Source organism: Echeneis naucrates, chromosome 14 (genome assembly GCF_900963305.1).
Source record: "Echeneis naucrates chromosome 14, fEcheNa1.1, whole genome shotgun sequence".
Taxonomy (NCBI): domain Eukaryota; kingdom Metazoa; phylum Chordata; class Actinopteri; order Carangiformes; family Echeneidae; genus Echeneis; species Echeneis naucrates.
In genome coordinates, this window is record NC_042524.1 from 11,796,241 (window position 1) to 11,858,021 (window position 61,781).

At 41.0% G+C, this 61,781-nt stretch overlaps 5 protein-coding genes across 12 annotated transcripts; 3 read left to right on the forward strand and 2 right to left on the reverse strand.

The window, feature by feature from the left end:
- Window positions 1-714: 714 nt before the first annotated feature.
- Window positions 715-2,805, forward strand: LOC115054802 (uncharacterized). Its single transcript, XM_029520230.1, has 3 exons — window positions 715-962; window positions 1,256-1,289; window positions 1,377-2,805. The coding sequence occupies exons 1-3, from the start codon at window positions 889-891 to the stop codon at window positions 1,872-1,874; spliced, it is 606 nt and encodes a 201-aa protein (XP_029376090.1). The 5' UTR covers window positions 715-888; the 3' UTR covers window positions 1,875-2,805.
- A 301-nt stretch (window positions 2,806-3,106) lies between these two features.
- Window positions 3,107-8,737, forward strand: sms (spermine synthase). Of its 2 annotated transcripts, XM_029520226.1 has the most exons (12): window positions 3,107-3,261; window positions 4,041-4,161; window positions 4,260-4,292; window positions 5,746-5,833; window positions 6,014-6,078; window positions 6,171-6,346; window positions 6,460-6,614; window positions 6,732-6,821; window positions 7,027-7,141; window positions 7,427-7,506; window positions 7,891-8,006; window positions 8,196-8,737. In XM_029520226.1, the coding sequence occupies exons 1-12, from the start codon at window positions 3,216-3,218 to the stop codon at window positions 8,224-8,226; spliced, it is 1,116 nt and encodes a 371-aa protein (XP_029376086.1). In that variant the 5' UTR covers window positions 3,107-3,215; the 3' UTR covers window positions 8,227-8,737. The 2 variants fall into 2 exon arrangements, with proteins under 2 accessions (XP_029376086.1, XP_029376087.1); XM_029520227.1 differs by lacking the exon at window positions 4,260-4,292.
- A 990-nt stretch (window positions 8,738-9,727) lies between these two features.
- LOC115054794 (adhesion G-protein coupled receptor G2-like) lies at window positions 9,728-22,317 on the reverse strand. Of its 7 annotated transcripts, XM_029520203.1 has the most exons (31): window positions 22,052-22,317; window positions 20,875-20,945; window positions 19,900-19,965; window positions 18,842-18,909; window positions 18,156-18,726; window positions 17,768-17,987; window positions 16,656-16,680; window positions 16,540-16,574; window positions 16,319-16,458; window positions 16,167-16,236; window positions 15,859-15,917; window positions 15,638-15,679; window positions 15,480-15,547; window positions 15,263-15,306; window positions 15,139-15,178; window positions 14,899-14,933; window positions 14,680-14,798; window positions 14,446-14,563; window positions 14,154-14,290; window positions 13,876-14,077; window positions 13,450-13,606; window positions 12,794-12,955; window positions 12,530-12,652; window positions 12,369-12,414; window positions 12,156-12,259; window positions 11,942-12,066; window positions 11,356-11,727; window positions 10,975-11,258; window positions 10,568-10,669; window positions 10,218-10,358; window positions 9,728-9,960 (listed from the first exon to the last, which is right to left on the reverse strand). In XM_029520203.1, exons 1-31 carry the CDS (start codon window positions 22,123-22,125, stop codon window positions 9,866-9,868), a joined length of 3,915 nt encoding a protein of 1,304 aa, XP_029376063.1. In that variant the 5' UTR covers window positions 22,126-22,317; the 3' UTR covers window positions 9,728-9,865. The 7 variants fall into 7 exon arrangements, with proteins under 7 accessions (XP_029376063.1, XP_029376061.1, XP_029376060.1 ...); XM_029520201.1 differs by having other exon boundaries at window positions 17,768-18,726; window positions 18,842-18,906; XM_029520200.1 differs by having other exon boundaries at window positions 16,319-16,455; window positions 17,768-18,726.
- A 1,676-nt stretch (window positions 22,318-23,993) lies between these two features.
- On the reverse strand, window positions 23,994-32,416 carry gabrr3a (gamma-aminobutyric acid type A receptor subunit rho3a). The gene is made up of 9 exons (XM_029519342.1): window positions 32,274-32,416; window positions 31,515-31,627; window positions 29,008-29,075; window positions 28,687-28,910; window positions 27,952-28,034; window positions 27,091-27,228; window positions 25,309-25,461; window positions 24,596-24,789; window positions 23,994-24,482 (listed from the first exon to the last, which is right to left on the reverse strand). The coding sequence occupies exons 1-9, from the start codon at window positions 32,414-32,416 to the stop codon at window positions 24,180-24,182; spliced, it is 1,419 nt and encodes a 472-aa protein (XP_029375202.1). The 3' UTR covers window positions 23,994-24,179.
- A 7,750-nt stretch (window positions 32,417-40,166) lies between these two features.
- Window positions 40,167-55,914, forward strand: phldb2a (pleckstrin homology-like domain, family B, member 2a). The gene is made up of 17 exons (XM_029519948.1): window positions 40,167-40,391; window positions 42,234-42,346; window positions 43,044-44,008; window positions 44,088-44,420; window positions 46,678-46,812; window positions 47,081-47,218; window positions 48,959-49,105; window positions 49,905-50,015; window positions 50,105-50,194; window positions 50,292-50,429; window positions 51,164-51,263; window positions 51,812-52,010; window positions 52,457-52,547; window positions 52,643-52,789; window positions 52,912-53,131; window positions 53,286-53,371; window positions 53,584-55,914. The coding sequence occupies exons 2-17, from the start codon at window positions 42,292-42,294 to the stop codon at window positions 53,722-53,724; spliced, it is 3,096 nt and encodes a 1,031-aa protein (XP_029375808.1). The 5' UTR covers window positions 40,167-40,391; window positions 42,234-42,291; the 3' UTR covers window positions 53,725-55,914.
- Window positions 55,915-61,781: the final 5,867 nt, after the last annotated feature.

The following is a 61,781-nucleotide window of genomic DNA, read 5'->3' on the forward strand; positions in this document are numbered from 1 at the left end:
AGCTAAAAAGACACACAGAAAACCAGACGAAATCTCAGCAATCTCATCCATCTCCTCTCACCAGCATTTGTTTTGTTTTTTGTTTTTCACTGTTATGTACTTTGATAAAACGGGTCCATGTGTTTGTACTGTGTGCAAAATAACATGAGTATATCCAGATGTGTGCGTGTGTGAGATTATAGTTGATGATGTGTACGCAGATCAACATCATCTGATTGGTCCAGCCACACATCTATCGCCCCTTGATCCTCCAAACATCTGACTTCATTTAATCTGTGGAGATGACAGAATGGCAGTGTTCGTGCTTTAATCTATCTGTACGCTGCTCTCATTGCTGTCATGACGATGCCTAATGCTGTAACCAAGCTTTGGGTGTTTGGTTTATGATTGGCAGTCACTTGTTGTGGCCTCATTTCTCCAACGAGTGTTATTTCCCCATATTCATCCTGCTTCTCTTATCCAGGTGGATTTATTTTCAAGCAGTGGAAGAGGAGGTTTCTGCTGCTCACAGCTGAAGGCAGCCTCCTTGTGTGCCATTATGAATCATCCCCACCTGACCAACTCGTGCTGTTGCAAAGCGGCTGTGAGGCAATTGTGGAAGGCAAGGATATCCTTGATCTGCCTAAATTACCGTCAGGCAGCTGCAGGGATTGCTGCTTTGCTCTGATCCTCCCCCAGCATAAATACCTGCTGCTGCTGGCTGAAACCACTGCAGACTGCAGGTCTGACGGTCACTAAGTTTCCTGTTGAATGATTTTGACATGTTCTCACAGATGGATATAGTTTATGAATCTAAAGTTATAAATAACGTTTTGTAATGCAATTTTACAGCCCTGCCAAAGGTATTTGGAGACATTTTTTTTTTTTTTTATGTAAAGACTACACTAAATGTTAAGCAACTTCCTACAGTCGGTAAACTTAGCTGTGCAGTTAGAGGAAGCAGTTGGCCAGTTCTTAGTAAGGTGAGTAACTTATAAATTCGCTCCTTAAAATAATTACATGTCTCTGGGAAAAAAAGGTTTAGTCTTGCACTTTGACTGCTCTTTTCAAATTATTTTTCCCATGATCTCAGCGTGAAAGCAGATAGCATTGCGGATAGCACCCAAATGTCTAGTGTAGCTGGTATGGGCCTGAGAAGCACAGCACATTCCGTTCCAGGAACCAGTAGTTCCTGTTCTGTCACTGCCACACAGTCAATTAGGTGTATTCCTGAATGTATGATGTTTATAACAGAATCACTTTCCTCACTTTTCAGTCAATGGCTAAATATGCTGAAAAAAGTGAAAACGGTGAGTTAAGAAGACAAATTTACCAATAGTATCAATTTGGATAAGTAGTTTAGCTTTTAACCTATAATCTTATATTATTTCTTACAGAGTCTTTCATCAGCTCTGAGTCCTTGTAAGAGGCATCAAGTACCATCACCACACATCAGTCAGTCAGTCCATGATCTGTTACCTGAGCAAACCCTTGACAAAGATTCAGCAACTCCATCTGTTACTGACAGGGAGACCTCTTCACCAGTGACATGTCTGAATCCAACAGGACAGAGTTCTCCCCGTACAAAGTATAACAAGGGAAGTGTGCATTCAGTGGGATGCCTGCGCCATGGCAGTATCCCAAATGCCGAGGCGGTGAGGGCAGTTTACCTGCTGATGGGAGGGGCTGCAGCTTCCTCTGCTATGGGTTATGTTGGTGCATGCTCTTCTTCTAATCTGGAAGCCAAAGCTCCCAACCTTCCCATCAACACGGATATCTCTGGAACATATCACACCTGCAGCCCAGCACTGGAGGCGCCAAACTTCAACAGCTTTGACTTTGAGGTGGCAGACTCAGATTTTGATGGTTTTGATTGTGGTGGGTTTACTTTCTGACAATGTGATGCTTGAAGGCTACTGTATGAAAATAGTTCCTCTAGTGATACAGAAAAAAACAGAACATTTAATACAATGACAGAACTATCTTAAAGGCTGAAGTCAACATCATCTATGAGACACGCCACCTTTAAAAGATTAAAAAGTAGACTTGGAGCAAACAGTTGCCTTCACAGTAGCCGTACATTAGGGCATCATCATCAGTCATTTGTATATAGCAAAGTACCATAATGTCAACAGGTTACAGGTCTGTTTTTGTTTCCTTGGGGACATGTCTGCTTATATAGCTGCTAAATGCTGGATCATGTGCACCACTTAGTTTGTACATGTTTGTGTTATTTAGTGCTGAGCATATCCTGTGTAATGGGTTTTTTAATATTTATCACCAAAAATCTGCTTGCTATGACTGAAAATGATGACAGAAGTGAAAGGAAATCCCAAAGGCCAGACACCTAAAGGATAAGAAGTTACTTCCTCTTAACTAACTAGCTAATGCAAGAGTGGAGCTTCAAATTCAATAAACATTTCTCTGTAGATTCATCCATACAAGCAACCACCTCAACAATGTTTTTATGTATAAAAATAATGATTGAATTCACTTTAAACACACAACTGACCCTGTTGTTCTAACTGTGTTGTATGTTACTTGTGATTGTATTGCAATGCATTAATTTTGAATTGAAGTTCAATTCCAGTCAGATCAACTTTTGTGATGTACAGTGTTTCTTTTCAAATATCCAGCAGTTCTGTTTTCACATAGATATAAATAGAGAGTAGGCCAGAGTGACAGCACATGTCCAATGTGCTGCCCTCCTCTGTCCACAGACCTTTATAGCTGTAGTTGCAGATTCCTCTTTTGATAGAAAAACAATGTTTCTACTTTGATTTGGGGACATACTGTATTTGTAGGGGATATTGAGATGCGACCATCTTTTTCACTCCCATTGTGAACTTAAAATGTTTTATGAAAACGTTTCACTGGATTAATCCGTAATCCGTTTTCTCTTTGAAATTGCACATTTAAAATCATGGCATTATGCTTTTCTCTCCCACTATTTGGCTCCTTACATTTGTTCGCTCATTGATACCCATGCCCACTCAAATCTGGTCCGTCTCCATCCTCTTTGATGGAGACACAGACCCGCAGCCACACACGCTTCCTCCCCAGAGGGGGATTTCTCTCTCGCCCCATGTTTCCTCTCTAGTCTCCGTCGCCCCGCCTGCGCTGACCAGTGTAGCAGGTAGTGGTAACAGCAGCGGTAGCAGGGCCCTCCCTCTGTCTCTGCTCATAAATATCCACAGCCTGTCTGTTCCAGGCATGGATGAAGGCTGCACCCAGACATGGCACTGCGACATTACACCCTCGACTTCAGCCTCTCTGCGGCAGGTAAGAAGGGAGCGGTGAGCTCATCCCGGGCTCAGCCTCCGCACCGCCGGGGCTGCATGCTAGCTAGCATCGGCGGCTAACGTCAGCCTGCTAGTCTGTCATTGCCCTTCAAAAGCAGCAGAGCTGTATTGATTTGCACGAAACATGGCCGATGTGCAGGTTTGGGGCAGGAACAGGGTGAGTGGGGGGGGGGTCGTTGTTGCTGTTGAACGGTTGACCTCAGTGTGCTTTGCTCGGACATGTGTTGTTACACATGGACTTCAGTGTGCTGGGAGTCGCTGCAGCAGGCAGCAGCCCCCCCCAGCCGGCTAACAATGCCAAGGTACCTTCGACCCCTCACTCAATTCATCGCTGTCGCACAGGAAGTGGCGCGTTTTCAGCCATTTTAGTAGTTTTATCCTACAGATTTAATCTATTTATTCCAACTACCTAACGTTAGATATAATGTTAAAAATGTCCCAGCCTTGACTGCCTGCAACACTAAGCTGTTATTTACGTGCTAATCCATCGGTAATGATGAAGTGGTTATCCAGAGGGGTAAAATACAGTAACAGCACACTGTCTGGGGCCATTTTACCTGCATTATAACCACTGAGATGCTTTAGTAAATAATACGTTTAATAATGCACAGCTTTGAAAGAGTTCAAACTTCTACTGTTGCATTTTAATGCTGTTATTTTTATATATGGAGAGAATCTGAGTAGTTGATGAATAAGATTATAAGTGCAGGATACTGCTGTATTAGCATCATAACTCTTCTTACTTTGTGCTTTTCCCAGTTGACTCTGCTTCCACGGTCCCCGGCCTGCTGTCCATATTTCACGAGCAGGAAATGACAGAGACTGTTCATGATACCAATGGACATGGATACCTTGCTACTTTTGTAGGCAAGAATGGCCGGTAAGAGCAAAATGTTTCTTTGATTCACCTTTTCTTTTCTTTATTTTTTGTCTTTTGGAAATTTTAAGCTTTTTATGTTTTTCCTTGTGTTTCGATAGGAAGTGTGCTCCAGCAACTAGTGTAGATGTGATGTAAGTTCAGTGTCAGACTTCATTCAATTATTCCTCTCCTGCAGTGGAAAGCAACTCTAATATGAATGTTTGGCTCTTTTCCTAGTTGCACTGCCAACCAGCTAGTTCTTGCCGGTATTGTCACATTCCTCAACCAACTCACTAGAATGCAGTTTCCCTGAGGACATCATGCATCTCAGAACATGTGTTATGACCTCTTGTCTTAATAAAATAACACCTCATGGCTCAATCATGAAAACACGTTTGGCAAGAGAGAAAACATCTGGGAATTTTTATTTATTTTGTAAGGCAAAAATGGGCTGTGGCATAAAGGCTGGCTTGAAGAAAACCAAGAGTTAAACTGTTGCCTCAAAAATATGTCTTGTGACATTTGGGCTGTCCCACGCCTTGAATTGATACACATCACATGACCTGTCAGCCACCAATGAGTTTGTTTACACAAATATCCTATTTATGGTTTTTTTGTTTTTTTTTTATCTTAAGATCCCAGTGATGAGTTGCACATGTAGCCATCATTTCAGCAACACTGAAGTGTCTGATTAGAGACCTATGGCTGCGATGAAATGCAAACCATGAATATGGTCAAAACCAAAACAAGACTAAGTCCTGGAGTCCTGAAAATGTTCTCAGATGTGCACAAATCTCCTGCCCTGTCTTATGTTTTATAGAGGGAAAGTTTTGATCAAATGTTTGAATTTTGAAGACATTAATCCCAATTGTGCATTAATTAGTTATTACTAAAGGTGTCATTGTTAGATGAACAAACTATACTGTTAGCTGAGATGCAGTTATGCAATCTGTCATTTTTGTCGCTGTTGGATAATATCATATTTGTTGACGTCACAACATGATGAGATCCATTTCTCCACTGAGAGCAAGTCTTAGTAGTCTTTAAGATTCATATAGACTAACTCCTCAGACCTTTGGAGATAAAACAGGATAAAAAAGGAATTACTTATAGACCAGAACAGGAGGGGACCCAAGCCTAGGACTAAAACTCTCACTTCTCTTCCCTTCTTACTAGACTTTACAGCCCAAGGATTTTTTACGACTATGGTCACAAATGTGTAGTTACATGAAAACAACACATTTGTCCCCTTGGGAAAAATGCTAAAACTTCAACAGAGACCTCTCACACCATTGCTGCACTGTGATATCCATCAGCTCAGTATCTTACAAACAACTAATTATAGTCTGTCAGAGGCAACATATTAAGTCACATCTGACTGTTGGGTAGATAGAGAAGTGTAGTGGCTGTATTGATTGTTTCCGCAGTGAAAACTTGAGATTGCTCAACATTTATTTATTTATTTATTTATTTATTTAAAAGTAGGAAAGAACAAAAATTTTTTAGTCTGTCAGTTCTGGGTAAAATATTGCTTCAGTAAATTGCAGAGTTCTAATCAGTTTGCCACTCTGTGTCCATCTTTTCGCATTTACCTCCTCCTTTTAGGCTTGTTATTCTGCGTGTGCACTCCCATGGGTTGGTCACCATTGATCTGCAGTGTTATGAAGATGACAACATTGCACAACTAGACAATGTGAGTGGTATTTACTGGAAAGCCAGATAAGGCAAAAATGCTTTTAAAACTTCAAATCAGGCCTTACACAGTAATACCTGGAGACATAAAACATTTTATAAGAACATATTCATCATAATAACAGTGTGGACCCTTTTATTCTTAATAACCTTTGCATGTGTGACAACTGTTTCTTCTTAGCTTTTAAATGCACTGGAAAAGAAGCTAAAGGTCCTCTTAAATGGCAATGTAACAAGAGTCAAGAGGTAAGCATCTGGAGGCTTGTCAGTGTATGTAACGCACGTTGCATGTTGCTTTCATACTAAAGCGTAATATTGTTCACCTTTTCCCCCTGTAGGCTCCCAGCCCTCATCCGGGGGGCAAAAGTTGACCGATATTGGCCAACAGCTGATGGCAGACTGATCGAGTATGACATTGACCGAGTAGTGTACGAAGAAGATTCTGCATACCAAAACATAAAAATATTGCACTCACAGCAGTTTGGAAATATCCTAGTACTCAATGGAGATGTTAGTAAGTGTATACTGCACTATAATATGTGGGTTATTTTCCATTTTGAGTTATTTTGAGCTTGTTTATTTTGTTAGCTTCTACTATGTTACTAAGTTAATAATTTCCCCCTGCAGACTTGGCAGAGAGTGATTTGGCCTACACCCAAGCCATCATTGGTGGTGGAAAAGAGAATTATGCTGGAAAAGAGGTGCTGATACTAGGAGGAGGTGATGGAGGCATCCTTGCTGAGGTGGTCAAACAAAAGCCAAAGATGATCACCATGGTGGAGATATCCTTTATGGGTTCTGTACTGCTGGATCTTTTTCTCCTTACTTTGCCTTCAGTGGTATTTTCCCCTCTGCAATTTACCAGTTTATAAATGATGGTTCCTTAACAAAGTGCGTACATTGACCAGAAGGTGATAGACGGGTGCAGAACACACATGAGAAAGACTTGCGGCAATATCCTTGACAACCTGAAGGGAGATTGCTACCAAGTAAGTAGTGGATAAATATTGGATGGTGTATACAGGACAGGCCAAAAGTTTGGACACACCTTCTCATTCAAATGAATAAGAAAGTGTGTCCAAACTTTTGGCCTGTACTGTACCTGGTGTCATTAATCTGGTTAACAATTGACTGAAGTAGTTGAAAAAATCTTGAGAAGACAGTTGAATGGATTCTTTGTATCATGTTTTACAGATACTGGTTGAGGACTGTGTCCCTGTGCTGAAGAAGTATGTCAAAGAAGGACGGATGTTTGACTACGTAATTAATGACCTCACTGCAGTTCCAATATCTACAGAGCCGGAAGAAGGTTTAGTTTTTTGTTGTTGTTGTTCTTTTTTATATATATGTATATATGTGCCCATCAGTCTATACCTACACATAAGTCTACACATAAGCGCAAAGTGAAAAGTTTGTTTTTAGAAATTTTATCTAAAAAAAATCAAAGACTAGAGTGTCTTATTTAAATCTCTTCCAGGATCTAAGAACTTTGTGAAGCCACTGTATATTTTTGACAATCTGAGGTTCTCCATAAATGCAGGAGACAGACATGGTTATTCAACCTTTGCCTGTTTGTCTGACCTGGTTTTTACAGACTCGACTTGGGAGTTCCTGCGTCTCATCTTAGATCTGTCAATAAAAGTCCTGCATCCAGCTGGGAAGTATTTCACACAGGTGACTTTCATTCTTTTCATGACTTAGTAAGATGAGTAGAAACTCTTAATACTGATATTGTTCATATATGAAACAGGAGGCGTTAACTCAGATAAGTCAAAGTTTTGATTTTTAACATTTCCCCCTACCTCCAATATGGCTCAACTCATTTTACTGAAGGAGGGAGTAAGGTGCAGTTAGACAAGTATCAGTGTGTGAGGGATGAAATTCTTCTTTGCTCTACGCTTAATGTCCATTGTTGTTGATATAAAATTCCATCTTAAATTGTTTAATAGGAATATCTTATGAGAACTCAACAAGTGGAAAGTACAACCCTCCATTTGTGGTCAAAGAAATTAACTATCTACACTATGGTGTGATATTGTTTGTGATTGTGGTCATCAGGGTAACAGCGTGAATCTGACAGAGGCACTGAGTCTGTATGAAGAACAACTGGAAAAGCTCTCCTGTCCGGTGGACTTCTCCAAAGAGGTGGTGTGTGTTCCCTCCTACTTGGAGCTGTATCCTTTTATTATTTCTAATAACTTCGGTCATGGGCACGTTTGCAAATATAAGATTCAGGTTCTGATAAACTGAATGATCCCTTTTGAATTGTCATAGTTCATATATTGTTGGATGGGCAGAGAGTAGCGCTGCACACATTAGCTGTCACATTTTTCTGTGTAGATTCCTTAATTGTCTTGTTCCAGATGGGTTTTCTACACCATATGGAAGAAGTAGAGACCTCCAGCTTTCTCCGCTTGGCTCTAACAGCAGCTGGAATGTGAATACTCTTCTTCTTCTGCTTCTGCTGTTGCCTTCAAGGTGTGCTCGGATTGAATGTGACATGAAAATTGTAGTCAACACAAAGTTTGGAAGCAAAGTAGAAGTTTCTGTCCCAACTTTAAATACTTTTAAGGTGCATTGAGAAAGGATAAAATGTCAAAACGGCATTCAAAAATCATTTGCATAAGGAAGCCTGGCACGTTCTGGCTTGTGGTGAAACCTCTTTAAAGCATTTGCTCAAACATGCTAGGCAAACAGATTTTGAAAAAGTCCTTGCAATGCTAAATTTAGTCATAATAAGGTCATGCTGTCTGTCAGGTCATAGGTCTTAGTCAAACACAGGAACTCATGCGTGAACACACACACACACATCCTCTGCCTACTTTAGTGAGCTACAGCTACATTTGTCAACAATGAGCATTCAAGCAGTCAAATTGGTATCAATAAAGGACAGATTTATTTTTCATTGAGTCTCATCTGAACGCAGCATCTTCAGGGGTACAATGGCACTTTCTTAGCCCCCTATCTATGGACCCCATCAGCTTCCTTTGATTTCTTCCTTTTTTAGTTGTGTTTTATCTTGTTTGCCATTTACTATTGTTGCAACCTATAAGTTGCATTTCATTTGATACTTGATTCGGATTGTCCATTTGCATGTACTTTGAAGAAACTGTTAGTTGTTGAAACACTGATTTGATACACTGTTTATGTGGTGTTACCCATTTTAGAACAAGTGTTTGTTCTCTTCTTTTCTTTAGGTCATTTTCCTTTTTTTTTTTTTTAATGAGCTTTTTTTTTATAAGTTATGAGCTCAGATTGTGTGATTAGGCCAATCTCTAGGCTCAGGCCAGCAGAAGTCATTTGCTTTTAAACAAAATTTTTTTTTTTTTTTATAGCCGCTCAAATATCATTTGATTCTTTCAGGTTGTATCAAGGCAATGTGATCACGCCCAGTGAGACTGAAGTGCTGAAGTCCAAATATGTTTTAAAAGGGAAATAATTCCACCACTTTTTTGCCGCCTCTGTGCCGTTGCTGTTTTTATGTCATGTTTTATTAGCACCTTGCTTTCTCCTGATATATTTAAATTTTTTTTTTAAGACTGTATTAGGTGCATGTAATGGACGTTGAATGTAGCTTGCATATTCAGTACGCAGCACGTTTACACGCGATCAACCCTGTGGGACTCAATTACATTTATTTATTCTTTATAATTTCACTAAATGCTGTTCTGTCCCACTTGCGATAATTTTGTGACCATCTAAAATTAAAATGTTTTGGGGGGGAAAAGAGACTTGACTTTTTTTTTTTTTTTTTTTTTTAGTATTTTGCAAATATCTCATTAGATTGGGAAATGAGTTGGTAGTTGAAAAGAAACAAATAAAGACTGGTACAAAGTGAATGTATGACTTCTATATAGAATATAAAATAGAAACGTAAAAAAAGTCAAGTGCCATGTATATTTTAGACTTTACATTGTCCATTTAATCATAAAATGCATAAAATAATCTTTATTGATTTACATTCTGTACAGAATAAGTATTTCACAATAAGAGCCATTATACAGTCTGTTCTGTCCTTCTCACATCCGGTTGCTCATTGGTTTCTTTGTTGCCTGTTGATTTCATTGAGTATCACATCCGTACTGGAGTCTTCACCAGCTGTGATTGTTCTGTCATCATATGGATTACCTGCAACACAGCATGACTCATTATTTCTAAAAGGTACAAGTTTAAGTGCAACATTTAACTTTACGTTTTCCATTTTGCATTTATTGCATGTTGGAATATAATTTTTTTAAATGCTTATGTTATAATAACTGTTAACAGTCTCAATCGTGTGAGCAGTCATCACGGTTGAGCTTAAACCCATCAAAAATTTGCGCAATCAATTGCGCTAATAATCTAATTGTCAATTTGTTAGGAATAACTTGACTAACTTCACTTACCAATGCCATTAATCTGTTCTGAGGAGTCACTAACAAGAAAAGTGGAACTAGATGAGTTGTTGGACTTGGACGAATGAAGAGATGTTAATCTAGTCACTGATGCCTTCTTCACAGTCTTTTGCGTTGCAGTGCGACTCCATTCTGTGGAAAGAAATTTCACAAAATAATGCTGAAATTTAACAATCATCAGCAGTTAAATGTTTCACTGGCTACCATTTTAATGAATCTAATGGCCTTGGAACAAGGTAGTCGGACACAGAATAGACAGACGTAGGTACAGGTGTCAGAAATGTAAAGGTCAGACTAGCTGGACTGATCGAGCTGTAAAATGGAAAGTGAAGATATGGAACCTGAGTTTTCTGCTAGTCTCATTCTGCCACAGCACAGGTATGTCCGCCATTGCCTTCTTACGTTCTCCTTCATCGCACAGTAGAACACAAATATAAAGAAACCTAAAAAACATGCAGAAAATGAAGATGTTTAAGTTTGGACTGTCATTTTCTCATGACATTTGTCTTTTTGTTTAGCAGTGCATTTGATCTCTGAAAGTTATTGCCTGGTTTGCATTAGTGTACCACACATGGCTATACTGGATTAATTTTGCCCAATAGCTGTGTGTTGTAGTGTGTTGTAGTGATAACACCAGCTCTGTTTGACACCTTACTATGAAACTGGGAAAAGAGCTCAAAAGTTCTGTAAAAACGAACATATCAAAACTCCCATGTTGCCGATTCAGGCTTAAATTGATCGCACTGACCTTGCAAGGAGTTGAAGATGGAAAAGAGGAACATGAATGCCAGGTTAACAGGTCCCCAGGCAAAGAAGGCAAAGCCCCAGGTGAGGCCCAGGAGGATTGTGATACCTGCCACAGTGCGTACATCCTGCATTGTGGTACGGTGCTGCGCATTGTGCGGGTTCTGCCTCTTTATCCGACACAGCTGGACCAGCACCGCAATGAATATGATGAAGTTGAAGAGAAAAATGACACAGAAATAAGCCACCACAGCCACGTAGAAGGCAATGTCATTTTTTAGCCAGCAGCTGTGAAAGAAGAGGAGAACAGAACAGAAGAAAAGGGTTAACTCATTGTTTTGTGCTTGTGTCATGTTGGATTTATATGGCAGCACATAAAACTCACAATTCATCACTGGTGCCATCTGTAAATCTTCCATAGGAGATAAGACCGTAGTTATCTTTGTCAATTGCAATGACTATAATGACCACAATCATTGGGACACCCCAGCCAACCAGTGAGAGCTTCAGCATGTAACTTGATACGTAGCTGTTAAAGACTTTGACCAGGGCCAGGTACATTTGAACAGCCTCAAGTCCCATCCAGGTGAAGGAAACTAGGAGGAAGTAATGAAGAAACCAGGCAGTGGAGATACAGAGTCCCACGGCTTCTGGGTAGAGTGCCAACCAGGCGTCCACCAGGAAGACCAGGTTCAGCAGCAGCAGGGCCGTGCACAGCTGGATCAGGATTTTGGATGGAATGTCCTTACGCAGCTTCCTGCAGGGTTCAAATGGTTTTTAGGCAGCATGGAACATCTCAGTGGACAATTCAAATAGCCTCATGTGTAAAGTGAAAAAAATACTTTAAATGAGTTAAAAAACAGACCATAACTATTACAATACAGTTTCATCTTTGGTGGCCACCTAGTGGTAGAATTCAAAAGGATGCTTCACCTCTATGCATAATTTATCTTTTGGCAATAAATACTCACCCAAAGGCCAAGTAGGTGAGGAGGGTTACAGACAGGAAGATGGCAGATATTCCACAGCCAATGAATGTGATGAAGGTCAGGATGGTGGCCAGGAGACGACTGGTTACTGGCTCCCTCGCGAGGTCCTGTCAGGAAAAAAGAAAGTAGAAGTGGTTAGAATAAGGATTCAAATTAGAATTGGATTGATAATCAGAACATTATATAATCTCCTTACCAACAGGATAGCAAAACTGGTTAAATGGTTGCAGCCACAGACAGTTTCATTGTCTGTGCTATTTTGGACAGAACAGCCGTTAGGATTCCAGCCTCCAGACTGATCTGTCAGAAGAAACCCGGACATGGTTGGTCTTATGTGATGGACAAAACAAACAAACAAACAACAACAACAACAAAAACACAGACAAAGAACGAAAATGTGGAAACTTACTATTTAATGTGAAATCCCAGAAAACACATGTAGCCACATAATTAGCCTGTAGTTTGGGAAAAGGCACAGCAGCATTGGTTTGGAATCTGTAATCGGACTTTATTGGACATTATGGGTTTTTGTTCTCTGTTAAGATTGATGGTGCTTGATAAGTGACTTACTGGAACGGGCTCTGTGTTTCTCAAGAATATTATCACATCATCCCTCAGCCCTGTGATCGACAGGTTGGCCACACTCGCTCCCAGAATCCCACTATTAAGTTTGCGTTGGCCTATGGCTTGGTCCTGCAAGGCCATTTAGAGACAACACAACTTATCATGCTTAGAATGCCTCAATGTATTTCACTTTCCTTTAAGATGCTAAATCAGTGATATAAAATTAAAACCAAAGAGAGCAATCTCTGTATCATGGTTGATTGTATCCACCTGGAACACTGTGCTCTTCTGGTAGAAATTGAACTGGACTCTGGAGGCCAGCTGCTGTTGCTCAGTGGTCAAGTCCTGTGTGAGGGAGGGGGGCAGTCTGATGGAGCCCTGAGGGATGGAGGAGTCTGTTCTCATACTCGCTAGTCTGGGATCCCCACGGACCTTCATGGGTGGACACACAAACATCAGTCTGTTAAAATTCACTGAACTGCTAATTTCTTCAAAATGGTTACATCTACAAAATGTATTCAGGGATATACACACTCAAATAAAACAGAGCTTCTGATCTAGTGCAGAGACTACATATTAATGAAATATGTAACAGGAAGTCACTAAGACATGCTTGCTTCCTGAAAGTGGTGCAAATAAAATGAAATCAAATAAACTTTATTGTCCCCTGGGGGAAGTGTAAGCAGCCATCAGCTGTCTCGCATTGCTTAAACTTGCACCACTCATACCTCGAGGTATCAAGACCAGAACTTCAGCTAGTTGGTAGGATATTTCAATAAGTAGCTCAGGGTGAACTATCAGTGTGAGGAGAATTCACTGTTACCATCTACACACACTAAAAACATTCATACAAACAATAATAAGTGCCTGTTCTGCAGGGAAACATCAAAATAGAGAAATACAGATGCATCAGTGTCGTGCCATACCTGCACATTACTGGGGTCTGAGATAGAAAAAAAGGTTTCCTCAAAGTTACTGCCATCTACTGGTTTCACAGACAAAGCCACAGCCGGGGACAAAAGGGTCTCTGCCTGTTCCTCAAGGACCAGCTTCAACCCCACAGTATCAACAATCCCTATAATCCTGGTGGGATAGGAATGAATTGGTATTGTTGGCATTCAGCTGCTTTAGTCACAGTGATGGTTCCTCCTCTGACTGCAGACCACTTCCAGGACTTTGGAGAAGTAGTAGGTTATTCATTCACAGAGTAACAGCTTTATGTTCACACTGGTCGGACAGTTTACAAAATTATCAATATAAAGGTGGTTGCAGGTCCCGGGAAAGACTACAGAATCTGATTTCTATAACACAAAACTATATGTTTGAGATCACCAGCTAAATGAACGCGTCACCTGTTGGAGGAGTCGGCCAGTGTCTCAGCTGATGCCCCCAGCAGATTACTGACAATGTTGACGGAGGTGTTTCCCAGAGCCAAGCTGACTGTCGGGCCTGACAAAAGAGCCTCCAACTGAGCCACCAGCGCTTCCACCTGGCTGGAGTTCAGCGCCGACACGTCCCTGGTCAGCTCAAGGAGAGCATTGGCTTGGCTTTCAGCTGCAGGTGACAAAATGTTATAAGGGATTGTGTGGTGATTAAGACAGCTGCACACAGCGCTGAGGTGATAACACACCTGACTGAGTGGTTGTGGTGATGTTAGCAGCAGTGGTGCTATTCAGCGGAGATGATGTTGTGTTTACGTTTGGGCTTGGTGTGGTCAGTGGGACACATTGCTCATTCAGCTCTACGATCACATGTTTGCCCTTTTGACTATAACAAAAAGGAGGGCAGGTTAAACTTTTTAGGGAGGAAAACCAAATAACATTTGGTGTGACATGCTGATCTACTGAAAAACAGTCTTGAAATAAGTTCCTATCAGAATCAAGTTAATACAGAGAATAGGAGAGAAAGAAAATCATACAAACCAGGTGAGGTTAGACACAATGTCCTCACAGAGCTCAGCCTGGCTCAGGTTCGTTTTAGACCACATGAACATCGATTCAGGACCGAGGGAATTGGTGCTGTTTGAATTTCCACATATTGCTGAGGGACATTTCAGATAAAATACAAATGAGCGCTTTTACAAGACACATTTGCAGTTTTTATTGATTTATTTGGACTGAATGAATTTTTCCCCCCACACTGGTTCATTTACAAACCTGCTCGATTCACCGGGCCATCAAAACTGATCTGTTCATTTGATTGGAACACTTTGGTCACGGCTGCCAACACACTGCAGATAGGAACTTTTCGGCCGAAATGTAAAATCACTTTGCAGCTTTCAAGAAAGAATCAGAAAATCAGTGGTAAACAGGTGTCAGTCACATATGTATCCGTAGATAAAATTATTTTGCTGTGTGAAATATAATTGGACTCACTTTGCGGTGTCATTTTCACAGTACACGTTGCCGTCCTGAAATTTCCATTGTAGTCAGAAATGCATCATTCAGTTATGTTAAAGTAACACAGTTACATGTTTTTTTGCATATAGTGGATATCACACTAGGATAAGAACAACACCCAGAAATAGTGACAAAAAGTGAATATGTTCTAAAAACGTATTTCAACAAAACATTCTGGATTTTAGACTGTATGATCATACACTGATTGTCAATTACCTTGTATTCTGCCGCAATGATCGCTAGCGGACATGAAAAACTGCAAAGCAACATTGCAAACATTGTCAACTTATTTAGTAGTTTTTAATTTCAAATTGTATGCTTGAACAATGTCATAACTCACTTTGCAGTGGATGAACAGTTTGGTGCTTGTTTGAGTTCATCTATCTGTAGATTAAAGTTTGATGGTACAAACATTCATTATTGTTACAATAATAATTAATAAGCAGAAGTTACAATTTATTATTAATTATAAACAATTAAAAACCAATACATAAATAATTTCCAAAACATAAACTTGAATTGGTTTGTATGAATGTTCTGCATGTATGAGAGCTTACCAGGGAGAGGACATGTGACTGGCTGACACTGGGATCATTAATTGATATTTGAAAAGTGTAGTAAGCATCTAAAACAAAGAAGCAAAATTAACTTAAGTTATAGGCTATATCTATTTAGATAATATCCTGGTGCTCTTGTTAGTTAGTAAAACACAAACCAATCTTATTGCAGTAACTGAAGCAGTTGCACTTGTTTTGATCTGAAACAAACCCAAAAAATGTTGCTTTAGTTTTACAGTGTGAACAGAGCCGATGCAAAATACAAAAACACAAAATAATGAACCCTCGAATGGAAAACGGTGTTTGAATTTCAAGTTCTTCTGTGATGAAATGAGTTCAGCTAACACCTTATTTTACCATTAGCATGTGTGGTGCTCACCTGGATCACAGTATGCTGAGTTGCTTTCATCTTCCACATACAGCTTTGCAGAGACGTCACTGTGGAAAAACCATATTCAACATAAATATTGTATGCAGCACCCAACTTCTTAAAGAATGGTTTCCAAAATATGAAGGCATGACTGTGTGTATTAGCCCTCAAGCTATCAGTGAATACTGCTGCATTTCATACATTAGATTTCAAAATATACTAATACGTACACTAAATAGACCACTTATTGTTAATTTGTAAATTAATTAGGGAATGAGACAACCTAAGCAAACATAAAAAAACTCCAAACAACTCACCATGATGGGCTGGTCGGACCTACATAATTGCAACTTTCCGTTGCACTGTGACACTCCTCTAGGTGGGGATCTGCTCAGTGACACAGAGGATAAATTGCATTAATGGAACCTGTTAGGTAGCTGATTGTACATCAAAAGTTGTCAGGACTTACATATTCTGTGTGCTCCTTCAGGCACCACGCTGAAGTCAGAGGAGGAGTTTTTACTGGCTGCACAGATTGTGTGCAGGATACAACATGGAGGCACCCTCTGCTTCAGCTTCATGATTATATTGCAGTTTTTCTTTTTCCTGCTGAAGGTCAGTGTTAAGAGCAGATCAATGTTTTACTCTCATTCCAGTTATTAAAAAAGAAAAGGTGTGTTTTTTACTTACTTTACGGCAGCCGTGGTGCATGAAAACTCAAGTACCTGTTAAAACACAGATCTCACTTGAATCACATGAGCCTTCTGTATGCTGTAAACCTCAGATATATTTAAATGATCACTTACTTGAAATGGCGCTGTTGTATTGAGTCTGTTAAAACAAATAGATTGAACCTACATGATTAACAAGATCAATTTAAAGCTTCTTTTCAGTAAGTGACTTTTTTAAAGAGAGTTTGTTTTCTTCCTGTAAAACAGGTGAATTTATATGCTACAGCCTTACTTGGTCTGGTATTTCATGGAGCTTATTTGCCAGACATATTTTTGAGCTTTGCTATCAAGACAAAACCAACGTGTTTGCTTTTCAGTCTTGTCAAAAACTTCATGTATAGTTGCATTTACAACACTAGAGGTCTCAGTGAGTCCTCTGAGAGCAGACTGGCAACTGCAGTGACCTGAACATAAAAATTATTCAAAGAAAAGTGATAGAAATTTGAGAGAAATCAAACCATCTCCTTTGGTTAGTTAGGGGATTAAGGGAACCTGGATGGTAGATCACAGCTGTTAGTGCAAATGTTGGTAGTGTAGCAATAGAACAACTGCTTTAAGCCAAAAATAACCACATAACTGAAATGACTGAGTCAGCTCAGACTTCCCTGTTTTCCAGGGACTGTTCCCATTTAGGGTGTCCTGGAGCTGCCAGTGCAGGAGCTGAATGATTGTGCAAGATGGCAGTAATGCTACTACTTGAATACTAGCAACCAAAAAACACCACTGAAGAAGAAGAAGAAGAAGAAGAAGAAGAAGAAGAAGAAGAAGAAGAAGAAGAAGAAGAAGAAGAAGAAGAAGAAGAAGAAGAAGAAGAAGAAGAAGAAGAAGAAGAAGAAGAAGAAGAAGAAGAAGAAGAAGAAGAAGAAGAAGAAGAAGAAGAAGAAGAAGAAGAAGAAGAAGAAGAAGAAGAAGAAGAAGAAGAAGAAGAAGAAGAAGAAGAAGAAAAAGAAAAAGTTTCAAAGGTTAGTAGTCTCCATGTTTTTGTGCCTTAAAGGTTAATGATGCTGGTAAATCTGAATTAGTTATGCTTGTTGTGGAACATAACATGACAGTTAGGGAGAGGAGGTAAAAGGCATGTGTTTCCTCCATGTGAGTACACAGCAGAAGATCAACACGTCGTCACCCTACTAACAGCGTGTAAAAAAAGTTTTTCATTCACTTTGTGTGGAAATATTTTACTGTGATACCTGTTTTGTCTCATACTGCTGTCAATTTGACGAAGTACACGCAGTTTGCCTGATAGAAAGAAAGATGGCCTCCTTGGTGGATTTTCTCCATTGTTGTTGATGTTGTTGTTGGGTAGACGCGTGTTTTGTTGGGTAGAAGTTTTTTCATCTTTTGTAGCTGCAGGTTTGATGGTGCTTTCTAATGTTGTAGGTGTTCTTTGTTTAGTTTCAGTGCTTCGTTCTAATGTTGTAGGTCCTATAGGTGTAGCTGTGGTGCTCCTATCTAATGCTGTAGGTCCTATAGGTGTAGCTGTGGTGCTCCTATCTAATGCTGTAGGTCCTATAGGTGTAGCTGTGGTGCTCCTATCTAATGTTGTAGGTCCTATAGGTGTAGCTGTGGTGCTCCTATCTAATGTTGTAGGTCCTATAGGTGTAGCTGTGGTGCTCCTATCTAATGCTGTAGGTCCTATAGGTGTAGTTGTGGTGCTCCTATCTAATGTTGTAGGTCCTATAGGTGTAGCCGTGGTGCTCCTATCTAATGCTGTAGGTGTTGTTTCTGTAGTTGTGGTGCTCATTTCTGTTGGAGTGGTAAGTGTAGTTTTGTTGTTGCTTTTGAATGTTGTTGATGTTGCCACTGTAGTTGTGTTGGTGCTGCTGACCGTCGTTGATGTTGTCGCTGTAGTTGTGTTTTGTCTGTTTACTGTTGTTGATATTGTCACTGCAGTTGTGTTGGTGCTGTTGACTGTTGTTAATGTTGTAGCTGTAGTTGCGTTGGTGCTGTTGACTGTTGTTGATGTTGAAGCTGTAGTTGTGTTGGTGCTGTTGACTGTTGTGGTAATTTCAGCTGTAGTTGTGTTGATCGTTGTTGCTGCTGTTGTCACGAGTGTTGTCTCATTTGAGGTGCTCCCAGATGTAGTTGGTGGAGAAGTCGTCGTTGGAGAAAAACACCCATCAAGATTGTTTTGAAGTATTCGGACAAGCTGAAGAGAAGAGACACAGAAGATGATCATTATATTACTTCAGGTAATCAAAGGACACACACATCATAAATCCAGCACTTTGATAAGCAACTTATCAAACCGTCTCCCAACATACCCAATCCTGAATTGCTGAGTCGTCCTCATTTGGTCCAGTGACAGTGATGTTGAGAAACCAGTGTACTGCTGAGAAGGAAGGACAAAACATAAACAGGCAGCCAGGGTTTTATATATGTAGCTGAGAGATTCATCTCAGGCCTCTCTGTTGTTCATGATACAACCATGAACCACATGTTAGAGTGTTTGAACATAAATCAGACCTTCTGTTTTAAATTTGAAATCTTTCTAGTTGAAATAACCCATTTGGCTGTTTTCACTTGTCAAGCTATGACGGATTCATCTGATTTGAAACTTAATCTGCATCTGATCTTCCCAATGAACTGTTTTTTTATATCAAGCTTAGTTAATATTTCAATTTCTGTAAGATGATGATGATGCTGCAAGTCAAGTAAATGTTTATTTATATAGCACCAAATCATCACAGGGATTATTTTAAGGCATTCCTCGAATATAATAGGTCGAGGCCATCTTTTTGTGGTTAGCTACACCTCACAACCAGCTAGATTTGTTTAGCAGACTCAGAGTCCAATTTTTCTATTGATTAAACAAAAATAAAATTATAATGCTTCCTCTTTTTTTGTACAGATGAAACCAATCAAATATTACACTTGACACTTAAAATAGTGAGCTTCAAACGAGCTCTTCTGCTCATTTTATTACCAGGCAAGAACTAACGGGCCCCTGGCTATCACTTCAATGAGAATGTTATCAATCTCGCTATCAAAGTATCAGCAAGGAAGTAAATATGCATATTTTTGAAAATGGTAACTATTTCTTTTTCCAATTACTTCCTCCATTGCTCCATCGTTCCTGTATTCCACATCACTGAGACCGGCAGCGATAACTCTACTATGCCACATATTTTGCATTTTGTAATTATTCTTCATCGGTTTTTCAGATCAGAAAACACATGGGAGGTTTGATTGAACTGATAGGTTTTCGACCACTGACATGCTACAGCAGATGGTACAACAGTTTGTACAGCATGAAATAACAAACCATTGGAACCAACTATTGAAGTTTGTCGGTGTCTGAAATGGAAATGTTTTTCACTACCTGAAGTTTCTGCTGCTGATGTAAGAGGATGAGAGGCAATGGAGATCTCGTCACAGTAAGCTTGCCCTGATGGGAAAAACAACAGTCATCAATCTGCACGGAACAGATGACAATGATGACATTAAAAAACCGTACTGGATGGTACTGGTTTTTTTCCCAAATGCACATTTGCATTTCTAAATCGTGTGCATCAATCCCACATATGACATTTTAAAGACTGATACTCTACATTGTTGCTTAAAATTCATTTAGAGCAAGTAAATAAACAAAGAAAACAAAGACATAGATATTTTTTTTCCTCTTTCACCTTTTCCCCATTTGGGGCCGCCTGAGAAAGTCAGCTCTGTGACTTGTATCATTGGTTTTAGCCACAGTTTTTACAGCGAATGCCCTTCCGGCGTGTGACCGGCGCAAGCCCACCACTGGTGTGTCTTGTGGCTGGGGTTCGATCCCGGGGTCTCTGAATGCTTTGCATGCAGCCCTACCACTAGCTACGTCCCCAGGCAAAACAGAGACATATAAAATGAATAAATAATCCAAAAGTATGGGATCGTTTCTATTTGGATGTCCCATGTTGGTGAGCAAACAATTCGACTTTTGACATTTTTCCCTGAAGAGTCAGAAACACAGGCATATGTGACAGTCATTGAATTACACTTTAATTCTCTTAGTTTGTTCCTGCTCATCATAATTTCCACCTTGTCCAAGACAGACACTGCAGCATTTTATGACATGCTATGCCGTCAGGAAACAAACAGGAATATCCGGTTCTGGTATAAATTGGAAAGGAATTAAGGATGTGTGTGTGTGTGCTTGGGTTACTTGTCTAAATGAGTGTTAACATGCCAGACACGCTATGAAAAAAAACAGAGGGCTGGATATTTAGGTTGAGATAAGGTCATCAGCTGACAGACACCTCTGCTCCTTTTATATTTTAAAAAATGTTTTGTTTTTAAAGCAGATGCGAGACTTTACCTGCCAGTAGACCGACCAATAACATCTGCAACCAATAAAGATGTCTCCCATTGGAGCAGGGCTTCTTCATTCTGTAAGGTAACAAATGAAAACTTTTTAAAGCCTTTTTGTATTATCATATTTACTAATTACTCACTGGGCTTCATTGATGTGGCCCAGTGAGTAATTATTCTTGCACCTATTGTTGTAGAAGAAAAGACTCAGAATGAGTCATGAGAAAAACTTGAGGAACAGCTCTACCCATGGTGCCCTTACTAATGATTGCTGACGTTCTTTCTGTGTTAATAGCTGCTGAAATGTCTGTTTTCTGTCAAGTCACCGTAGCGTGCGCTATCCTGCAGAATGAATCACACTTAATCAAACACTTGAATGCGTTCCTGCTAAAAGTAAAATCGGAGTTCAAAACAACAGAACAAACACATTTATTTTATCACAGACTTTGGGAACTGCAAATACTAACATATAGACAAACATATGGGGTTCTATGAACAAATATTCCAGAGGTGATATGAACCTCTGCTGCCAATATGCAATAAATGAAGTACTGTGCTGGCACATTTCATGTATTTATTTTAAAATCTACTTATTATTTACACTGAACAAAAGCCAATATATGCACTTATGAAGATTTGGTGGCACAAAAGTGCAGTATAAACAGGGTACACACATTTGTGGTCTTTCTAGGTGACTTTGTTGTGAGAGAGAAAGCAGAAGTTAATAAGAATTAGAGGCATAAGTCAGGCGGGGTTAAATCTTTGGAGACAGCAAATTAAACAACAGCTGAAGTCAACCCCTGACAAGTTAGTTTGAGCGGAGGAACCGTATTGTCTTTCCTAACAAATTCATCTTTCATTTATTCAGAGATTAGTTCAGGTCATCAGGTCATGAATCAGGTCATCAGGCGCACCCTCTTTCATGTTCTCTGATATTATCAGAAACCCATGATAACGCTTGACATATCAAATCAGACATCATCAAACACAGCAAAATAATCCAAGTCATCATCAACATCACCACCTTAACCCGAGAGAAGGGAAAAGTGTTTGCTGGTGTGAGGATCTTTCATGACTTTACCTTTCACATTGTTTAACTTCCCATTGATAAAATCCATTCAACATAAAAAAAACAAAAAAACAAAAAAGAAAGCACAAGCAGTAAATCAGCAGTAGACACATACCTGGTTATTGTTGGTGGCAGGTTGCAGTGTAGCTCCACTGGTACTTTCTCATGCAGGATCATTAGCTGCCTCATGTATCACATCCCTGAAATGTCGGTGTTATCAGGTGGAATTCACATACCTCCACTTCACCCAGAGCACAGTTCCCCTCCTGAACTAAAAACGACTATATTTCACAGCAGATCAGAAAAGACCTGACACTCCGTCATCATCAAAAATGATTATCCACTAATTTCCCTGTGAGGGAGGTTTTTGGAGGTGAGAGATTCATGTGTTTCTATTTTAGTCTGACGGTAAAGTTACGCCCCAAGGTGTGTCCTCACGCTGTGAGCGTTCCCTCTGATTGAAATGACGGTAAACAAGAGTTTCCAGATTCGCATGACGGGCAAAACAAGAGTCCTGGCATTGTGATATATACTATTACGTCAGAAGGAGTCATGCACCAGCAGAATTAAATGGTACCTGCTTTTGATAATTGTGAATGCACACACACTTGGGGAGAATGTGTTGAAGTCTGAAGAGCTTTAAATGGACACATCTGCCATCCGGCCTGTTTTAGGATTCACAACAGATTTGAATTTGATAAGTGTTTTTATGCTGGGTAGCAGCTGGTCTGTAGCATTTTTAAACATGATATATTAACATTTAAAGTACAACTTCAGACACTATAAACCTGTGAAATATAATTAATTGTATAAAAGTATTAAATATATTTTTGAGTTTCCTTTAAATGAGATCTGAAAAAAATCTGAAAGTTGTAGTTCTGTATTTGATTGCCAGAGGGAGTCCCGAGGATAAACGCCTCCGGACTCATGTGGAATTTTATCTCTGGCAGAGGGCCGGGACACAAAACTGATGGCAAAGCTCGATAGAAAAGACTGTGACGTGACTTTATAACAGTGAAGCTGAGTCTTTACCTGCATTAGACCTATCTCTCCAAAATGATGTAACTACTCCTTCAAAGTACAACTTGAACTTTTTGTAGAAGTAATGACTCCCCCCCGAGCCGTAAGAACAGGGCTGTAGTCATGTGTGTTTCATTCATCACATTATTGATCAGTCACTCCTGATGAATCTGACAGCCAGCAGGGTGACCACAGCTGAATATAACCGACTTCATGTCAAATGTTGTCATATGTCATCATGTCGCCTACTTTTAAATCTTCATCCACTAATGATGGATAATTTACCTGCCATAGTAAAATGTGTTTTTTTTTCTTTTAATATTACATATATATATATATATATATATACATATATATATATATATATACATATATATATATATATATATATATATATATATATATATATATATATATATATATATATATATATATATATATATATATATATATATATATATATATACCAGTTTATGGTTAATTAAAAAAGTCCCAAGCTTATTGTCTGAGCTATTATGTAAATCTTCATTTCTATGCAAGAAAATTATAGTGGATATTGGAGTACAGTAACTGCTGCCCTGCTGCCCACCTGACACCTTTAAAGTAAGCATCAACTAATCAAAATATTACAGTCACACATATGTGATGTATAGATAATCAATGACTCTCCTGAATCTTGATGATGTGTGAACTAATTTCTCAACTTTTAGACATGTAATGAATTCAATCTGGCACATCTACGCTGCACTGATGGTGATAAACCTGCTGTCCGCGATTGGGAAGTTGCCAGGAAATGTTACCCTTTACATGCATCTTTTAGTGCAGACCTTTATTTTTCGTTGTACATATACATTTTTACAATGACATCTTATGTGTTTAATCACACAGTAGTGTGGAAATATATTTGTTTAAATAAAACAGTTCTCTTATAAAACAGGCATGCCAAAAAAAAAAAAAAAAATCAATCTAAATACTTGCAAAAATAGCAATCCTGTATAAGTGCCACAGTAGTGTATATTACAACAGAACATTCTTTAGTAAACAACACCGTGCAACATGCAAGATATTTATACTCAACAGCAGATATGGAGAGAACTGAAGGTTGCATCCCACTGCAGTACTTTTCTGTGTTGAATGTGTTGTAAGAACAGTAATTTAGTTGAATGTGTGTCACACTGTTTATATGTGGAAATAGAAAGAAAAGCATTGTGTGTATTTGTGTCCTATGCGTACAAACTCCAGTAAATGATGTTGAAGAGCAGGTAAGCCAGGGGAAATATGACTCTGGAGTATGAATCGATCATGTAACTGTTGCTCATTATGAAGCTGAGGTTTTGTTTCAGAGGATGCTTGCGACGAAGCCTGGTGCCCTCTGTGGGTGCAGAGATTGTCGAGTTTCGCGACTGGGTGTTCCTATCTGTATTTAGGGTGCTGGAGACCTCTGGGAAAGATGTCAGATCAATTTCGTTGTCATGGAAACAGCCATCAAAGGCCATAGCCTGGGTGGCGTTGTAGGAGGTGGGCATCTGCAGTGACATAGGGTGAAGAGGAGAGAGACACTTTGAGCTCCAAATATTCAAACATTATGGACTCATAATGTCAATGAAGTCGTGAAATTTGAGAAGTCTCAAAGAATGACCTTTGCCCCTTTAACCTTCTTCATCTCCTCCACTGTGGTGAAATAGTTGACAGCAGCATACTCGATAACAGACAGGAAGACAAACAGGAAGCTAGCCCACAAATAGATGTCTACAGCTTTGACATAAGACACCTGTGGCATAGAGGCTGACACACCAGTGATGATGGTGGACATTGTCAGAACAGTGGTGATGCCTGAAAGCAAAACATCAGGATTATTAACTGCTTTACATCACAGACAGAATCCTTTGTTTGGATGGATTATTTTAACTCGACTCAGACTCTATAGTTTACAGTAAACAATAGATCCAATCAATCGATTAACGGAAATATCCATGTTCCATTAAAAATGTTTCAAGTAGATATAAAAAATCGTGTATATGGTTTCTAGATAAGTCTTATTTAGTTCAACCCAAAGTCTTTGGAGATGACACGGTATTGTTGTAATTAAAATGTAACTGGAGATAGTGCTCGTGTTTGTTTGCTGAAGGCCTTGCTGAGGGACAAAGTCCAAGAAGCTTTAGCTACAAAACCCCAGAAGGTTATTGCACGTAGTTAAGAAAAGCAGCTGATGCAGCGTCTTCACATTTAGCATACAGACACAACAGTAACAGACTGTCAGCAGGAAAGAAGTTCTCAAAATGTAAACAATTCTTATTGGAGGCTGTATGCTCAAAATATTAATGGCCAAGAGGACACATATAGTGTCAGTACCCAGAGAGACACGGGCAGGTACAGCCCTCCTGTCTATCCAGAAAGACACCCAGGACAGCATCACCATCAGCATGGTGGGAAAATACGTCTGAAGCATGAAGAAGAAGATATGCCTCCTGAGAATGAAGTTTATGTAGAGCCGATTGTACCAACCTGAGAAAGAGACAAATAGACAGAGCATAGACAAAGGAAAACTGCACAACAGAGATACAAAACACCTATGCAAGACTGTGGAAGATATGGATCTATGCACGGCTAAATGGACCTACAGGAACTAGAACCTCCAACACATGAAAGTAATTATTTTCTGTGTAGAGCTGAAGTTATGTAACAGCTTCTTCTTGGTCCCCAGATTACTTCCCACTGAGAAGCAGAAAATCTCCCTGGCCCCTCTCTGTCTGTCTTATGCTGATATTATGTACTGTAAGCAGACGGGCTTTTGAAAAGGTCGGCTTATCAGGAAATACCTCAATCAGAAGCAATGTTACATTATATACCTGTCACGTATAGATTTTTCTCATTCATAATTTCTAGTTAACCTCAGGAGATTTAAAACAGCTCGAAAAGCTCTTTCTCTCGCTCTCTCACACACACACTTCCCTTTCCTCACCATCTTCTTCCCTCACCTTCATAAATCAAAGTTTTAGTCTTTCCCAGTGTATTTAATAGCATAATTCATCAATTTGGAAGCTTTACAAGTCTTGGGTCAGTTCATATTTTATATGAAGCAAGAGTGCAGCCATTTTTTTTTTCAACCATTTAGCTTAGTATGAAAGCTGAAAAGAGCTAACCTGGCTCTGTCAGAGGGCAACAAAATGGAAATGGTGCCAATTGTTCCCAATTTAAACACAATGCTGAGGTGAATTTTCTCCCTTGTCCTGCTCGAACATCTTTCAGAGCACAGGCGGGATGTAGGCAAGCCTGTCACCTGTTCAGCGCATTGTTGTAAATCCAGAAATACTGCGGCTCCACTCAGGGAAGGCAGAATGAGCTGGAACAAACTTGTCTGGCAGTGGAAATGGGTCACACAGCTTTTACCCATGTTGAAAAACTCGGCCTCTACCTATTCATTTGATATGCAGGGTTTTGGGTTTTTTATTTTTTGGGGAAAAAATTATGTTTCCCTCATCGTTTGTTTAATCCTTCTTAAAACCTCGAAGAGTGCAAAATGAAAAATGTAAATAGAAAAATGTTTTTTTCTAAATGGGGTTTGTGTGTATTTTCTTGGCTGGCTACAGTCTTTTAACCCCTGAAAACCAAACATAGCACCAATGCCATACACAATTGGTAAGCCTGTTTCTGTCCAAAGGTAACAAAATAATGCATTTATTCAGTGTTTTTTGTTACTTTGAACAGACCTAGGACATTTTGTCTTATGCTAAGCTAATTGGCTGCAGGTTTTTGCCTACTATCAAACAGAAAGTCTATTATTCTTCTCATTTAACTCTCAGTTTAAAAATATATATATATTTACATGTGTTTAAAATGAAAGTTCAGGATGTTTAGACCAGCAATAAATCTTTTTGATACTGAGTATCAGTCAGATTTGAGGAGCACCAGTCAAGAAGACACAGGATAATAAATTAATCACATTATTCAATCTGTTTGCTTTAGATATTTACAGATGTGGAGGTGAAAAAAATGTTAATGTGTAGAAATGCAAACATCGTTAAGTTTTAAGAAAAGCTAATGCATTTAACTGAGGCATGACTGTTAAAAACTGGAGCCCTCTGGTTGTTCCCAATACGGACACAGCTCAGAGGGCTCCAGAGCCTGACATACCAGTACTGCTGTAGAAGGCAAGCCCAAAGGAAGGCTGGAAGTCTTCAATAAAAAACTGAGAGAGCACGATCTCATCAGTCCTTAATGAATCGTTCCCGTTCTTCCAGTAGAGCATGAGGTCGTTCTCATTGTAAGCATCTTCAAGAGAGGAGAGAAGGGGTGAGGTCGGGGGGCGGGGGTTGTAGGAAACCTTCACTTGATGCCTCTCTTAGAAGAATCATGGATATGTTTCTCAGAGGGGAGGAGAGAGTGCATAGAAATGGGACTCCTGACTCTCCTCTGAGATCAGGATCCATGCTTTATCCATTCATTAATGTTAGACAATGACAGACAGTGAGAGAGAAGAAGCCCCAAACTCTACATTGAAAGTGATGCTGACTCTATCATGTTATCAGTTATTACCAACTTTGAGCAGATGAATATAAAACAATAATCCCCAGTAAATCCCACATCAGGAAAACAGACATGTTTAAATGTATAATGTGCAGACATTGACCTGATTGAGGATTATGACTTATTTACGCAATGTAAGAAGAAGATGATGATGACATGGTGTGATTATGAAGCAGGCGCTGATATACAGGGTGTGTTTGTGTGGCGTCAGTGTAATGCTCAGATGTTTTTGACTGGCAACTTGGACGCTGTTCAAATAGTTCATGGGCCAAATGCTATCTTTAGCTAACGCCTTTAAATGAAGAATCAGTGAAACATATCGAGCAAGCAAATGATTCAAAATAGATTTTTTTCAATTTTAGATTTTTCTACACATTTAATCCGTCAATCAACATTATTTTTCTGCAGTCGTCATTTTATATCCTATGTGGCATTTCAGCAATATCCCATCTGCAGTTTGATACTCACAGCTCTCCAGCTCCAGAGAGCAATTCTGCGTGTCCAGAGGGAAACTGCTGAAGTCCATTGAGCAAAGTGCAGTCACAGTGATCCTAAAACAACCCACAGTGAAAGAAATACCCACATCAGTCATGCATCTGCATCTGTGTGTGGTTCTTGTTTCATAACTGCCTAAATTTACTCCAGCCAAGTCAAATAATGCGATGGTATACAACAACGATAGGAAAAAAAAAATTTACTGGTTTTTAAAATGATGCAGCTGAGTTGATTGAATCATTCAGTAAATGCTCTTGTACCTCTTACTGTCTGCGGCTACAGCAAGCTGTCAGGAACGAGGTCATAATGTGGCTGAAAGGATGGGATGGATTCCTTTCAAGCTCTGCTGATTAAACCCTACTCTGAGGGTCCGCTGGGCTATTTTCTATCATGACTTTTCATAGGGTTTTAATTTTTAATCATATTTAAATTATGACTCATCGGATTACAGAAGACTAGAAGACAATGCGGCCTATGAAATTAGGGACAAACAAAGCTGCACTCGTATGCATTAAAACCCACCCTGGCTCATTACAATACACAGCGGTGTCGTTGCTTCAGAGGGACCTGGCCTGGAATGAGCAGTAGGTGGAGATGGCCAGTGAATGGGTGAAATCACTCCATAATTGTGTAAAAACAGGATTCTATTCATCCAAAGCCACCATGGTCTCACTTCTATCATTCCTTCTTTGGTCGTATGTCATTTACCTGACGCTGTAGAGGATGTTGCCGTCTGGATAAACCCTCAGCATGATGTTCTCCATGGTTGTATCGTGGATAAAAGAGCGCTTGGAGTGGACAAAGAACACATCAGGAACCCATATTTTCTTTACAAGACGTGAATCGAAGGTGCGACTCTTGTTGTTGCTGGAGGGAAAGGCCAGCCGGTCATCCTGCCAGTAGTGCCTCAGATACAAAGTCATGGTGAAGTCCTGGAAGAAACGACTCAACTGCTCAGACCCAACAGCCAAAAGGCCATCGCTGTATACTTTTATTTGCAATACCTGCAGCAATATCAGAGAAGCATACCATGTTTACTTCGGAGATGCTGTCAATGCTCTCCACCTGGACGTCGATGCCGACTGGAATAGCGGAACCTGGAAAAAGTCCAGCGTTGAGGTGGATCAGCTTTAAGCAACAGTTGGGTGACTTTCTTTATACGACGGCTGTCTGTACATCTGCCGGAGATTATGTTTGAGCAAATCCCACCGCGCAGCTATAAGGGGTAAGCCCTGTATTACATACGACAGACACAAAAGGTTGAAAGCGAGTGGTGACCCTGACTCATGGAGGTTCATGAATGGCATTTCTACATCAGTAAATGCAGTACAGCTACAGCGTCACTTCAAGTGAGCGACACACCACTGGTAAAAAAAGCTAGAACAACAAAGCAGAAATCTTCAAGTCCATTTCTTTGATGCTGATGATCACGTGGGGAGCATACAATACATAAGATGCTAAAAATTCTATTCAGCTTATGGAAACATTTGCCATCTAACCTGTTAACGGGCCAATTTCTGGGTGCAGTGCAACCATTCCAAAGATATTATGAAACATTTGGCTCTGAACTATTTCTGAGAAATGATGTAAACTTAGTGTTAATAAATTAACAAACTGCACTGATGCTAAAATCTGAATCATCAGACAGCTAAAAACCCCTGTGAGTGCATATACATTTTGTTTACGTAATTTTACCAATGTGTGTTATCAAACATCAGAGGACAGCTTTGGCAAAATACAGATAAATCCGTTCAAAATAAGACTTTTGCAGACAGGCAATAGAGCCAAAGCTGGATTTATCGTATTTGTGAAATCTGGTCTATGGGAATAACTGGCTCACTACAGCAACTTGCAGGAATATATTATATCCTGTGTGTTACATCGTTGACATCGTTGTTTTAGAATCTGACGCACCAGGACAATCATTCAGTTTCTCAGCCAACTAAGCAGTCAGTGGGCATATAAAGTCACACTCCCTTTTATTAAACGGACACAAATACTGGAAGAAAATACAAAAGGGTTTTTGCTGGACGTGGCTTTGCTGCTAGTTTCAGATATGACTAAGAGGCTGAAGAGTCAGCAGTTCACATCTATGTATCCACATTAGGCAGTGCGTTTGCATGGTGCTTAGCGCTGCTGCCTCAAAACAAGAAGGTTGTGGGTTTGGTTCCCACTCTGGGGCCTTTCTGTGTGCAGTTTGCATGTTCTCCTCGTGCCTGTGTGGGTTTCCTCCCACCGTCCAAAGACACCATGTTTGGGTTAATTGGTGACTCTAAATCATCTGTAGGTTTGAGTGTGAGTGTGAGTGGTTGTCGGTCTCTGTCTGTCTCTGGTTGTTGGTTGTTGGCCCTGTGATGGACTGGACTGACCCCGCCCTCACCCAGTGTGAGCTGGGATTGGCTCCAGCACCCCCCACGATCAGAAACTGATAAGCGGTGGAAGATGAATGAATGAACGAACACCCACATTAGCTCAAGGAACGAAAGTATCACAGGTAGAGTAAATTAAATAATCCCACATTGTACTAATATGTGAATATCCAGGTCCATTTCCATCAAAAGGTCTGATGTCTGTAAACGTATGATGTGCACTATAAACACGCTTTCCCTCAGCGCCATTATCTAATGAAGGTATCCACTCGAACCATCAGACTACAGTAACAATAGAGTGGTGAGGTGGGCCACCAAAGTCCTGTTCATTTGTTTCCCAGTGCTGTTACTGAATCTCTTTCAGCTCCATGATGGACATGAAACTCACTAAAGCAACAAAGATCAAGTACAATGAAAAATAATCCGACACCAAAACTTTGGCCCAAACAATAAAGGCATAATATTGAGGGAACAAATGGACCGCACTGAGCAGAGAATTGCAATCCAATCCAATCCTGTTCTATTTGTCATCCAAAGATAAATAGAACAGGGTCAGGTCACTGAATTTTCAGCTCCTCTAGTGTCTCTCTATAAGTCTCTGGTATTTTAAGTAAAATCTGAAATTTGACACTTTTTTTTTTTTTTTTTGAGAATGAGAATTGCTGATGAAGTCACAAGAAAGGTAGGATCTTTACAAAGAGTTTATGGGAAAGTGGACACACGTTCTACTTTAATTTGAATTAAATATTATACAGTGTCAGGTAAAGGAATTCAAATAAAAAAAGTGGAACTAAACACGAATGTGTAGATTATTAGAAAAAGAAGAAGAAGGTCAGTTGAAGATTTTGTTGAATATCCTGTAACACTGCAGGATATTCAGCAAACACTGCACCCCCCCCCAACCCCCGACAGATTTAGATACACAGTTCAGATTATTTTATCTGTACTACTGTCTGCATTGTCTCCCACTGCAGACAATTTAGGTCACTAAGGGTTTTTTTGGGAGGCGTAATTCCAAAGACAGCACAGTAACCTACATTATCATTACTGTGCCACACTGTCATAAAATGAAAATGTCATAAAATGACAAGTAAAATTACAAATACAGAAAACAATGAAGAAGCAAAACGAAATTTCTTTTTAGGATTGATGAGGTGTGTGTTTTACCTCCAAAGCCTGGCCGCATTGCAAAGTCATGTTCTTCGATCCGAAGCAGCTGCTCAGATTTAATTAGCAGAGACTTGGTGCTGTCCATCTTTTTCATCTTAAGATCCACCCGTCTGACAACCAGAGAGAACACATGACAGCTGGCACCAGAACTCTCTTTCTAACTGTCTTTCTAACACACACAAACTAGAAAAAGAACTGACATCTGGTCGAGGAGTTAGTGATGTTAATTGGACTTTTGCTCTGATTAAATCTAAATCACAGTCTGATGAGACTTCTGTTCCTTGCACTGTGTTGACGCTGATCCAACACAACTGCAGTAGTTTGCTACTTTCACCTGATTTGTTTCTTTTTTCGCTCCATTTGGTCCATCTGTCTTTAATGTCCATCTGTCTTAATGTCTTCCTAGAAATCTGATGTGATCCAAAATTGACTTTTTTTTGGATGTTGTAAATAACCTTTGTTTTTCTCATTCAGCACCAGTTCACTAAATCCCTGAGTAATATTTCAATTCCGTCTCACCTCACAGGATCCTGTGAACTGCTCTCACCTTGATCCACTGACATTCATGGAAAACATCATGATTAATTATGCAACCATATTCGTAATGACATTGTCAAGCAGCAAAGGCTTCAAAATCCTCCCACAAAGCCACAAAACACAGATGCCAGGTATGAAAATGTCAGTTTTGTCAACAGAAGCAGCTCCACAAGTGCAAGAAAAGCAACAGGTTATATAAGAGATCCCGCTTTGGCTCACCCTCCTTGCTTTTGTTTGGTGTTCTCTCCGACATACATATCCTTGTATCTCCTCTTGCTTGGAAAGTGGCTACTGTTGAGCTGGGTGAGAGGCCACAACCAGGCCAAGCATATCAGCCTGAGGGCCAGGGGGGCCACTCTCATGGTTAGGCTGGGGCTGGAAAGACCAGAGGAACCCAAACGTTCCTCCCACTGCGTCAGTGTCTTACCCAGCTGTCCCTGTCCTCTACTGGTATGTCCATGTCCCCGCAGCACTCATTCTGCTCCGTCACGGACACACCCAGCCACTTGTACGTGATCTTGCTCTCTGATCTCCTGTGACATGATGAACATCAGCTGAAATATCCAGTGCTTAGCGCCAGTGTACAGGCATCCCCCCTGGATGAGTTTGCTTGTCACTGTGCCATCCCTCTGCTTACATATTCTGACACAACATGTTCTTCTGACTCCCCACTGTCTCCTCCCTCTGATTTAAAGCCAAATATCAATTTATTCCTATAATGACAAAGGAATACCATTAATTCCTCGCTAATCTTCTTATCTGTGGTTGGTGAAATCTTTCAGTAACCTACAAACTGTAGGCAGGAGCAGGCAGGCACGGGGGAGAGCAGAGCAGAGCGGGGCGGGAGGGTAATTCAACCAGCAACAGTTTCATCATCGTTCTGACCGGATAAAAATAAAAAGCCTGTAGCCTACTTTTACACATTGCAGGATTTTCCCTGGAGCTGCACACTATGGTGGTAGGAGGATACAAATGATCCTATTGACAGGAAACAATTACAAGCATATGTCTTAGCCATATATGCAAACAGTGTGCTTATATTCCTAAACAGATGTAAGAGGACATGAGTCCGAAACTGCTGCTTTGATCTTTCACCCTCAACAAAAAATTTTAATTGCAGTACGAATAAGGCCATTGTTGCTGTTTGCCCTCATTTAGAGATAACAGGGAAATAGAAGTGATGCTTTGCAATAAAATGCAGCCAAGTTCAACTGCAAAGTGCGTTATGATCTCAATAAATGCACTAAATCAATTCTAAAACATCAGAACAACTCAAGAGTAGCTTGAGGAGTTTCTATATGTGTTGTAATGTCTACTGCTTCCCAAAGGACGCGCAACACTCTTCCATCTGAAGCTACTCTGCTTCACAAAAGTTGGATGATTTAACAAAATTTTTTATGTAACACTGGACAGAACTAAGGAGACAAAGAGAAACTTCAAGATCTTTGCAATTTAGAATGAAGAAGTAATGTGTAGATGCAGTAGGATTTTAGAAACATGCATATTTAATGATTCTGCATTTGATCAATAAAATAAGAAAACCCTGTAACACAGATGGAAACTTGTAAATATGTAGAGAATCAATAATCAAATCAAAACATGGACAGCATGACTCCAGTCTAGTCGTGCGGCTCCTTTAATTTAGGATTAAATTTGATTGAGGGCAGACATGAGCAATACCATCTTAAAGAGTTGTGCACGTGGACCTTGGTTCACTTGTACATGTGACCTCACAGCTGCCGGACAGCGGGCAGGCATTCACATGTGGGAATGGCATGTCATCTGTGCCCCCTAGAGGCGAGCTCCTTTCCAGCTGTGCTAAACATTTAACAAAGTATTTTCACTCACAATGTGTTTATGCCACAATATCACAATAGCCACATTAAAAAAAATTTGCTCCGGTCATAAACTGAAAACTGAAATTTGTTGGTCTCAGAGGATCTAGTGAAAGTGCTGTAACTTTTTAAATTGGAATTACTTCTACTAATCAATTTTAATGAAAGCCCAAGTTCACTGTGAGAGACAGACTGTTCTGATAAACATGTCGAGTGCTTTGTTTAACATACAGGCTGTTACAGGTTTTCCTCTGCTTTTCCCCCAGCAGAGCAGATGAGCTCCACTTTTTACAGATGCATTCATTTCGTGCCTAGAAATTGAGTGTTACTGATGCTGTGGTTTAGTGAACCTTGCAGTGCAAGTTTTCTTTTGGTGGAGAATTTGGAGGGATCGTGGTTAAACTTCTACTTGCCTAGTTAATTAGTGTTTCATTAGTGTTAGGAAGGATGTAAAGTGGAGTCGCACATTCACACATCACTGCACACAACTGTGTTTTCACTCATACATATGCAAAATAGTGTTACTGGTGCAGCAGCTTAGTGCAGGCCACTTGACATGGCAGACACACATGGAATCATGATCGTGCTTCTAATCTTCTGGGATAGATTGCTATTGACGGACTCAAAAGGTATTGTCATGTCCAACCTCTAACATTTACAGAGGAGCAGTTTGTCTTTGCTGAGCTGATTATAACTTTGCAATATTCAGAAGATATTGAGGGAAAAAGCTGTAGGCCAGTCATACGAGTAACACTTCAGACAACAGCTGAGTACTGATGTGATTTTATTTTATTCGGATTTAGATGTGAGAGATAAAGTAGTTTAAGAGTAAGTTAGCGGACAGGTCACTGTAGAAAACAGAATTGAATGTTAAAGATACTAATGATAATGCTTGGTACATGATCATACATGACTGACATGATGCCTTTGTGTTTGAGTCATGGTGTGAGCTGATGAATGACACTTTTTCAAAGCTGTCTCAAACAACTTAAGTTTGCCTTTATATTTCCACACCAGGAGAAAACATAGCTGCACTGTCCAAGTGTTACCCAGCAGTGACAGCTGCACACATCTGTGTGAACAGTACAACACACATTAAGGGTGAAGTGTGAAAACAAAACCGATTCTGGTGACTCAGCTCTTAAGTAGACAATGAAATCTATTCTTTTGTCAGTATATCAAATTTCAGTTCAGCAGTTTCATGTGTGCATTGGCAACAATATGTCTTACTCTGTTATTACCTCCTACTTTTCTGACCCTGTTAATCCTGGCACTGCTGCTCTGGTTTAATGTTATTTCATGTTAAAAACTACAAAAACTGTGCAGTCATCCTGGCAATATTTTAACTATGTCAGTCGTATTACCAGACACCAACGTGACCTGCATCATCCACGACGACTGCATCCTGCCCTGCAGCTTCGGACCCACCGGCTCTGTGGTGATCCACTGGTACAAGCAACAAATCCCTGTTCACAGCTACTACTACAACAAGGATCAGTTTGGACTCCAGAACAAACATTTCAGCGGAAGGACATGCTTATTCAACTCACAAATCCCTCAAGGCAATGCCTCCCTCCTCCTCAGGAGGGTCAAAGTTCAAGACAAGGGCAGATACAAATGCTACACAAGCACACGGAAGGGCAACCAGGAGATCTTTATAAACCTGGAGGTAAAAGGTGAGTACAACTTTACACCATTACAGTCAATGTGCAGTTAATGTTTGAAATGTTTCTCTATAGTCTAAACTTGATTGATTCAGCCCTGATGAAGTGTGTCTGCACTCATAAATTACCTTCAAGGTCGTGACAAGAAGGTGGAACATTTGGTACTTTAACCGCTCCTGCCCTGCAAACAGGTCTTTTGATTGTGTCTTAATGGCAAAGCATTAGGAAAGCAAACACCGCCTGAACTATTAATGGTTAATTGTGCTATATAAATATTTGCTATGCATATCTGGATATCTGGTTTATTAGCTGCTCCCAGATTTCAGTAAAATTACATTAGAGTAAAATATAACAGAAGTTCAAATTGTATACTTTTTAGAGCCATTGATTCAACCTTCTGGTCATGTTGGAGTTTGTGGTTGTAGTTATTGAACAGCACTATGCATTTCAATTTTATTAAAATTTTCTGGCACAAGGAAGGGAGCTGGAATCTCTACCAAAAGACAGTTGATGCGTTAAAAGATTTGTTGGATTGTTGCATTTTGGCAGATTTTCAAACAAATCGTTACAAAAGACAGATCCCAGAACATCCACGTACAAAAGGACAGTGTGAGGGCTGTGTGCAGGAATGACTGGATAAAGTCTTAACGGTCCAGCTTTTAAAAGAAAAGTTTATTTCCTTGACTGTGAGAAAACAGCGAGTCTCATAGCTCGGATCTGTCTGCCCCACTAACCTACAGCATCACCAGTCAACCAGGGTATTAAAATCTGCAGGAGATTTGTTTGGATGAGGCGTTGTGGGAAACGCATTGTGACGGGGTACAAATTCTGTCACTGTGTGGTAGAGAGAGAACCAGTCCAAATCTTACATCGCCTGATTTTTTTTTTTTTGAGAATACAAATGTCAAACAAGTAAACTTGTGGCAGTGTCACAAATTCAGTCATATGCTCAATAAACGCCCACCATGCACACTGTTGTCTTTTCTTCTAGCTCTAATCCAGACTGTAACCATGGAGATGACCAATGACACAGTCACCTGCTCTTCTCACAGCATCTACCCCATCCCTCAGGTAACATGGGCCACAGATCCCATCTCTGTCCAGGGAAGTCTGCAAAACTCAACCATTAAAACCACAGACCACAAGGGTCTTTTCACAGTGGAGAGCACGCTGAGGATTCTGGGTAATCTTTCCAATCGGACTTACTTCTGCTCTTTCAAATCAGCAGACAAGACCCAGGTGTGGACGGCATCTTGGAAAAATCAAGGTGCATTTTGGTTTTATGATGACATAGTTTTTGTATCTTTTCTCACATCTGAAAAGCAACATAATAATGTGCGAACTTTCCTCCAGAGGATATAACACAGGAGGAGGGCCAGGCTCTCTCCATCCCTTGCATTGTGCCAAACACTCTCCAGAATTTCTCCCTCACTTGGACCTTCAGCTTGTCCAATGAGGCCACAGTTATCCTGAGATACGACAGCAGAAGCAAACAAACCTTTAACGTGTGGGAGGGCAATGCTGAACTGGACCAGGACCTGCTTCTGCTGGGAGACGGCTCTCTTCTGCTGCACAGACCAGAACAGGAGGAGCACTCTGGGACATACACTTGCACCCTCTCAGGCCTGCAGAGCAGACACATTGTTCGAACGAAGGTTAACATCACTGTTGCATCAATAAGTAAGTATTAGAGTGTTCTGTTTAACTAATTTCTATGGATGAACGCAGGAGGGAGAGCAGAGAGGTTCACTGTGTTTGCTCTGCAGGTGAGGACCAGGAGAGCCTGCACAGGTCATGGTGGAGCACTGCGGCTTCTGCAACCTTTGTTTTGTTCACCTTGTTCACCATCATCATAGCTCTGCCGCACTGCGTGACGCAAAGTGGTATGTGAGACATTTACTCTGTAAGGTGAAGGGAAGTGTCCATGTTTCTTGGCTATTGAATGGTTTCAGATAATTCTTTTCCTTTTTTTGCAGCAAAGGAGCGCAGGACGGCCTCACAAAGGCTGAATGGAGCAGAGGGGGGACTCAACAAAGCTGTAGACACTCACGCTTCGTACATAATCGTCCACAGTGGAGCTGAACGCAACAGACTGCAATTACACTTTGAAAGACAGGATGAAGTAGCAGGCAGTTCAGCAGAAAGAGCTGAAAGCTGCACTGTGACTTTGCAACCAGACATTAGACCACAGGAGGAGGGAAGACTAGAGGAAAATGATGGGCTGCAATCCAGTAGTTTGGAGAAGGATGGCCTTCATATAACAGGAACTTATGCACAAACTAATTGAATCGCACAACAAGAGCAAATAGATTTCACTTTTATTCAGTTCTGATTAAGGACACATCTCATGGGGAATCCACATCACAGGGATTTATAGAGATGTATCCGTCCATGTGTTTGACGGCCATAATGATGACTGAGTAACACGAGTTGCTTCTGTTTAACACTTCAAGGATGATTGTAGGCTCCCATAATGTATAATAATACTAGTTATTTGTTTAGTTGCTTTTGTTTTGTATGAACTGAGCATAGAATTGGCACCTCAGGATTTAAGTGCATAGATAAGTATAAGACCAGCACCAACCCCGGAGGGTCTTTGGTCATGTATCAGAACAACAGAGGCAGGCCAGGCTCTGGTGCATTTTGGCTTGTTGCTTGTTTACTTGCTAGAGATTAAATAACCCACAAGAAAACCACCAAACATCTGTGTGGACAGTGGTTTCAAGTTTGAATCCTGACGTTGGCCAAAAGTGTCCGAAGAACTGCAGACATCACACCACCGCCATATGCAAATTAAGGAGCAAAACAATGAAGCAATCATCTTGTTTTGTGGTTAAAAACATATTCAAACTAAATTGATCTAGCTTTCAGTTTTTACAATTAGCAGTTACAGGTGCTGCTCTGAGTAAAGAAACATCTAAGTTTAACCAGTTCAGGTATGTGAAGGTTTCACATTAATGCAAAAAAGGGATCACAAATATCTGAGTTCAGAGGCAGGAGAGAAACAATATACAATACCACGGGGATGTATACTCACAAAGTTAAAAGGAAATTAAAATAAAAGAGAATGAAGTAAAACATGAGGTCAAACAGCAGTGGGAAGAAAACTGACATGAATGCTTCACATTTAACTCCAGGAACTTACGATTATCTTCACGCTCTGGTGATTGGAGCAGATTCTTGCGAATTTGCACACAGTGACTCAGACCTCCCAACAATTAGTTGATCACACACCCACTTCCACAATCTGACACCAACACACTCCCCTCCTCACTATTTTTTCCATTGTTCCCACTCAAAATCACTGTACACATGGGTTAAGCCTGCACTTTCAAAGAAATGCACACCAAAGCAACAATTTATAATCTAATGTGGCCATTTTAAGCCTCACCACAATAAAATTAATTAAAGAAAAGGACCGTAATTGGACAGGAAGTGGAGCAACATACCAGCTCTTTTGTTACAATCGAATTTTTTCTTGGCAATCAATTTTATATATCCCACGTTTCAAATGAGTCTCTCCTGGCATTTATAGGTGCCATTTTATTTTCCTACAATTGTGAGGAATGCAAGAAAGAGAGAGGTAGAGAGACTTGGTGTGTGTGTTTTTATGACAAAGACCCCAGGTCTGGAAGTAATCATCCCGTCCACAGCCCCCTCCCTATGATGTAATTGGAGTTTTTTTGCATGATGGTTCAGGATTTTTCTCTGGGAAATCAAGGGGTTTTTCCAAAGTGACTTTTCATTCATTCTGCTGCCTGAGCTGATTGTACTTCTTCAGTTTTTTGCATTTTAAGAGCAACTATGATCTCGCAGTTTTTAGAAAATATACATATGTTGAAAGGGATTAAACACAACGATGAGCTCGACAGATCTGCTCCCTGTTGCCACATGTGGGTCTCTAACTGTGAGGGATTTTTACTCTCTGCGCTCACAGTTATGAGGAGGAGTGTGGTTGGCTCTGTTTCAAACACAGTGTTGGACTGGGCCTCTTCCCGCCTCCACATCGCCGACTGTTACAACAACAATCTAAGAGAAAACATATTCTTTACAACTATGAGCCTGTGCTGACTTTCTCTTCCATAAAATCCACAGACAGATGTTGCAGGAAGGGTCTTCAGTGTGAGAGCAGGGCTAAGTCTGGGTTTTCTGTGATCAGACTGACTGAACACTGCGGATGTAGAGCTGGTTTGATGAAAGAAATGGGGGAAGAGACTCAGTCACATGGCGGGCAATTTACTGAAACCCTCTGCCGGAATATGACATAATTAAAACATGATCCTGTTTATTGATTTCTGCAGGCCAGAGGACTGAGTCACATGAAAGGAGAAAAACAAACGTCTGAAGGCAGGAGGAGTCTAACACACTAATGAATATGAGCTGATAGTGTGATGATGATTTCTTAACTTCCTTCTTCTTGTCATTTTTTAATTGAACTCCTTTACATAACACCAGTTCTCTCCCTAACCAGAGAGGGGCAGCATCTGATACGGATGCTGAAAAGTAAACACTCCCCCCTCTCCCTCTGCTCCAGGGGGAGGAGGACAGTCCGAGCAGGGAGTTGAGGTGGGAAGGGGGAGGGGAGGAGAGGGGGTCTCCTGCTGGATCCTTTGTCATGGGAAGACTACGGTGCAGCTCCATACATAGGAGAACAGGCTCATACCAAAGACCTCCAGCTCAGCTATGTGACTGGGACACAGACCAGAGGCTGGTCCCCCTCAGTGAATTTATCAGTTTCCCAGTCCACACTAACAGGGATGCTCTGGGAGAAATCACTCGGCTGCATTTGGTTTAACTTGCACCACTGTGTGAGAGTTTACAGCTGCACTTCACTTTTGGTAAGTACTGAATTAAAGACACTGATGTATGTAGAAGAACGTAAAGAAATCCATAAAATGTGTTTCAGACTTTTTCTAAGTGTCGATCGGTTGCAGAAAAAATGTGCTGCGATTCAAGAGAATGGCTATCCAGCTGCTATAGTGGTTTGGGAGGAGATGATCCCAATGACTTCACTCTAAACAACCATTTAAAAAGTGGATGACAGCCAGCAGTTGATGGTATCAGCAGGACTTCAAGCTGTTGATTACAACCCCATGTGTGTGTTTGTGTGTGTAAGTTTTAATGTCTGATGTTGAGTTAGAATGTCAGAGGCGGATCAGTGATGTTACAGCTGGAATTATCAGTTCCAAAAGTATTAAACTATCAAGTATTTTTAAGAGCCTCTGTTTGGCTCTGATGCGATTACCTGCTTCAATTGCTATACACTGAAACATAGAAACATTTACATTACATTTGTTTTCTAGCATTTTAGAGACCAAACGATTAAGGGTTGGAAACCAAAAGAGTGAGTGAAAATGAAAATAACATTAAGTTGCAAGTCATTTTCCCTCTGGTTTCCCACCTCACTTTTCTCTTTTCAGGGAAATGATGTGTTTTACTGGACAGCAAGTGAGACTTTGAACAGATTCGGCTGCATGAAGTGTGACATATTCAAGTATTTATTTTCTTGTTTATGCATATTATTTTATTTATCTGAGTTTTTCAAGTCATTAGATGAAATCAAATTTATAAGTGGCTATTAGAGTTCACACCTTGCTGTCTTTTAGTGACGCCGCCGGTCTGTAGTCCTGATCCTGACATGAACCTGGGGTTTTTTCCCCCTTTTCTCAGGAGGTCTGGAGAGTGAACTCATGCTGATTGATTGTGTGACTGTAAAAGGATACCCTACTTCCTGTAGGCCCTCTCTCCAGACAGCAGGACCAGAAAATCTTGGATCAGCCATCTCTGTTTTTCTCTGCGGTCTGTATGTGTGTGTGTGTGCTGTCTGTGGATTCAGGAACTTTAATGTCTGACTTTTAAAATCTCTCCTATAGCTTTTGAGCTTCCTGAGGTTTTTTTTTTTGTTTGTTTGTTTGTTTTGTTTGTGTTTTTAGACATCTATTTCAATCTATTTACTACCTTAGTTTTCATTGTTTGGTCCTCGAAGAGAGACTAAGATGCTTTTTAGGAGTTTATTAATCAATTACTTGATTAATTGTGAATAATATTTTATTTAAAGCCCAAAGTATTCATTTTAAAATGATGTGATACCATGAAAAGAAAGCAACAAATACATTTAATCTGTATTTGGTATTTTATATCTTACTAGTGATGGTTTTGTGCTTTTCCTTGTAATTGTGTTCTCAGAGCGTTCTGAATTTCAGTGTAAGCTGCAGGACGTGTCAGGACCTCAGGGAGTTATCCAGCCCAAAGCTTTAACTTTGGCTGAGCCTCAATGACTTTGGGGCTCTGAGGGAATACTTTTGAGGACTGGTCATGGGGCTACAAGATTGATTATGGCTGCGTTTTCAGACTGGGTTTTTATTGGTGACACAGAGCCAGACATAGAAACTTTCCTCTCGATCTGTTTTCCTACTTAGTCTTTAGGAAAGTTTTTTCCTTTCCTTTTAAAATATGCACATCTGAAATATTTGGTTGAATTCAGGCATTGTTGCTCTGAGCTTTGTAGGATAAGGCAAGGCACCACACGGCCCGGATTCAACTTGATGTATTTCGTGCGTTGCTTTGGTCTTGCTTTGGAAGATGCTGCTCTATGACTTGACTGACACAGGTCATTGTCAGGGAGGCCATCTGAACTTTTATCCAATATATAACTCCGGTTCTTTTTTTCTTGGGGACAGAGTACTCAGGGCCCAGCTGAAATTTCGTCCTCGGACTGAAACAGAGAAGGTCACTGCGATGAACAGCATGCTTCCTCAGAGGAGTGCGGTCACCTCATTGGGCTATGGCTCAGGTAGGACAATGTGATATTAAAACAATATATAGATTCATGTTTGATATTGATGACTTTAATTCGCAGTTCAGATGAGAATCTAACAGAAATCATTCTGGAATATATACTCCTCAACTAATATTGATTAGAAGATCCTTAAATTAAATTTATCCTTAAAAGAGTAAGATCTAATCAACTGAGCTGGCTAATATGTAAACCTGGATTAGTTGAAGTTGGTTTATTGAGTTATCTTGACTACTTTCCTAAAACTGGAAGCCAGAACAGCTTTTTGAGCAAAGATTTTCTGCCAAAGGACAATCTGTGATATCACATGAACTCTGTAATTACATATTTATTCACTGTCCAGTCACCCACGACTCAGGGCACTGTGCTCACAGCGCTCGCCAAGATATTTGGATGTCCTCAGGCTTTCTTTTGCAGTCGAGACTATGATGCATTATGGCTTGTCTTGGTTCAGCAGCATTCTTCCATTTTTAGAAGAAGCCTAACCGCTGATTGAGCCAGTGTTTGTATTGGACTGAGGACTGTATGAGCATACATTCTTCACTGGTTTCCCCCCCTTACTCAGCACGTGTGCGACAGCACTTCTCTTTATTGAGCTGGGGCTTATTAAAGCAGTTACATTAAACCTGAGTGTAATGTGTAGCCCAAAGAGAGACAGGACGTCATGCTCTGACAACTCTTCTCTTTTCGACAGACTGTGTGAAAATTGAGCAGAGCAGCAGTGGCTCAGTTGGTGGGACGTTGCTGAGGGGGTCCCGCTCTAAGGCCGAATTACAGGAACTGATGGAGACGCTGCAACGCAGGAAGAGTGCTCTGGAGGCCAGTCTGAGGGCAGCTGAGTGCAGCCGCAAGTACCTCAGCGTGCCCTCACCTGTTGGATCCCAGTCCACCAGGACGCTATCCATCCTCAGCAATATCGATCGCCCTCCGTCTGGTTCTAGAAACTTCTACATGACCAGCAGCAGTGTGCCTCCATCACCTCGTCAGGGTGAACGCCAGCTGAGCTCAAATAGTTTCCTCCGTCATTCCCACTCTCGCCACCAGTCACAAGACAGTCTGCTCCTCTCTAACACAGCGGATGGAGGCTCTATGCTGTCCTCTTATGGGGAGCCCCTACCTCGTTCTCCCAGGGCTAAAAGTGGAGCAGCCAGCATGCCATCCAGCCCGCGCATGGGCCGCAGGCTCTACTCTCAGGGCAAAGCTGGAGTAGACTCTCGGCAGAGGAAATATTCCACTGGCTCCCTCACCAACCTGGGAATGCACAGCCGTTCTCTCCCACGGCTTCACAACACAGCAGACCCCCCTGCTCTGTCTCTCCCATCACGCCACTCAATGGGTTCACACAGAGGAGTGGGCTCAGCAGGGCCACGACGCAGCCTCTCCTCCCTGGAGCAGCCCCCAGATGTGACAGTACCAGCCAGCATGCCCAGCACTCCCAGGAGGGCCAGTCTGGCCTCTCTAAGCTCTCTGGGTGTAGATCTTGATGGCATAGGATTGGATCTTAGCTTTGGAGAGAGGAGGTTGTCCTTTGGGAAGAGTGGGTTGAGTCCAGGACAGAGGGTGGGCAGCATCAGCTCTTTGAATGGCAAAGAGGAGCTGAGAGACTACCACCAGCACCAGAGAGATGAGCGACTCAGGGAGCAGAAAGTGCAGAGACTGGTGAGTTTGTCTGCTAATTCCACATCTTATTGAGACCTTGTATGTAAAAAAAAACTAATATATGGTCCCTTGTTTGCAGGAATGCCAGCGTTTGGAGACCATCTTGAACCTCTGCACAGAGTTGGGTCAGGTGGAAAAAGAGCCGGCAGCTACGGCTGTTTCTGACCTGCAGAAGATCAATAAGGAGTTGGAGAAGCTGCAGGTGTCAGATGATGAGTCTGTGTTCTCGGACTCTCCCGGCAGCACCGCTCCAGATGGCTGCTTCGGGGCAAAAGCCAGAGATTTCCACCTTTCTGATGAGCAGCAAGTTAGTCAACGTCAGCAGAGTGGATATAGAGAAACCAGGCCGCACTCACCAGATATTAGCCTGAACAGCAGCGCCCCCTCACCTTCCACCCAGCACAGAGTCAAAGTAAGTTTCACCAGAGTCACACAGATCCTCATAAACACTGAGTCAAGGTTGGGAAATTGGATCATTGTAAATACATAATGAACTTACCCAGAAGTAATTCAATTACTGTGAGGATTTCGTAAAAACTTATTTCAAAAACAAGTAGTAGGCTGGGGTTAGGCTGGAAGACCTGGAAGGAACTCACACAGTCACAGGGAGGACGTGCAAAATTTGAGGTGGCAGTTCTAACCACTGCACCACCAGCTCATGCCATAGCAAATAGAAGCTTTCCTTTTAGTCTTTCCTTTAGCCTTTTGATTTAATTTAAATCGGAGAATGAAGCTGTTTGTTTCCCTGCCAACTTTGGACGAACTTATCAGTGTTGAGTAGTTAGCTGTTTTTTAGAGCGCACATGTTTACTGTTCACATTAGGAAAAGCACAGATACTAACATGTTTAAGCTTAATTTTTCTACACATAGTTAAAGCTGTGTAGGGCCACTGTAAAGTCATTTACCACTTGGACTGAGGTGTTTACTCTACCCTTGTCCCTTTTCTTATTTGCTGTGCCTGTCCTCCTTTCTTGGACTCCACAGAGTGAGTATTAAAGTCAGTGACGAGGAGACCCAGCTGTGTTGGAGAGCAGCTGTGTCCCACCCCTGTAGTGGAATGCAGTGTATCTAAGTGCTGATCACTTGTACATCTCAGTTTGTTTACCTGTTGCAATATCATGAGAAATTCTTTCAATTCCCAGTTTCATTTGCGTTTCCCTCTCTAAATTTTGGCCAAACAACATTTTAAATTCTGGTGGAGATTAGAAAATTTTCACAGTATCCAAAATTAGAACTATGTTTGGAAAAAAATACATTTATATCATGTTTAAGGGACGTGAAATGTTTACCACCGGACATTACGGTGCAGACATGTTTCTCTGTATTTGAAGGATCACTGATTGGCCATTTATGGTGCAATAGTGTCTGCCATCTACAGCATTTCAAACACAAACACTTGATGCTCTTCAAAATCATCAGGCCTTTTTTGAAGTACTGTTCAATGTGCATATCTGGCAATTTGTACATTTCCTGTTTGTGTTTGGTACTTCAAGAACCTAAACAGAGAAATAACAGTATCATAAGACCTCCTCCTTGATGTTAATACAGTGTGGCCTGCTTTTGCCAGACACAATGAAAAATAAATAAACATGTTTCATTTACAAAAACAAATATATCAAAAATGTATTAAATACAATGATTCCTCTTCTGTTTTTTCAGTCCTTGTGATGTAGAGTTACTGTCCATAACATCTTTTTTTTCCACTCCAGAGCAGGAACAAGCTAATGGTGTGTCTGGTTTTAATGAAGAAGTCCCAGATTTCTTTCAGCACTCAACCATTCAAACTCTTTAAGGAGGGGGGAACAGGAAATGACTTTATCCCACGGAGAATTAGTGTGTGTATGTGTGTGAGTGTGTGTGAGTGGAAGAATGTTAGTGTATATCCATGGCAAAGAGATGTGTTTTTCCAGATGTTTTTAGCTTACGGACTCTAAATGTATGGAGGACTCTGTTAATATAAAAATGTAGTTAACATATCATCACATATCATCAGGTAATCTTTGTTGTATGAAAGATACAACATAACTCTAAAGCGAACCTGGAGTTAATGAAAAATAAATTCGATTTCCTAGTTGAGCCCATCACTTCTGCAGTTTGTCAGTGGTGACAGAGGTTTACAGGCTCCAGATACCCGCCATCTCTGGCATTCCTCGGAGCAGGGTTAGTGTGCAGAAAGACGCAGAGCTCACATCCTCTCTGGGAAGTTATAAATCCCCGTCCCGCTGGGCACACGAGTCTCCAGAAACTCTCTTGTCTCCTTTAAGGAAGAATACCTGAGAATGCAGGAGCTCTTCGATGTGTTCATGTTTAAGTATGAATGAGTGTGTGTTGGGTGCTGGTAAATGGTGCCAACCGTGGGAGCGCTTTGGCGTGACTGGCAGTGACTGGAGTCCAGTGATTGAGATTTCCATTATGCTGAGCGGAAAAGAATCCTGTTGTCAGTGATCCAACTTTGGATGAGTTAGAACAGCAGCTGCTGTCATCTGATTCAACAAGCTACCTCATTTTATTAACGACAGACAACACTTTTTTTTTTTTTACCAGGAAGCAAGTTGTTTTTTGTGTTCTAAAAACTTTGTGAACATACAATCACCAAAATGTGTATACCACAAAATTTGTAGCCTCCTGTGGAGACAAGCGTTTATATGAATTCCTGATGTCACTGCAGGCCTTGGAGAGCGCACAGCTGAAACAGGAAGTAACACACATAGAGGAAGAAAGGATTCAAGTCCTGAATAACATAGAAGAGCTGGAACAGAAGATCAAAGACCTTGACAACCAGATGGAGGAGTCCATCCGAGAGGTAGACCACACAGTGTAGTATATAAACACAACTACTGACCCCTGAACAGCCTGACAGGGCTTTTATCTATTATCAGATGAACTGATGGATTCACCCAAGAGTGTTGTGCACCGATGTATTGCTCAAACTTTTCACAGTCAAAAGTGATGAAGTGAGCTGATTTATTGGCTGATTTATTTGCGGAGGATGCGATGGGTTAGGGCAGCCATCAGAATTGAGAGATGCAGTAAATACTCTGAATGAAATGTTTTTTTCTGCTCTCCTGCAGATGGAGGTGGAGTGTGCTCTGCTGGACGGAGAACAGGAGTCAGAGATGGGCCAACTGCAGAGGGAAAAGGAGCTTCTGGACCAACTCAAGGAAAAGATTCGTTGCATTGAGGAGACTAGTCACACTGAGAAGTCACATGTAAAAATTTGTAAAATGTTAAAAAATGAAAAGCATTACATTAACTCAAGGGACAGCTTTTAGGCAGACAAAAGCAGCAAGCAGAGACGCCTGCACAAAGAAATGAAAAAAAAAAAAAAAAAAAGAAACGCCATTTAAAAGACCCCCCACCATCACTGCAGAAGTGTCCAAATGTCCTGGAGAAACAAAAGATGAAGGCGTCGCTGAAGTGGAAATGTGTTTCGGCACTTAGTTGTTTGAATTTGACCCTGAAGAAGTGTTACTTTAATAAGCCATGGAGCAGAACACCTGAACCAACTCCTCTAAACAGTGAGCTCACAGAAACACACCTAGTTTACAAATTCACTTTCAGCCCTGGGATCCCTTATTTGCACATTTGGGTTGAGGTTCAAATAGTTACCATGTGTAGAAAACTGTTAGTGCACCTGACTCCAATTTGGAAAAACAAAATCACCTGAAACTCAATTGGAAAGGCACAAATTGTAACACAAATTGTGTTTTGTAACACTTATACTTAAGCCTGCTATTATGCTCAAATTTAACCACACATTTGATCGTTGGGGTCAGTCTGACTCCCGTGATATCTTCCTGCCAGAAAACGATTTAGATCAAATTATTGGCCACGTTTTTGTTTTAGGCACTTTGTTTATTCATTGAATACATAAAACTTATTAACAAATTTCCTTTAGCACCACTTTCAGACCAAACTTTCAAAGTAGAAAGAATAGAAGCAGAAGACTGAAACAGACTGAGTATAAGACTGAAGCATGTTCAAAGTCAAACACATTGTCAAGCTTTTAGCAGGATTTTCTAAAGTTAGAAAATTAGAACATTGGTCAGAACATGAAACAGTTTTTATTGATAATGTGTGGAGCCAATCACAGCCAATGTTCTGGTGAGGGCCGGGTACACCCGGGACAGGTCGTCAGGGCCAACACATAGAGATACATAGAGAAGAACAAGAACACGCGTTCACACTCACCAATTAACATAAATATGCATGTCTTTGGACGGTGGGAGGAAACCAGAGTACCTGGAGGAAACCCACACATGCTAACTCCACACATAAAGACACCAGGCCCGGGAATAGTTATGCCGTGGCACTACCTTGCAGACAAATTTCTTGCACTGAGCCCAGTTCATACTCGTCTTTGAATCCTTTTGAGTGGGACAAACCTGCCACCTGCCACATTACCTGCCTGTGGTTTGTACCATTTCAGATGTTGGGGTTCCTCACCAGGGCATAAGATGTAAAAAATCATCCTTTGGCCATGTAAAGCACAGCCCCTGGGCCCTGATCAGGTGCTTCTCCAGGGGATTTTCCTGTGTAAACCTGCAAAATGCAGACATAGCAGGACTGTGCATCACATGCTGCCCAAACCTTGATGCTGTATTTGACAGGTTTGCTCAGCATATATTGTCGGAATGGACACAGCCCAAGAAACCCAACAGAGCATCATCAAAAGTCACCATACCAAGTATAAAAATTCTGGGAATTATGATTTCCCTTCCCCCTTGTGATGTATCAGTCGAAAATGATCAAGTCTGCACCTGCAGGTGTAGGAATGTGAGGTCGCACACACTCAGCTTGTTGTCAAATTGACCCCAAAGTTGATTAGAGGGTTACTGAATATCAAATACTGAAAACAGCAAAACGTTTTACCACAAAAAATTTCTGTATGTGTAATTATAGTTAATTCTCATCTATTAACATATTACTGTGTCTCTGCTGTTTCTCAGGATGCTAAGGAGCAAACAAAAAGCTTGGAGGATTCAGAGTTTCAGAAGCTGGAGAGAGAAATGAATCAGGATGCAGAAAAAGAGAATCAGAGTCAAGAGCTACTGCGAGAGATTGCTGAGTGTCAGCGTCTCTCTGTCACACGCAAGGTAAAGAGAATTAGGCTCTGTGAACGTGCATGTGTAACAAATGACTCACGGTAAAATGGCATCAGCCACAGTGTACAATAGCAATTGTACATAAACTGTGTTAATGCGCTTACCAAAATCTGATAAAAAGTGAAACGTGTTCTGCCTCATGGTTGAGCTACAGGGCACTCTTCAGTGCATCTTCAAATGATATCCAATGAGTAAACATCCAAAGGAACAGGCCCAGTCAAGAACTGCACGGATCAAAATTAATTTAATATAATGTGCATTACTGCACCAGGCTGGCTTAAGCCATAAACAATAAAAACAAGCACCAATGCCACTATAAAATATTATTTGTTGTGAGCATTTGAAATTTTCTGGCTTTTTTTGGTCATTACTTTGCGGTCTGTTGTTAATCTGACTACAAGCTGTGTATGAAAATAAAGCTGCAAAATGTAGACATTTGTAGATGAAAGCATGAGCTATTTACAATACACAATACCAATACTAGCTATGAAAAGTATGCAATACCAAAGGCCTTGAGGAATAATTGACTTTTAAATCCAGGGTAAAAGCATGGAGAGTTGGCAAGACAAGAACTTTATATATATACATGCATTACAGTATGTACTTTAATTTGTGAATCGATTAAGTTGTAGGAAAAAAATAAATCACAAAACCTGAATTTCCTCTTTCATAATGCAAACATCTGCTGCTGGTGCTTTAAAATCAAATGCCCCTTCAGTTTCTGCTAATAGCACCACACATTTGTTTCATACTTACGGTAATACTTTTCTGTCCTGTTGTGTTCTCATAGGAAAGACTGATTACACTGAAGAAACAGTCCTCACAGATCGCCTTACAGGCTCAGCAAGAAAGAGACAATTTCCAGAGAGAAAAGAACAATCTGCTCATCATGCTGCAGAAGGTAAAAAAGGCGTTGTGCGCTGATTTTATAAGTAGTTCTTTCTTTTCTTTTTTTACTTTTACTTAAATATCAATTCCCGATGTCTCCAGGAGAGAGAGAAATTGGTGTCTTTGGAAGGCAAGTATGCAGAGTTGTCTGAGGGACAGTCCTTCACGGCCGTCCCTGAAACCATCAAAGAGGTAGGAGCCACTTACAGCTAAAAAAAAAATGCTTCATACATCCAACAGCAGAGTAACTCTCAGGAGAATTCCCTTCATTGTTATCCTTTCACTGCAGCACTTAAACTCTCTGAAGGAAAGGAGAAGAAGCAACAAAGAAAACTCTTCCCATCCAAATGAAAGCCTACCTCACAAGAGGAGCCAGCAGCTCCCCACCTCCTACGGCAGATCCCTGGGACGAACACTTCCTCCCAAGGTTCTTATGACTCTTTTAAACCTTTACATCTTTTGTTACATTACTGATTATTCTGTAGTTTGTCTTTGTTATTTCAGCTGGATGTCCACTTCGTGGAAGGAGTCAGAAATCTAAATCCTTCAGCATTCACAGCAAGTTTGTCTGACTGAGGACTGATGAAGGTTTAGCACTTTGAGATGACTTTGAGGCTATTTCAGCTTTATGCAGGTTCTTGCATGTGTGTTCTTATGCGTTAAAGCACCTCTGATGCACATCTTGACTCTTCTTTCATCGACTAGTCTCCAGGTTTGAAGACTCCTGAGCCCAAAATGTCACATTGCTAATGTTGAGAACTGAGAGGTTCACATACTTTTTCCAGCCTCTGCTATGAATGTTTGAATATTCTTGATATTCAGTGTGGAAAAGAGATGTGCATTTGTCTTTGTGTTATTAGTTAAATTAGAAGGTGTTTGTTCCTTATTATACCTTATGAATTTATGTAACTTATATTTACATGCAGGTCACTCCAAAGGTGTTCACCTGCTTATTTCTTATCATTGCAATTGTGCCTTTTCTGATCCTGGACTGCAAAAGAGGAGGTTTCCATAGCCTCTATTTGTATTCAGAGACATTTGAGCATTGAGCCGAAATTCTCAGTTAATCAGCTCATTGAAGTATTTGAGAAACGTTAGTGGCCGTATGAAACTTGTAGATCCGGGTCCTGACCAGCCGCTGTGCTGCCATTTCCTCCTCAGGCTCACCCGCCTCTGTCCCAAAGCTCCAGCTGTGGCAGTGTCATCCCACCCGGCTTCTGCTTCCCCACCCGCGACTTGAACGCCCGCCGCCTGCCCAAGAGTGAGTCAGCACTCACGCACGCCGCACCGTCTCCACCTCAACTCTTTACAATGTGACCAGTTTTGATCCTCAAGCTGTTTGCATGCATCAGAACAGGAGATACTGTGATGAGGCAACAATCTATGGCACTAGTTACATTTAAATGAAATATTTGCCCCAGCAGAGGTGTGGCAATTTATACAAGGTATACATTTTCAATCTTGAGCCATATTCCTTGTCTCCACATATCTATTGGATATGGCAGTATGTCTCATTTAATGGGTCCAGTGAGCTTGTTTCATTGCAATTAAAAGGAATTGCTTTGTGTGTAATTACAAAGTTCTTCCTCTGCTCCACACAGGTGGGACCTCTGTATAAACCTCTGTATTATCAATATTTCTAAATCGTCTGATGTGTTTAGCTTGATGAAGTGCTGTTACAGCACTAAAAACGATTACATGATGCAACTAGTTAATTAATTGAGTGATTTTGTACTTACATCAGCTCATGCCTGCTGAGGGCATTTCCACTTCGTTTCTGTAATGCTTTGTAATATTTTTCTCTGTCAGCAGGCAACAACCACGCGCACATGAACGAAGAGCGGCAGAGAAGAAGTGACTTCTGCAGCAGGTTGGTGTCTGAGTCCAATGTTTTCCTGGACTCCTTCGCTTACAGAGACAACAGCCACGCCTCAGACACCATCAGCGTGGACAGCTCTGACAGCCTGGAGACCAGCTTCTCTGCCTGCTCCCCAGACAACATCTCCAGGTTAGAGACAAATCACAGTGACATACAAACAAAAGAACAGAGGACGTTCAGGAGATAAGAGCAGAAAGAGGAGATGTCATAGCTGTCTGTTCAACCTCTTTCTCACACGGATAGTTACATACAACTTATCCAATGTAGCCTGTCTAATGGCAATTCTGGACTCTGTCATATTTAACAAGTTGGTTAAGGAAGTTCTCTAAAATATATATATTTGCATTTACTACATCTGCCCAAAAGGTTCTGTTTTATCTGTGTATATTTGTTTGTTTGTTGGTCAGCAGATTACTCAAACAGTTATGAAACAGTTTGCACCTAACCTTGGGAAGGGATGGGAAACTTACCCGGGAAAAAACATTCAGTGCTGGTGCTGATACATTTAAAGAAAATAACATTTGGATCTTGATTTTTTTTATATATCGTGTTGTGTTTTCCCTTTTCTATTCTAGTGCCAGCACCTCCAACATGGCAAAGATCGAGGAGATGGAGCGTTTGCTTCGAGAGGCGCAGGCTGAGAAGCAGAGGCTCCTTGAGCATCGGGTAATGTGTCACACCTAAACCTCCACCAAAAACCTACTGTACCGAGCTGTGCGTGGTCAGTGATGGATGTAACTCACTGTGTGCGGTGTGGGCAGGAGCGGGAAATGGAGATGCGCAGACAGGCCCTGGTGGAGGAGCGGCGGAGAAGGGAAGAACTAGAGAAGCGACTACAGGAGGAGACGAGCAGGAGGCAGAAACTCGTTGAGAGAGAAGTGAAGCTCAGGGAGAAACAAAGATCGCAGGTACTCAGAATAGCTGAAAAGAAATGGTCCAAAACATTTTTACCCCGCACGTAAATACATCACAAACATGCCAACACACAATGTTTACACCTGTCATCTCAATTTATCGCTTGTTTGTGTAGTCTCGGCTCCTGACACGCTACCTCCCCATAAGGAAAGACGACTTTGATCTTCATGGCCACATTGAAGCTGCAGGACACAACCCAGACGCCTGCTTCCATCTGGCCATCACTGATAAAACCTGTCGAGGCTTTCTGGTCAAAATGGGTGGCAAGATAAAGACCTGGAAGAAACGCTGGTTTGTCTTTGACCAGAACCGAAGGACGCTCACCTACTTCGCAGGTGAGCACCTCCTCAGTTCTCTGTTTAAAAGAGTGCAGTTTAAAGTGTGAGAAAACAGCTACTCCAGCCATGATGGCATTTGTAAGCCTTCCAGGATACTGAGAACAAGCTTTCATCATGATGTTGATTTTTATGTTTATACTCTCCGCTGCAGACAAACATGAGACCAAGATGAAAGGAGTCATTTACTTCCAAGCCATAGAGGAGGTGTACTATGACCATTTAAAAAATGCACACAAAGTAAGACCAACATTTATGTGCCTGTGTGTACATGTCTGTGATTGTTAGTCCAGAATGTCCACATATGCAGCATTTTGCTTAAATATGTTTACATCTGTTTGTCTTCTTCTCCCCCTTGATTTGTCCTCTCTCCCTCCCTCGCATGCATCACCTCACCCCTCTCCTCCTACATTCACTTTCTTTTCAAAATTACATTCACTCCCCCACCCAAGAGTCCCAACCCCTCGCTGACGTTCAGTGTGAAGACCCACGATCGGGTTTACTACATGGTGGCTCCATCCCCCGAAGCCATGCGTATCTGGATGGACGTTATTGTTACAGGTGCTGAAGGACACATGCATTTTATGGTGTAAATGATCCCAACAGATTAGATTCCACACCACTAAAGTTTTTGGGTAATCAACGCATCCGCAGATATTGGCATAACATGAAACATATTGTGTAGAGCTGAGATCATCAGGTCAACCAAAAAAGAAGAAAGAAATCTTTGTTTACATTTTTAGTATTTGTAGCCTTTAATGACAATTCATGCTTGGAAGCACGGTTTATACTTTATGTAATCATGTATAACAAATGAAAATAAGTGATATGCAGGTTTCATAACTAAGCTATCAAGTTATTTTTTTATTTCTTTATGTAGTCTAAGTGGCTCATTACTAACTCAGCAATTTAGCTGTTACGTGTTTCTAATCTCGGCTTTTCTGGACACTCTCAGTCATTTTTAGCTTTTATTTGGTTCAAACTTAATCAGGGATGCTATTGAATGAATGGAACATCTGCTACATTTCCAAAGTGTTGTATAGACCACTGCGGCTTCCCTATAACAGATCTGTCAAACAGCTTTCCATAAACTATAACTTTTTGTAATTTGCTCCTCCCTACTTTTCAAACCAAAGTTTATGTTGTTGGTCAATCTCTGTCGTGTCATCATGCTTTTCTTCTCTCTCATCCATTTCCTGTTTGACTCAGTCTTTTTGCTATTTCCACATCTTAGTCAGACTGAAACTTAACGCTTTTCATTGTTAGTGAGTCCATGAGTCACAACTTCCTGGTGACTTTTCCCAGATGGGATCACCACTTTTGAATTTGAGGTTGTGAGTATGCACATTTTTATGTTAGTGTGAGATTTATTATTTTACAGTATTAATTCGTACTTTTAACTTGAGCTTTTTGATTGCTGCTGCCAGACTGCCAGCATAAGCTGCTCTTGTCTGCTTTTTCAAAGCAGAGCTGAAGGTTCCACTATGAGTATTCAGCAGTGGATATATCTCTCTATGTATCATTTTCCTTCCAGCAAGCCTTGATTTGTGTTTTTCTTCACACATGCAAACTTAATTATGTGAAGGAGAGATTATCACAGGCACTTTTTTACATTTTATTATTATGAATAATTTGTAATTGTTGGCAAATATTCTGCCTATTAAAGTAGAACATTTTTCCACATGACAATGGCACTGTGCTTTATACCTACCACTGTGCAGCTAGCTCCCTCTATGCACAGTAGAGGCAGCTGACCTCGTAAAAAGGAGGTCATGTTACAGTATGCAGCCTTGAAGCTGTATGTGCTCCATCCACTGCATGTTTCTTACACTAAATCTTTTCATTGTCTTTTTTTCACCAGCAGAGGTCCTCCGTGCAGAGTGGTTGCACTAGAATGACGTAATGTAGTGGAGTAGAGCCTCTATGATCTATATACTCTAATGCTCTAATGAGCATTTACAAGCACTTAAGCATATCAAGCTAAAGATTTGCTTTTTGAAAGCAAATCAGGATATGTACAATCTCAAACACAAAATGATTTTTATTATTATTATTATTATTATTATTATTAAATTCAAGCATTTAATCTGTGTATTCACTGACGAATTACCCCAGTCTGACTGTATCTTATAATGAAAGATGGCTTTAATGCCAAGTGACCAGCATCTGGTCCGCAGGCTTCATGGCTGCCTGTTTGTCTTGTGCTGAATCAGTGTAGGTTAACTCAGCCCTGCAGCTGCCGATCAGGCTGCAGAGCCAACAGGGTTGCAGATGAGTCGTTGCCCCTGCTGGAAGCTTCTCAGTGAACACATGATTCTGTCACCATCGCTTCCCCAAAACTGTCATCCACCTTAAAACCAAGCAAAATACCACCTTTATATGTGGTAATTTGTGTCTGTATTTTGAAAATGTTGCATATTTTATATTTCATATCCCAACTATTATGATTTTAGTGGACACTATGTTATAGGTTTTTATATTTGACATATGCCATGAATTAATAAAATGAAAGTAATAAAATGTTGATTATGAATCATATCTCAAAAGTTATGTTTACTTATTTTGTCTGTTGAACATTAATATTATATTTTTGTACATTTATTTATATAAAAAAAGAATTGTGCTTTAAGAGCAGAAAGATAAGCGAAAGTCTTTCCTTCTTCTATAAGTCTTATCATGGCACACTGGGTGCCATAGCATTGTTTCCATACTGTCATTATGTCACCCTGGGAATCGATGGCCTTGTTACAAAGGCATGCACAGTGCCCCTATCATGCAGTGTCACTGGATATTTTCATAAAACCTGATTTCTTTTTATTTATAAGAGTCAATACCCTCATTGATGTGACATCCTCATCTTGTTTTTGTTTTTGTTTTGTTTGGGTTTTTTTTTTTTTTACTTTTAGCCATGACATATGTACTCATGTAATATGGGTGTCTTCCACTTTGATTGCTTTGATTTAAAAGTAGAAAGTAATGAAAAAATACTCAAAGCCTAAGTAGGCTACTTAAAATGCAGTGGTTGAGTGAATATATGTAGTCATGTTGCACCACTGTATAATTATTTTGTGCTTGACTGGCTCAGCCGAGGTCAGTGAAAATACAAATTTTAAAAACAAGCTGATTATAGTGTAAAGTATGACTCAGAACTACAAGAATGAAAAAACAATGTTGATTCAGTTTAAAACTGTACATGAGGTATTAACTGGGTGTGCTATTAACATGTATATCGCGCATGTGCTAATTAAGGCACTCATGTTTCGAAGCTCCTCCTCCGGACACTTGCAACCTTTCATTGGTTGACCTAGTAGGGTTGGCATGGAAACACAGAATGAGGCATGCTAAATTAGGTTCTAAAGAGGCACATCGTTTCTGCAGAGGCAGACACAGGCATAAACACGCTGGGATCATAGAAAGCCAGGATGCGTAATGGGTGCTGTAATTTCACATAAACAACCTATAGACAGAGGTAGACTACTTATGCAATGCAATTCAAAAGTTTATTTCAACACATTCTGTGGTTGTACTTCACTCAAGGCTGTTATCAGTATCACTTAGCAGCATGACAGCCACTGTGCTAGGAAATCATGTGAATGGATGTTGACAAAAGGCAGCATTCATCGAGTGTGCCTGTTTGAGTTTCTGCTTTAAAACTGCAGGAATCATATTCACATCAGCTGTTTCCAGTAATGGAGAGTATAATGTCATTAACCACACTCTGGCACAATGAGAGCTCTCATAGCTGCATCGCGCTCAGCTCGAACAGGCATGATCATAGAGCTGCGTGCTGTTTGAGCCAAATCTGAAACCTTTTGATTTGAAATCGCAGGTGTTACCAAGAAGCAAACCATGTGTTGTGTTCGGAGCTCCAGGGAGAAACTGTTCTTTTCTCAGGGAGATGGTTTCACCCTGTGTAGCCCGTATCAGCACTGATGTGGGGAAGTCCTCGTGTTTTCTCAGGCTAGACAAGGTTGTCTCTTCTGAACTTGTAGCCTGTGGCTTCCTAAACCTAACAGAGAACCTTTGTGAGGCACCTCTGCAAAGCCTTTTCTCTAAAAAATTACCCTTTGTCCTTCACTTGTTGTTTCTTACACCTCTCTTCTTAAAATTACCCCATGACTTGGATCAGCTTCCATTCCCTAACCAGTGTTCCTCTCACCATTAATAGCTATTGGAGTTTTTTTTTTCTCTCTCTCTTTCTTCACTTTCTGTTCTTTGGCAACATCATAGATCGTCTTTATAGCTCACTTCAGACTCTTGTTCAAATAATTATCAGCACCTTGTTCTTTCTGCAGTGAAACCGAGCTACTAACTGTCTAAGTCAAATGATCTACTCGGTCCAAGGGCAATTATTCAGCGCATCTACACACTTAGTGTGTTTCACACTAAGAATAGCAATGACACACATTCCCAAACCCTTATCCCGATAATAAGGTATGCATGTTAAGCGTTTACTCTTGCAGCTGATTGGCCAGACTCTGTCCACATTCATTCCTCACTATTCAGGTCACTGAGCTTGGAGTGTGATGATGCCAAATGATGTTCCTGTGAGGACTCTCTGAACTGAGGCTGCAGTAAGATGCTGAGCCTCTCTGGAGATTTGTCACTGAAAATATCAAATGTTTGTCATTTCTCTCTGATCCCTTTCCTCCAGATAACACACATGTAATTTCCTTCCACGTAAAATTAACTTAGGAAATGATGTAGTCCCACTGTATATTGGGCCAGAAAAGCCTTTTAGTTTTGCTCATATTACTTATTTGTCTGCAAACCTGAATAGTAATGGTATACGGGATATGACTGACAACTTAAACAGATCTCATCTTGCTGTATACTCATATTGTTTTATTGATTAAATAGGAAACAGAACAACATAGATGAGACTATACACACAAATATTGTTCTCATCTTATAGTATAAGTGGGATAAGGATAAGTATGTGCCAGTGTATGAGCTGGAGATCTCATCTCAGCATCCTCCCTGTCTCACTCAAACATCCGCGCTGCCATTCATAATGGCTGCTGTTGCCTGTCCATTTCCCTGGAAGGAGTTGTTTCCAACCCCACCCCCCTCTTTCAGACCAAAGTCTCTCCCTTAGTTCACAGTGAGATCTGATCAAGTTACATATGAGCAGGTGGGACACACAGGCGCTGTACAGTTCAACATCAACATGTGCAAAAGTTAATGGCACGTTTTCTGCTACATACATCCAGAGATAGGTGTGGAATGTCAATTTGGTTGTTGCATTTATTTATAGAGCTCCTGCTGCTCTCCTCCTGACACAAATAAAAGATAAAGGGTCTGGTTGTTATCAAAGAGACTTTCTGGAAAGAAAAGACAAAAAGATTCGACAGGTCCTACAAAAAGTGGGAGTAACAAAAGTTAAAAGCACTGTAGAAAAGGCTGAATAAATTCTGAAAGTCCATAGCAAAAGCACCCTTAGAAAGGCACTCGCCCATGTTGTGTATGCAATTGTGTTCCAAGGAGACCTTTTATTTTGCTTATTCTTGGTTGCCAATGCTGCTGCATGTTCAGGTGTGACCCCAAACCCTTTCCTGAGTGCATGTCCAGTTGGCTCAGCACCAAAGAGCCAGGCTTGTTGCTTCTGCTCCCTGTGGAGATGTTTTGTGCTTCAGTGCTGTCAGCCTCCTTGACTCTGTTGCTGTTGCTTATGGAGTAGTGAAGCCAAGAGATGACAGAGAGAGACGAGCCGATAATTTACAGAATAGAAATATGAATTAAAAAGGGCGATCATGTGGTCAGAGTGAGAGGAAAAAAGCTGCAGTCAAAACCACAATCTCCTTCCTAGATTGGTTCAGCCCATCATTTCATTTCCTTGCCTGGGTGCTGCCTCCTACAGCTGTGGGTTTATTGCCAACCCTGCGGACAGGAACCTTGGACATGGGTATCTTGCTGCGAGGGGGTTCTTTACCTTGAGGGATTAGGGAGGCTGTGTGAGACTGTGCACTATGCTTGACAGGGATCTTTGAGTCACGTGGTAAACTGGTGAGGACTTTAGGCTGAGGAGTTGGACAACTCTCCTCCTGGCTGTGTTTTAAGGTGGGCATAGCGTGATTGATTTTATCTCTGCTCCCTGTATCACGTGAGTAGAAATGTGGCCTCTCCTCGTCAAGCCCAGGAGTAGGTGGCTTTCTGCTCGCTTCGTCATCAGCTTGTTGGTTGTCCCGGATGGGTAACTTGCCTGTTCTCCCCCCTCCAACTACAGGTATTTTGCTCAGCCCTGGTGCCTTTACCGGTGGTGTCCTCCTTTCTCTAGATGGGCCCTGGAGGCTTGTTTGTGACTCAGTGTGCAGTTCTTCACTTTTGGATAGCCTAGTCTGGGGCCCCTCTGTATTTGTGCTACTTGGACTAGCCAATTGCAAATCCACTGATGTCTGTCCACTCCCTCTTATCTTAACAGAGGCTGAGGCTTCACTTGGTGCAGGACCAGAAGGAAGAGAATTGACTGGGCAAAAAGCAGGAGGGGTTTTAGGTACAGAGCCTGGTAACTGACCAGGCATGGCAGGAGAATCATTAGATACTGGAACAGGGATATGTACAGGGGCAGGATGGTCTTTATATGCAGAATCTGGTTTCTGAACAGAAACAGGAGGGTCTTTAGATACAGAAACTGGTTTCTGAGCTGGTATAGGAGGTTCTGATCCAGAAACTGGAATCAGAGCTGGTACAGGAGGGTCTTTAGATACAGAAACAGGCATCTGAGCAGAAACGAGGGGGTCTTTTGATACAGAAACTGGTTTCTGAAGGGACACAGGGTGGTCTTTAGTCACAGAAACAGGGATCTGAGCAGGGACGAGGGGGTCTTTTGATACAGAAACAGGGATCTGAGCAGGGACAGCAGAGTCTTTAGTCACAGAAACAGGGATCTGAGCAGGGACGAGGGGGTCTTTTGATACAGAAACAGGGATCTGAGCAGGGACAGCAGAGTCTTTCGTCACAGAAACAGGGATCTGAGCAGGGACGAGGGGGTCTTTTGATACAGAAACTGGTTTCTGAAGGGACACAGGGTGGTCTTTAGTCACAGAAACAGGGATCTGAGCAGGGACAGGAGAGTCTTTAGATACAGAAGCTGGTTTCTGAAGGGACACAGGGTGGTCTTTAGTCACAGAAACAGGGATCTGAGCAGGGACAGGAGAGTCTTTAGATACAGAAGCTGGTTTCTGAAGGGACACAGGGTGGTCTTTAGACACAGAAACAGGGATCTGAGCGGACGAAGCAAGGTCTTTAGATACAGAAGCTGGGAGCTGCGCAGGTACAGGAAGGTCTTTAGGTCCAGAACCTGGAATCTGAACAGAAACAGGAGGGTGTTGAGATACGGGGATCTGAGCAGGTACAGGAAGTTTTTTAGATACAGAAACTGGGATCTGAGCAGACGAAAGACGGTCTTTAGATACAGAAGCTGGTTTCTGAGCTGGTATAGGAGGATCTTTAGATACAGATTTTGGGATGTGAGCCTGTACACCAGGCTCTTTAGATTCAGAAACTGGGATCTGAACAGACGAAGGACAGTCTTTAGGTACAGAAACAAGTTTCTGAAGAGACACAGCAGGCTCTTTAGATTCAGAAACTGGGATCTGAACAGACACAGGAGCCTCTTTAGATACAGAAACTGGTTTCTGAAGAGACACAACAGGCTCTTTAGATTCAGAAACTGGGATCTGAACAGACACAGGAGCCTCTTTAGATACAGAAACTGGTTTCTGAAGAGACACAACAGGCTCTTTGGATACAGAAACTGGGATCTGAACAGACACAGGAGGGTCTTTAGGTACAGAAACTAGTTTCTGAAGAGACACAACAGGCTCTTTGGATACAGAAACTGGGATCTGAACAGACACAGGAGGGTCTTTAGGTACAGAAACTAGTTTCTGAAGAGACACAACAGGCTCTTTGGATACAGAAACTGGGATCTGAACAGACACAGGAGCCTCTTTAGATACAGAAACTGGTTTCTGAGCTGGGATAGGAGGATCTTTAGATACAGATTTTGGGATGTGAGCCTGTACACCAGGCTCTTTAGATTCAGAAACTGGGATCTGAACAGACGAAGGACAGTCTTTAGGTACAGAAACAAGTTTCTGAAGAGACACAGCAGGCTCTTTAGATTCAGAAACTGGGATCTGAACAGAAACAGGAGCCTCTTTAGAAACTGGTTTCTGAGCTGGTATAGAAGGTTCTGATGGAGAAACTCTGAACTGCGCCTGTACATGGGGATCTTTTGATACAGAAACTGGGATCTGAGCAGACGAAGGACGGCCTTTAGGTACAGAAACAAGTTTCTGAAGAGACACAGCAGGCTCTTTAGATACAGAAACTGGGATCTGCGCCTGTACATGGGGGTCTTTAGATAGAGAAACTGGTTTCTGAGCAGGTACGGGAAGTTCTTTAGATACAGATTTTGGGATGTGAGCCTGTACACCAGGCTCTTTAGATACAGAAACTGGGATCTGAACAGAAACAGGAGCCTCTTTAGATACAGAAACTGGGATCTGAACAGAAACAGGAGCCTCTTTAGATACAGAAACTGGGATCTGAACAGGCATGGGAGGTTCTGATGGAGAAACTGTGATCTGAGCCTGTACATGGGGGTCTTTAGAAACAGAAACTGGTTTTTGAAGAGACACAGCAG

Excerpts from the sequence above, each read along its gene's own strand:
- sms (XM_029520226.1), top strand. The coding sequence starts at position 3,216 with ATGGCACTGCGACATTACACCCTCGACTTCAGCCTCTCTGCGGCAG. Across the intron at positions 3,262-4,040 it reads CTTCAGCCTCTCTGCGGCAG|TTGACTCTGCTTCCACGGTC; the intron begins GTAAGAAGGGAG and ends TGCTTTTCCCAG. Across the intron at positions 4,162-4,259 it reads TTTGTAGGCAAGAATGGCCG|GAAGTGTGCTCCAGCAACTA; the intron begins GTAAGAGCAAAA and ends GTGTTTCGATAG.
- LOC115054802 (XM_029520230.1), top strand. The coding sequence starts at position 889 with ATGTTAAGCAACTTCCTACAGTCGGTAAACTTAGCTGTGCAGTTAGAG. Across the intron at positions 963-1,255 it reads GTTGGCCAGTTCTTAGTAAG|TCAATGGCTAAATATGCTGA; the intron begins GTGAGTAACTTA and ends CTCACTTTTCAG. Across the intron at positions 1,290-1,376 it reads TGCTGAAAAAAGTGAAAACG|AGTCTTTCATCAGCTCTGAG; the intron begins GTGAGTTAAGAA and ends TATTTCTTACAG.
- LOC115054794 (XM_029520199.1), bottom strand. The coding sequence starts at position 22,125 with ATGAGGCAGCTAATGATCCTGCATGAGAAAGTACCAGTGGAGCTACAC. Across the intron at positions 20,946-22,051 it reads CTGCCACCAACAATAACCAG|AATGAAGAAGCCCTGCTCCA; the intron begins GTATGTGTCTAC and ends GTTACCTTACAG. Across the intron at positions 15,918-16,166 it reads GGTCCGACCAGCCCATCATG|TGACGTCTCTGCAAAGCTGT; the intron begins GTGAGTTGTTTG and ends GTTTTTCCACAG.
- gabrr3a (XM_029519342.1), bottom strand. The coding sequence starts at position 32,416 with ATGAGAGTGGCCCCCCTGGCCCTCAGGCTGATATGCTTGGCCTGGTTG. Across the intron at positions 31,628-32,273 it reads ACCAAACAAAAGCAAGGAGG|ACGGGTGGATCTTAAGATGA; the intron begins GTGAGCCAAAGC and ends TCTGGTTGTCAG. Across the intron at positions 27,229-27,951 it reads CTCTCTGGAGCTGGAGAGCT|ATGCTTACAATGAGAACGAC; the intron begins GTGAGTATCAAA and ends CCTCTCTTGAAG.
- phldb2a (XM_029519948.1), top strand. The coding sequence starts at position 42,292 with ATGAACAGCATGCTTCCTCAGAGGAGTGCGGTCACCTCATTGGGCTAT. Across the intron at positions 44,009-44,087 it reads AGCAGAAAGTGCAGAGACTG|GAATGCCAGCGTTTGGAGAC; the intron begins GTGAGTTTGTCT and ends CCTTGTTTGCAG. Across the intron at positions 44,421-46,677 it reads CCACCCAGCACAGAGTCAAA|GCCTTGGAGAGCGCACAGCT; the intron begins GTAAGTTTCACC and ends ATGTCACTGCAG.